Raw genomic sequence first — 71,354 nt, forward strand, 5'->3', positions numbered from 1 at the left:
ACAGAAGGAGGGAGGAAGGAAGCAGGGAACAGATGGAATGAATAGGACGTGATAGCAACAAATATAAAGACTTAATAGAAAGAAAGACAGACACTCTGTTCCAGCTGGTGCCCTGAGCAACTCTGTATTTATGGCTGCGTACCTGTCAAGTCATTCTGTCTGGTCACCTGCATTCACCCAAAACCGTCCTCTATGACAACGGTGCTCTTTCCTATTTACTGACAATGCCCTTGTTGCACCAAGCGAGGTCAGTTTTGGAGCTTTTCAATGCTCTTGTGGCTGAATGGAAGCAAATCCCTGCAGCCAGGGATTTGTGGAAAGCCTCCAAAGAAGAGTGTAGGATGCTACAGCCGCATATTAGAACCCATGTTCTTATCACAAAAGATTCAATGCTGACTGTAATATTTGGATGTCCACATACTTTTGGCCTAGCAACACTCTTTTCATTTCAACTTAAACAGCGTATGCACAGCATGTGAAAACAATGTCTGGCAATCACAATACTGACACCAGCCATGACGATCCATGTCATGGGTGGTGTCAATATTGTGATTGTCAGACATTGTCTCCACCCCACACACACGCACACATACAGACACACACACACAAGTCTGTGAGGTCCTGCTGCATCATCAGCGCAAATCTTAATTAACGTCCCCGTGTTTGCTTCCCTCTCTATCTTAATGTCATTCTTCCTCTCCACTGGCTCATAACATTCTCTGTTTCTCCTCATTAATATTTTTTTTTCCAAAGGGACTTGGACTCTGTCTGAATCCTGGCTTTGGGCCTTATACAACTGGTTTTCTGCCCTTACAAATGTCTGTTGATCATATATCAAAGGATGTCTACAGTATATTTATAGAAAACACATGTCATACATCATATTAATGTTTTAATATCCCACTATGACTGAAAACTGCTACGCTGCTACTAATATGTGCTACTCAACAATGTATCAGCTGAAAAAAAGGTCATGCTGTCCTTGTGGTCTCTGTATCAGCATATATAACAACATGCCTCTGCACTAAAGATGCTGGTCCTTGGCGTCACTCAAAGGGGAGAATGCACTCCCTGCAGTCTTTAAATTAATACTATATAATATTGCTTATATTGCTTATAGTATGCTTATATTTATTATCATAATAAAGGTAACGCTGAGCTAGAGCATGTGTTCGGCCATCAGATAACAGCAGGCTCACACTGAGCACACATGATGTACGACGCATGCTGTGGAGGGTCAGACAGTGTAAAGCTGCAGGCTCAGGTGTAGTCCCAGTATGGGTATTTGGGTATTTAAGGACCGCACTGAACAGTTTGCTAAGGTATTTACAAGAATCTTCAACCTGTCTCTGTATCTGGCTACAGTCCCTAAGTGCCTGAAGTCAGTCAAAAACAAACAGCAATCAGAACGACTATCGTCTGGTTGCCTTCATACCAACAATAATGAAGTGCTTTGAAACCAGTTTGTTTACAGAGCTGACAGATCTACAGAGGACGCCATCTCTCTGGTTCTTCACACTGTCATGACTCACCTGGCGAGACAGTGCACAGATGTGAGGATGCTAAATGTGCTGCTTTCAATACTGTCTTCCCCCAGCTCATCACTGTGCAAGAGGATCCTAAATTTCCTGTCAGAGCATCTCAGGCAGTGGCACTGGGCCCCATCTGTCCTCCAGTACAACTCAGAGTTCTGGCACACCACAAGGATGTGTGCTGATACCATCCTCTAATCCCTCTTCACACACACAATGGTGTTCCTAAATTCACCACTAACATCATTGTTAAGTTTGAAGACGGCACAATGTTCAGTCTCCAACAGGGAAGAATCTGCCTACAGAGCGGAGGAGCAGAACCCGGTGAGCTGTGACTCAGAGAACAACCTGTACATACAGCAAAGACCAAGGAGATAATCATCAACTTTGGAAGGTCACAGGATGATGGGTATGATCCAGTCGTCATCAGTGAAGATGTGGAGAGAGTGTCCAGCTTCAGGATTCAGGGCAGGCACATCTCAGAGGACCTCACATGGTCCACTAACACCACAGTGCTGGTCAGGAAACTAAAGCAAAGGTTGTTTTTCCTGAGGATGCTGAAAAAAGCTGCTCTGCCCCCACAGATGTGCTGGTAACTTTCTATCGCTGTATCACAGAGCTCATCCTAGCATACTGAATTTTTGTGTTGTATCTAAGCTGCATAGAATCTGACTATAAGAACTCCACACAGCTCCCAGCCCTGGTGAACATTTACAGTTCGTGCTGCCTCTGAAAAGCTACCAGCATCTGTTAGGACACACCCATGCCCTTGTGCGTCTGAACTCCTTCCACCTCGTAGATGTTATAAGGCCTTCTACACCTGCACCGCCAGTCTGAGAAATAGCTTTTTCCCCAGAGCTATAACTTCTCTGAATCAATCAATCAAGTACCGCCCATAACTTGTCCGACTGCCCCCATACTTGTCTGACAGAACGTCACATACACAAACACATACTACATTATGCCTCCAAGTAAGCTATACGGTACACAGGGGTCGAATCTCATCCGTTCTATGTTGGCGTCTGGATGTTGTGTGTCATATCTGTATCTACACAACAGTGACAGCTTCTGTAACTAATAACTTCACTGTGCAGGGACTAAAACATTCACCTATGTTGTGTTTTTATGAAGAGACGACGACATTTCTGTACTGTTTCGGTTTTATTGTTGCGTTGCACATTTGGGCTACGGTCACACACTGTTATTTATTGTTTCTACTGTGCATACTGCATTTACTGTTTAATACTAAATTGCTACTTTGCTACTTCGCCGTATTGTATCGGTTCTGCTGCTGCATTGCACATCTGAGCTGTTGCACCATTCATTATCGCTGGACTCAGCTCATATTGTTTATTACTCTATTCCAACTTTGTTGCAATATGTTTTATGTTATTTGTTGTTCTATTTTTACCTTATTTATTAATTTATTTTTAACTTTGTGGAGTGTTCTCTGCAGGTTGCAGGCTGGGACAGGCTGGGGGCTCACAGGGATGGGCTCTGCTGGAGCCTGTTTCTGCTGCAGTGCCATTTGAAAACACTCCAACTCTTCTGCAGTGCACTGGAGCCCAGAACTGATGTTGACTGACTCCCCTGCTTTTGCCCATTCCACACACCCTCATTCCGACGTGTACATCACACCACCGCCGCCCTTGTAGGGCATCCAAAAGCACCTTGAGGTTCCTAGTGAACAGCCCAACAATGAAATATATTTGTGGGAAGTCCAGCAGCCAGCACAAGGGCCTGAACAGAGAGAGACATGGGGCAGTGGTCAAGGACACTGCAACGTCAGCATGCAAGCAGACTGTGGGTGCGGCTCCTAGAGTATTATCATTTACAATACATATTAGAGCTTAAAATAGGCAGACGCGCACACACAGAGAATGTCATTGTAACCATCGCTCCCTCCCTCTCTGTCTAGTGCTCTTTCTCAGTTTCTCTCTCTCTGTCTGCCTTTCTGTCTCTGGAGCAATCTAAAATTGGCCATGCTTGATGCATTAGCGCTGCTTGACTAAAGCTTGCAGTGGAAAGCCAATGAGGTGGGGACAAGGAAATGTAGACAGGTGATTTATGGCAAATGTCTAATTCAATGCTGAAAAGCAAAGTAAGTTTCCTGCTCACATTCCAGGTCCATAACAAGCAGACTTTTAAAGGTGACAACTTGACATCCATTCTAAGATATCTGTATACATCTCTATTAAATTATATTTTTAAGCAATTTAATAATGTCGGTGATTTTGACGGAATTAAATACATTAAGTGATGGATTTACAGAAAGCACTGACGCAGCTGTTTTTGGTGCATTACCTCCAATGACCGGTAATCGTTTCCCATTGACTGGGGCAACCTGAGATTAGAGTGAAGCATCAAGACTGATAGGAGATCAATGGCCTGTTGGTGAGGCAGAGCCACCAAACCGGCAGCCCACAATGATGCTTCACTATTCAGGGGGAAAGTCTCAGCAAATGAATGGATAACCTGCAAATCCCATATGACTTTGAACCAGCTACTTTGAGGATCCTACAGATAGTTGTAGAGCTATGCTCCCAGAAGGAAAGTGTGTGTCTGTGTAATGTGCAAATGTTGAAACTATACATTAAAGGTACATGGTTTTAAATAAGCATGTATCAAACTGCAAATGTGATTCTACAGCCTGCCAACAAACCAACAACAATACGCAACACCAAGACCAAAGCTCCCCTCACCAACCCTGAGGTAAAAACAACAAACTTTTAGTTGTTAATCCAAACCAATTCACAAAGCTCTGAACAAATCAATTTACTTACCCTGGAAAATCAACCCAAATGCACTGCGTCCTTTCCCTTAATCACAGCACTCAAACTTTAGTCACTTCCACACCAACCAGCTCCACGCATCAAATCACAGAACCTGAAATGAAGGACAGCACCTGAAATGAAAATACAAATAAAAAAATGAAAATATAAATCACATCGTAGGCTACATTCTAATGTCAATATCTATTGTTCAACTGTCTGAAAATGCTTACCACAAACAAACAAGTCACAGCTTGAAAAGAAACTAAATGTGTGTGTAATTACTAAATTTAAAAGTGCAACAAAACAAACTTTTGGAACAAATCTACAATTGTTATCCCTAGATAGTGCAATTCAAACAAAAACAAAAGCAAACAAACTCCCAATTTGTCATAACCCGGCCAATTAAACGATTTATTGTAAAGAAAGTAAACTAAATATTTTGGAATGTGAAGTGTGTGAGTCTGTGGCATCAGTGGTGTAAATGTGAATGGGAGCAGTGTTGTAAGGTGTAAAAAAACAAAACAAAATAAACAAGAAGGGGTTGCAGACAGGGCCGCTCACTGCAGAGCCAGTGCCACTTGTTGCATGACAGACTATGGTCCAGAGAGGCCGAAGGCCTTTTATATCGTAGGAGGACTGGGTCCAGGCTATGTTGAAGCACAAATGAGGAAATATTTGAAAATATAGTAAATTACTATTTTTCATGTAACGTTATGCTACTGTAACTCCTGCCACCAGTACTACTGTACACACCCTTGACTGGTTATGGCGACTACATACATTCACACATGAACACACACACACGCACACAACAAAAAGATGTTTATCACTTGGTATAAGCTCTGTTGATCTGAGAAGTTCAAGTGACAAGACAAGCTGGGCAAAGACTTCACATTCCTCAGACTCTGTCAAACACAGACACATACACTGTCCGTAATATTTAGCATTTACAAAAACTGTCATGGTGTGGTTGTTCAAGTTCTTGCATTCACAGTTCACTTCAACAAGCAGTGGAAAAAAAACTGCTGTCATTTTATCACAGTTTTTCAGCCCTGGAAACAACTGACTGTTGTTGGTCGCTGTCTGTGGTGCTGAAATTCAACAAAGTCTGATCACTTCAAATTAGTTAACTCATAAAGATGAATATCTATCTATCTATCTATCTATCTATCTATCTATCTATCTATCTATCTATCTATCTGTCTGTCTGTCTGTCTATCTATCTATCTATCTATCTATCTATCTGTCTGTCTGTCTGTCTGCCTGCCTGCTCCAGCCCACGTGGTTCAGAGTGAACGGGACCCCGGACCATTAGCAGACGGCCTGAGGGGGATGCGCCCTCCCCTCCTTCCATCAATGGACGAAACAAAACTGCTTGGTCTTGCCTTGTTAGCGACAGAGCCTCAGATATATAAGGGGCGGACAGAGGAAGCTTCAGTCGCTGTGAGAGCCATACACCCCTCACCTACACACATACATAACACGCATACACCCACATACACACTTGCCACTCGCCTCCACCTCCTGCACGGCCCCCCTTCATTCCTGCGCACATCCCCTACGGTAGTCTGACCGGATGAGTTACCCGGTGGACACGATAGGGAGCCCCTTCAGGAGAGTTATGGATACTAGGACGACCAGCTACGGCTACAGCCGCTCCGGCGGCACCCCCTCCAGCGGCTTTCGCTCCCAGTCTTGGTCCCGGGCGAGTCCCGGTTCCACCATGACCACATCTTACAAGAGGAGCGTGAACGTGCCGGTGTCCCGAGCTTACAGCTCAACGGTGCTCAGCTCCGCCGACAGCGTTGATTTTAGTCAAACCTCCATCCTGAACGGAGACTACAAGCGATCTAACGAGAAAGAGCAACTTCAAGGGCTCAACGACCGGTTTGCTGTTTACATAGACAAGGTGCACTACCTGGAGCAGCAGAACAAGCAGATCGAGGCGGAGATCCAGGCACTGCGGCAGAAGCAGGTGTCGCGCTCCCAGCTGGGAGACCTGTATGACCAGGAGCTGCAGGAGCTGCGCTCGATACTGGAGCAAATCCACCATGACAAGGCGCAAATTCAGCTCGACACCGACCACATCGAGGAGGACATCCAGCGGCTCAGGGACCGCTTTGACGAAGAAGCTCGCATCCGGGAGGAGACAGAGGCCATTATCCGTGTCCTGAAGAAGGACATGGGCGACTCGGAGTTGGTGAAGTCCGAGTTGGAGAAGAAAGTTCAGTCGCTGCAGGATGAGATCGCCTTCATCCGCAACAACCACGAGGAAGAAGTGAGCGACCTCATCGCCCAGATTCAGGCTTCTCAGGTGACCGTGGAGAGGAAAGACCTCCAGAAGACAGACATCACCGAGGCTCTCCGGGAGATCCGCTGCGAGCTGGAGGGTCACTCCAACCAGAACCTGCAGCAGGTGGAGAGCTGGTTCATGTGCCGCTACGCCAAGCTCACCGAGGCTGCGGAGCAGAACAAGGACGCCATAAAGTCCGCCCGAGATGAGATAGCCGACTACCGTCGCCAGCTGCAGTCCAAGACGGTGGAGCTGGAGTCCGTCCGCGGGACAAGAGATTCGCTGGAGAGGCAGCTGAATGACATCGAGGACCGCCACAACAGCGACCTGGCCAGCCTGCAGGTAGGGAAACAGCTCCGAGACGACCACACAGCCCGTGCGTAAAGAGCCAAAGACAGGCTATAGTTTGGGTGGACTTTTAAATATTAGATAGGACACTTTGTTTTCCGATGCAACAGATGTCTTTGTGTGTATTTAAAACTTAATAATCGGGGGTCTGCTCAAAATTTCACATTTTCTATCTTAGTGACGCAGTTTTATATGAGGACCTCAAAAACAGCAAACTTCCTTAATGACAGTAAAACATCATTTTGCTGTATCATGCTTTAGGGTGTCTGTTAAAACATATTCTGCTGCGTAATGATTGCCACTTGCGCTCCATTGCGCTTACAAGCACACAGCGCTCACTTTCTTTACAAGCCTGGGAGATTTCCAAGTGTTAGGGAGACACTGCAGCAGACTCCCCCCCGCCCCCCCTTCACGCTCTGTCTTGCTGAGTCAGAGGCATGGGTCGATGCCTTCATTGGCTCTGTCCTTGCATCACATCCCTGTGATTTTGGGGAGTGGGGGGGTGGTGTATTGAACAAGTGTGGAGGCTGCCCTTGAAAAAAAAAGGAGGCATTCAATATTTCTAGAATACAGTATTGCGTCAGAATATATTAAAACAGCAGCTCTGGGTGAGCAGAGACTTCACCAAAGCAAGGTCATTTAGGAATAGAAAAAAATTTCTCCATGCACAGTGATTGTGAAAACTTCACAATTGCACACCTGTAAAACAGAAAGCTTTTTTCCTGCATAAAGTTTTGTTGTACTTAATCAACCTTGTGCTGTCTTTGCTTTGTGTTTTCCCAGGAGACAATTCACCAGCTGGATAATGAGCTCAAGAGCACCAAATGGGAGATGGCTCGTCACCTGCGCGAGTACCAGGACCTCCTCAACGTCAAGATGGCCTTGGACATTGAGATTGCTGCATATAGGTATATTCCAATGCACATTTGACATGTGAAAAGTGGTTTAGAAATAATATTCACAGTCATTTTACAGGATTTCTTCTCTTCTTTATATCAAAAGTGGGTTTTAAATGTATCATGTATACATTTATTGTCCCACCAGGAAACTCCTAGAGGGTGAGGAGACCCACTTTAGCACTTTCCCTTATCGCCAGACGGTCACCTCCACCAAAATCTCTAAGCCTAAATCAGATGCCCCCAAGCTTAAGGTGCAACACAAATTTGTGGAGGAGATCATTGAGGAGACGAGGGTGGAGGACGACAAGGCTGACATTGACGAGGCCCTGGCGGAAATAGCACAAGAGCTGTCTGCCACGCTCGGAGAGGGAGGAGAGGAAGAGGAGGGCAAAGAGGGTGCAGAGGGTGAGGAAGCAGAGGGTGAGGGGGAAGAGGGAGAAGGAGAAGAAGGGGGAGAGGAGGAGGAAGTCGTAAGCGCCACTGAAGCCAAAGTAAGCGCTAGCGCACCTGCTAAGGAGGAAGAAGAAGAGGAGGAGGAGGAGGAGGGAAAAGGTGCTGATGAGGATGAAGAGGGTGAGGGAGAAGGCGGCGAGGAGGGAGAGAAGGGAGAAGGTGAGGGGGAGGGAGAGGATGAGGGAGAAAAGGGGGATGACGCAGAGGGAGGCGAAGAAGGAGAAGGAGGAGAAGGAGGAGAGGAGGAGGAAGTTGAGGAGACAGTATTGTGCTCCAAAGCTCCAGAGTCTAAAGCCTCTCCTGACAAAGAGAAGGCTGGAGACAAAGAGGGCAGCGGAGGAGAGGAGGAGGCAGCCGAGGAAGCTGGTGCCGAAGAGGAGGGTGGTGATCAGGGTGAAGACGCAGGCACTGACAAAGCCTCCAAAAGTGGAGACGAGAAAGAGGAAAAAGAGGATGCAGACAAAGGCCAACAGGAAGAAGAGAAGAAGGTGAAAGATGAAAAAGCAGATGACAAATCAGAGAAAGAGGTAGCCAAGACAGAAGCTCCAAAAACAGAAGCTGCAAAGCCTGAGGCCAAGAAGGAAGAGGCTGCCAAAACAGAAGCATCAAAACCTGAATCCCCAAAGCCTGGCTCCCCTAAGTCTGAATCACCTAAACCTGAGTCTCCTAAATCTGAATCTCCCAAGCCTGCATCTCCTAAGTCTGAGTCTCCCAAGGAAGGCTCACCGAAGGCTGGATCCCCCAAACCTAGCTCCCCCAAATCAGAATCCCCGAAACCTGAGTCCCCCAAGTCAGAATCCCCAAAACCTGAATCTCCTAAAGCTGAATCCCCAAAGGCCGAGACCGCCAAGCCTGAGGCTCCTAAGGCCGCTGAAGAGAAGTCAGAGAAAAAGAGTGACTCAGCAGAAGAGAAGAAGGTAGAAAAGAAGGATGTTGCCATGAATGGCGACATAGACAAGAGCAGCCCAGAAGAGACAGGGAAGAAGGACGAGGGTAAAGAAGCCGACGTGATCGCTAACGGTGTGGACGAGAGCCCAGTGAAGGAAGACGGCAGCCAGAAAGTGGTGATCACCAAGACTGTGGAGACCATCACCACCGGTGAGGACGGATCCAAGCACGTCACCAAATCTGTCACTGTGACTGAGACAGTGAAGGAGGTGGAGGAGGTGCAGCAGGAGAAGCTGGTCTCCACCAAGAAGACGGAGAAGCACTCCACCCAGTCCATCAAGCAGGTGTCAGAGGGCGACTGAGCAGACTCCAGACCTGAGTCCTGATCCGGCAGACGTGGAGGAGAAGGAGACGGGGGCCAGCGGAGGGGACACGAAGACAAGCAATCAACCCAGAACTAACATAACAAAGAAAATCATACAGCTAGAGCGATGTAATAAAGATAACCACTTTCAAACATACAAAACAAATCATAGAGAGAAGCCAAAAGTTAAATGCTACAAATTTCAAAACTGCATGTTGAGTGAAAGCTTTAAATGGGCTTTGCTGCTGACGCGGTCAGGAGCAAATGACTGAGACATTTTTTTTTCTTCTTCTTTTTGTTTTCTTTCTGCAGTTCTCGGGTGAGCTCACGGGTGGGAGGGAGGGGGGTCTCTGCATGCTAGCTCAGGGGAGGGGAGTACTTTCCTCTCTTATCTGTATGTATGGTAGAAATAGAGTGTAAAATGAGTAAATATATAAAAGGAATAAATGCGACGTGGGTGGGTGAGGGAGAGTGAGAGAAATATTATTAAAGTTAAGAAGATTTTTGAGTTTCAGTAAAAGTGGGGGGACAGGCAGGAGGGAGGGTCCTCGATGTAGACACATGATCTACTGAAGAAGCCTTACTTGACAAATGAAGATACCAACTGAGCCAAAAAAGAGACTAACAACAAATACACAACATATAGTGAAGAAAGACACAGGCAGCAATATGATAAACACATGACCATATACATCCAGTAACTGAAGCAGACTAAAGCTTAACAAACCTGAAGAAACTCCTAGCCTTAAACATGCTTTTTATCAGTGTCTGTTATGTTTACCTGAGTGCAACTGAAAAAAAAATAATTATAACAATAATGATAATAAACTGTAAATGCGCAGATACATGCATTCTTGTATGCATAGGATGGACTTGAACTTAAACACAGAAATAAATGAGGTGCTACTGTTTGCAATCCCATGACTTTACTCATCATGAACAATTTCCCAGCAGCATTTGCTCAATAAATGTCATAAAGAAAAAAAAAAAGTTGTGTCTTGTCATATTTTATTATTCTACTAAGATAATTATGCTTTATAGCTCTATGTACAGGTATCTACTGTTTCTAGCAGCTGGTTGTAGTTAAAAGTATTACAGCTTAGCAGCAAAGAGCTTTACAATAAATGCCAGATGAAATTAATGGCTTTAATTTATAAAAGTAATTATATCTTATGTAAGATTTATATGGTCAACTATATGATCTAATGCTCATTAAATCATTTTAGCTACAAAAGTTGACATCAGTCTGTGGAGACAGCTGATGAATATCAAATTTTGTACTATTAAATCAAAGAATAAATAATTTGATAAACAGTTTCCCCCCCATGACCTTCATATCTAATTTAATCAATTTCATATTTAACCAGGGGAAGTTCTACTGGCCACATAAATGTATTTTTCTGAGATATACTATCAACAACCAAAAGAGTAGAGTATTTATCATCAGAAGCAGCGCACTATCTGACCATCTTGCCAATAATGTTAACTGTAATAAAGAAGATATCAACATAGGATGTTCCTCATCTGATCTAATTTTGAAAGTTCCTTGAATTAAATGCCATTAATCATTTGTAATGACATTTTTACTGGATATTTAAATTGGTCGGCACCAGTGTGATAAGATCTGACTGACCATGCTGAAAGGATGGATAAGATAAGATTTATTCCTCTGCTTATCTGTTAATGTACTGATGAAATATATGCCTTTCAGCTTCAGGTTTGATTGATGAGCTGCTGAACTAGTTTGCCAACATATGTTTATTTGTTTATTTATTTTTTTGTCAGCAACAACATGAAGCTGGAGAATGATGGCAGATGTTATAGCTGAGAGGCTGGCCGCAAAGAAATAACACTGCATCTGTGTCTAAATATTTTTATTGCCATTTTTTTTAAAAACCCACCACCAGGGTTGTATGCTCCATGCCTGATGCAGAGCGCCTGCTGCTGCACACTGTCTCCAGTTAATGTCGACCCAGGGGAAATAAAATAATAGAGCAGCTGCTGGGTGATGCCAAGTATCAGGGGATAATGTTTGTGTGTGGATGGCTTTTTATCACATTAGGGAAGATTAGAAATGTTGTAAATGAATGTTTCTATAAGCTTCTCAGTCAAGGTAGTAATTTGAGGTAATTGCAAAAACAATGTCACAGGTATTTTTTCTTATCACAATATAACTAGTTTCAATGTATGCCAGTGTTTATATTTCACATGTTAATGAAATAAACACACACTTGCTCAATTCAGTTTGTCCTGCAGCTTCCAGCCTCACTTTGATATGACAGGTAGTAGCTTATGGCGGCTAATGTTAGCATATATCAGCAAACTTCGGATAAAACTTGTGTTGTGTAGCCTGACTCACGTTGCTGAGTCATTTTACTGAGTTTGTGCCTTTTCTCTAAACTGTCATACGGTGCTTTACCGTTTGCAGTAACACGCAGCGACAAAAAACGCACACCCCTAAAACATGTATAAAGCTTCTTGTTGGAGGCTGTGAGAAGTCTGATAAATGGCTCTGGGTGAATGCAATAAGTCTGTGGGTGCTGTGTGAGTTTGAAAGAAGTGATCCTACCCGATCTTTGCCCGTCCTCCGGTTCCCTCTGCTTGAGATTACAGGTTCGAGTCGAGGTTGCTACACACCTGAATCTCTGACCGGTCCACCACCAAGGTGCATTGTGGGTAATGTAGGCGCTTGGTTTTGATATGGAAGAAAAACTCATGGACTAAAAAGACACAATATATTTTTTTTTGTTGTTGTTTTTGGGGGGTGGGGGGCGACAAGGTCATTGCTTAGTTAGAGGTGTGCTCATTTAATTTAAGACCACAAAGTTTGCTGAACAACAGCGACCTCTGTAGCCTTTTTCTGAAATGACTTTTTGAGTCACACGTTTTCAAACATCTCGTTTCTTGTTGTTTTGTTTTTTTTGTTTGTTATTTTTCAAGGCTTTTTGATGCCAAGTAGAACTATTTATCTCTTTAGTTAACATTTATCTGTTTTTTTCTATTTTGAATTCTTGTATGTTCTTCGTGGGTTCAAACAAAATTGTTTTAAAACATCATCTGAGAAAGGAAACAACAACACTAGCTAACCTTGGCCTGGATAAACAAGTTATACCAAGTATGGCTGTAGCGGCACAGCGCTATAGCACATTGAATGGGGCAAGGGTGCATTTTATTTCTTATGAACTGCATTTATAATTTTGCTGGAAGGATATTCTGTTATATCTGTATATAAGAGTTACATATTCTCACTTTAAATGTTCAAAGCATATCTTGAGATACAACAGAACCTGCTGCAATAGGCTGTATAATAAATACTGGCATAGCATGTCACAACATTCCCTGTCAGAAAGCCATTGTTTGTACTTGCCAGAAGTGATTCAGATATTCTCACCTCTCAACACTGCTGAGGTGAGTGCAGAGCAACAGTGATCCCAGGGCTTGCAATCTCTCCCAAAAGCTACACTGTAAATCTGTGTTGTCAATGGTAAAAGTCAGATAAATCAAGACTTGTGTTTGGTTAACCATACTCAAGATCAAGGACACGCGTGGCTTTAAGAAGTGTTTATTTAACCACCAGAAACGCACACACTCACTTTTGCATTCAGAAATTACACATACTGCATTACTCTCTTTAGGAGAACCTTTATGGAATACTCTGGATATTGGCAAGCAGTTAACCTTGGTTTGTTGCTGTTAATGGCTATTGTACTGTTTCAATGAGCACCATGTTATCAAGCAGATTTGAAAGGATAGCGCTGATGCCTCTACTGGTTATCGAGCTGTGGTTTGTATGTGGACAGTCTTGACTTAAGTTTGCTGAGGCTACCTGCTTACTTCTTATCCTTTGTACTCTTTTCTTCTGCAGCTTCAGGTTTGGCCCCTTTTTCTTCATCTTTCTCCTTTTTGGTGTCAGCTTTGTCATCTGTTTTCGGAGCAGCTTTGTCGTCTTTGTCGGCTGCTTTGTCTTCTTTCTTGGCTTCAACTTTATCTTCTTTCTCTTCGCTCTTTTTTGCTTCCTCCTTCTCTTCTTTGTCTCCTTCTTTTGCGTCCTCTTTATCATCAGCTCCTTCTGTTTTTTCCTCCTCTTGTGCTTCTTCTTTGACTTCAGTCTCCTCTCCTTCTCCTTTCTCCTCTTTCTCCCCCTCGTCCTCAGCAGCCTCTGTCACCTCTTCTTTTTGCTCCTCCTCAGCACCACCTGTATCAATAAATGAATTTAATTAATTAACTAACAGTGACAGTGACTAACAGTTTAATAAAAAAATAATAAATAAGCTGCACTAACCCTCTTCTTCCTCCTTAGCCTCTTCTTCTCCTTCCTTAGCCTCCTCTTCATCTTCTTTTTCTCCCTCCTCTCCTCCCTCTTCCTCCTCCTTCTCCTCTTCCTCCTTTTTCTCCTCCACCTCCTCTCCTCCCTCTTCTTCCTTCTCCGCCTCCTCTTCTTCCTTTACCTCCTCCTCCTCTGCTGCTTCTTCCTCTTCCTCAGGTGGGCCGGCCTCTGCTTGCTGGGCTTGGCTGGCAGAGATGATCCCCTCGGTGGTGCTGACGCTGGAGCTGAGCAGGCGTGACGTCATCAGGTAGGAGGTGCCGGAGCTCAGGCTGGAGAGGACGGGCCGGGCGTAGGAGGGCGCTGACAAACTGTGGCTGTACAAAGAGGACACTCCCCCAGCCACTCCGACACTGAAGCGAGATTCCTCCCCTTCCAGGAGCTTCCTGTACAGGTTGGTGAAAAGGCAGGTGATAGGAACTGTCTTTATAATAAAAGTTTTTAAAATTTACCCTCGGCACTATGATGTCTGAAGTTGGCAAAGTGAAGCACATTTATCCCACGATGTATTTACCAAAATAAAAGTGGCCTTCTCTTTTTGACCTTTCTATCTTTACCTTTAAATCACTCATACATTTAGTTTTGCCATACATTATGCTAATCTAGTCACAAAGTAACAAATAGCAAATTACTAGCTTGGTTTGAATTTGCTAATCCACTCCGACCAACACATTTACTTAAAGTTTAAATATTTTCACCTTCACTGACCTTGTGAATAACTTCTAAACTGATCTAAAACTCATGTTTCCTCATAATTAGGGATTGATGCAACATTTCAACAAGCTAATTAACACTAGTGAGACCTCGTGTCGTGATTTTTAGAAATCTAGTCTGATTTCTGATCCCTCTCTAGCTGCTTCTCACCTGTATGCAGCAATCTCAATGTCTAGCGCCATCTTGACATTCAGAAGGTCCTGGTACTCCTTCAGGTAGCGAGCCATTTCCTGTTTGGTGCCCCTCAGCTCACTCTCCAGCTCTGCAATGGTGTCCTAAATAGAAGACAAAGTGGAGTCTTTTATGAGTCACAGAGACACAAGGACATAACAAGCAACATGGTGAAATGAAAACCTTATGTGATTGTTTTAAAGTCCAGTAATCTAAAAATCAAAAGATCTGAATAATTAGTGACATATCATTGTAGAATACAACTGCAGCACCACTGCTGACCTGCATAGCAGCTATCTCAGCGCTCTGCTTCTCTTCCATCTCATGTAGCTGTTTCTCCAGGGATTCATTGAGGCCTCTGCATGCATCAATCTCCAGCATACGGGTCTGGAGCTGGCGTCGGTACTCTCCTGCTTCGTCCTTTGAGCTTCTCACAGCATCACTGTGCTGGGCCACGGTTTCAGTGAGGGAGCCCACCTTCCCTCTGAACCACTCCTCAGCTGCCTGCATGTTCCTTGCTGCCAGCCTCTCATACTGGGACCGGATATCCCTGAGAGCCCCAGAGAGATCAGGAGCTGCAGCCTCAGACTCTACAGCCACCTGGACGCCCAGTTGGACTTGGGCCTGGAGCTCAGCCACCTCACCTTCATGAATCCTCTTGAGGAAGGCCAGCTCCTCCAACAGAGTTTCAACGCTTTTCTCCAGCTCAGCCTTAGCTAAGGCAGCCTGGTCGGCCTCACGACGGGACTCCATCAGCCTGCCCTCAGCCTCTTCACGAGCCAGCACTTCCTCCTCATAACGACTCTGCAAGGCGCTCAGGGTTTGTTCCAGTCGCTCTCTCTGGCCCAGGATAGCTTGTTGTTCTGCCCTGGCCTCGTCCATAGCTGCTCTCAGGGACCGGGCCTCTTGCTCATACAGTGCTCTCAGGCGGGACGGCTCGGTGTGCCTCTGCCTCAGCAGCAGCAGCTCTGCCTCCAAAGCACGGTTCTGCTGCTCCAGCTCACGCACTCTCTCAATGAAGCCAGCAAAGCGGTCATTGAGGTCCTGCAGTTGGCTGCGCTCTTGGGTGCGTACGGCACGAAAGTCAGAGCTGATCTGGGCCGCCTGGCTGAGCTCCAGCTCCAGGGAAGAGGCCGGTGAGGAGGAGGAGAGCAGCACTCGGCCGGGAGAGGAGTACAGCACACGGGAGGAGGCCAGCGGGGAGGCATGGGAGGAGTAGACGGAGTGGGTCCTCCCTCTGGTCACCGCCACACGAGGGGGAGCCTCGACATACCAACGTCTGTATGACGAGGTGGAGTAGTAGGGGTCATATCCAATGCTACTCATGGCTAAGTGAGTGGGAGGACAGGCTGCTCTCCCTCTCCTCTCTCTCTCTCTGTGTGTGTGTGTGTGTGTGGAGGTGTATGAAGGGCTCAGGTCTAAGCCTCAACTGCTTGCTGCTGCAGCAGCCCGTGCTTTTATAGTAGGGCAGTGAGCTCTGACGCAAGCGCTTTGCCCAAACTGACAATGCAGGCTCGATAGGCTTACACTGCAACAGCAAGAAATGAGACAGAGAGGAACCATGGGAATGAGTATTGGAGGGAAATGAGCGAGGCTTAGAGATGGAGAGAAGAAAAGACAAGAAGGAAGAAGTCGCAAAATTATGTTATAAAACTATAAAGCTGCATGTTTCTGTTTGTCTTGCCCTGACTGAAGCATTGACAGTAATGTTCAACCAAGCTGGGTTTCTAAATAATATAGATATGTAAAACAAACATACATAAAACACTTTGCTTAACAGTGCAACAAAAACATAAATAAACACAAAGCAGTAAACAGTAGTTTTGACATAGAACCTGAATCTGGACCTTAACTACAATCCAGCAAATAACTGTGACACATTTTGTTAGGAGTTCCATACATTACATTGAGCAAAAACATGGCTTAAACATGCTCACTGTGCTATCCTCACTGCAGGACAGAGAGGGGTAGGGGGTGGGGGTGTCCTCCTTTTTACAACAGTGACACAGCATCTCTCCTTATGGTGGAGAGCAGAATTACAGCCATGACCTCAAAAGACCTGCAATGATAAAATCCCAACCAAACACAATGCAAGAGGTGACATGCTGAAGAAACAGCAGGCAAACCTGTGTAAGCAAAATGGAAGTAGTTGCAATTTGTTGAAATATTATAAATATATTGTTTTAATTTCTTGGTCCATCAATAATTTCCGGTGTTAAACTTGCAGATTCTGTTTGATTTTTTGATTTTTTTACCCTTTTTGTTCACAAAGCTTCTTTGTCTGAATATGCAGAGGGTCCTTGTGGAAAACTAAAGGCACATATTAATTTTAATTTGCATAAATTAAAGCCTTATATGTTATATGAAAACATTGCATTGTCTGTGCCAGTGTCACAAGGCATTTACAGTATTTAACAAGCACAGGTATATAATGTTGCTCTTATGATTTGACATGGGAGAGGTCAAGCATTTGCTTTTCAATGCATACACAGTTCGTATTATACCTTTATTTGAAAAAGACGTATTCTTAATCTTTTGAAAGAAATGTGTTCATCAGTGAAAGAAAAGCCATTTTAGCATTTTGTCAGGTTGCTCTTTTAATTCTGTAAAAGACAAACAGTCCCTCTCATCTGCGGCACAGATACCTTGGCAGGTCAATTACACACAGTTGCTGACATGCATTTTCTTGTGCGACTGGTGAGTGTGTGTGTATCTGTGCAGGGACAGTATGCACAGGCTCAGTGAGGATTATGCTGGGAGATTCATCTTGCTTTTGAGCTCCATGCATAAATGAAGTGTATTGCAGTGCTTTGCAGCAATATCTGTGTGTGTGCAAGAAGTGTGCATGTGTGTGTGTGTATGTGAATGATCTGCTCCAGTAATGTGCCTATGCAGCAAAGGCCCCCCAGTACTTACAGACGATGTTGTGCCCAAACAGAACTGAGGCAGGCAGTGGGAGGTGGGGAACTTCAGTGGGAGCCGCATGGACTCTGCTGCAGGCTGAGTCATCGTAACAGTTGTGATCACACAATCTCCCCTGTGTACACTTTTTCCCACCCTAACAGCAGTCTGACAATCTGCATCGGGGCGATTTTTGGCCGACGAGATGCTTACAGGACCTGAGGAAATGAAACAGAGAAAGCAGACTAATAACTTCTCTTCCCAAACAAATTAACTCACTTACAGTGCTAATTTCTAGGTCGTTGCTTGTTCTTTCTGTGGAGCTGACAAACATCCCAACCTAAGTACCAAGTTATCACCGTTAACATTTCTAATAACTTCCAGTTTCAAGGCTAAACTGATGGCAGCATCACACACCTGAGAAAAACAGCAACTTTGTGATGTACGACAACAATATTCCAAACCTTCCAACCTCAATACAAAATCACAGTTGTTCTCTTGGTGGTCATAGTGGTGAGATTAAAAATGTAGCTTTATAATGAAAAGTATTTATCAAGTTTTAAAGATGCATTCATCTATTTTTCATACTAGGGGGCAGAAAAAAAAAACAAACAGATAAGGATGCACAACCACCAGCAGGACAAAATAAGCACTCCCTTTGACCAGTGTTTTTGGGCGTTTGGTGAGTGCAAGTTCAATATTCACTTATTTAAACTTTCTTTTGGTCTCCACTAACTGAAAACTTTTTTTTTATTTGCAAGAAAATGTTCAGTACAGTGCAGTGCTGTAAATGAGCCAAAAACTAAAATCTAAACAATGTCTAATACAGGCTAAAAAGGCTCCATATGGTGGTAGGGCTCAGAATTAATTCTCTATGATGTCAGCATTTTCATGGTGTGTTTTCATATTAATTTTATTAATATCAACCATAGAACCAGAGTGGGCCAACCACAGAGAGGCGCACCCACTATTTTTTCCTGCAGCATTGTTAGTTCCTACTTTGTACAATACAATAATCCATCTGCTTTGCATGATTCAGTGATGCCGGTTGACATCAGGCATGGAGTTCCATCAGTATTATATTTCTGGACTATTGTATTTCTCTTCATTTCTATATATGGATCATAATTTGATTAGAAGAAGAAAGAGACATTGACTTTGCTTGACAGCTCAGCTTTGGCTCTGTGGCTTTGTTTCCAAGCTTCATCAGTACATTAATCTCTGTCCTGCAAGTTTCACTGCACCTCTGCTTCCCAACATTAAATTTCATGAAGGCTACTGCAGATTATTTGGCTTTAATTATTCGTCTCAATGAAGTATAATATATCAAGTAGGGTGAAAGACTAGGCATTTCTCAAGACTCACAATGATAAAAGTATAATAAAAGTATGCTGATATTAAGTGATAGTGATACTAAGACATGGAAAATTGATCTTTTGCAGTTAGCCACATGCCTGTGCATATATACAGCTTCTGAGAATAATAACATGGTATATATGTACAGTGCATCTAACATTTTCTTACTAAAACTTTAGGATTTATTTCTCAGGTGTTTTTAATCTAAAAAAAACACAGTTTATTAGATAAAATGACAGGTTTGCTCAAGTCTTACTGAATGCAATGTAAAATTTTGCACAGTGCATGTAAAACTTATTTGTGTAAATGATACTAGAGCAACTCCTAGAGGTGATGGAAAGAAATAACACTTTCCTCCATGTCCTCTTTTTTTAAAAAAAGATTTAACATAGAGATTTTATAATGATTTGGTAAGATATGATGATTTTCTTGAAGTTGGGCCAGGTTAAGCTTTTATGAGCCAGGAGGAACATTTTCTTTACAAACAGTTGTATACTCCTTTTATGCTGATAGTGTTTGTCCAGCTTAACCCTGTTCTTAAAGTTTACCAACATTGTATTAACAATAAATATTATACATACTGGAAATAGTAGCTGCAGAAGTAGCAGCAGCTGTGGTGTTGTGTTGCTGATACTGGCAGCTACATGTACAGTAAGAGAAAGCGAATGAGCGCATACTATGTGCAGCTGTTAATTCAGCTGTGTTTTGGCAACATGTTGCGCCTGGATTTGCCCCAACCACAGTCTTGAAGCTGAATGGACCTGTAGGGACCACAATGTTATTCCACATAACAAATACTCTGTGCACACATGCAACGTTTACTAAACATATGGCCCTTTTACTGTGTAATGAGCAGCAGTTTCTCTCTGTGATGAAGCTGTTCATCTGAGAGTGAGGTGCCTTTTTGCAGCCAACTCTGATCTTTACACTTTTGTTCCACAGATCTCAGTTTAAAAGTCATGTTGCTATTTTGGCTCAATATCTGACCTCTGCCCTTCCCAGCCACATGTCCCACCAGCCCACCAGAGGGCTGGTTCTACTGGCTGCTCCTGTATGTCTGTCAGTGTATGACTGCCTCTTACAGGTGGAAAGTAAAGGGGGCCTGCCTGCTATGCACTGCCACTATCCGGGCTGCTATAAAAAGAGTGTGGTATGCTGGTTTGAGCTCACTGTTGTTGTCAGCCAGTGTGTGTGCACAACTTAGAAGGGCTGAGGGTACAGTGTTTGGGTTAAGGAGAAACTGTAAGCATGGCTGCCACACACCGTTTGGTTATTGTCCGCCACGGAGAGAGCGCCTGGAACCAAGAGAACCGCTTCTGCGGCTGGTTCGATGCTGACCTCAGTGAGAAGGGTGTGGAGGAGGCCAAGCGTGGAGCCCAGGCTATCAAGGAGGCAGGCCTCAAGTTTGATGTGTGCTACACCTCCGTGCTGAAACGTGCTGTCAAGACCCTGTGGACCATCATGGAGGGCACAGACCAGATGTGGCTGCCTGTAATTCGTACCTGGCGCCTGAATGAGCGCCACTACGGAGGCCTCACTGGTCTCAACAAAGCTGAGACAGCTGCCAAGCACGGTGAGGAGCAGGTGAAGATCTGGCGCCGTTCATTTGACATCCCACCTCCACCCATGGACAAGGACCACCCTTACTACAAACTCATCAGTGAGGTGAGACATCTAAAACCGAAGGAAAAGAGGTGTTGACTAATTTAGAAGCCAAACATTAATATGAACTTTCTTAGTTAATCATTCTCTAAAGAAAAGCTTTAACCAATTAAAACTAACCAAAGAAATACCAAACAGCAGCTATTGGTATACACTAATTATGAGAGCACCAGCCTTTACTTAGCAGTCTTATCAGTCAGTTATGTAACTTCTGTCAGTTGTTGTAGGAGTAAACCAACATCTGTTATTCTCTCTACCTCCAGTCCCGGCGCTACAAGGACTTGAAGCCCGGTGAGCTGCCCACATGTGAGTCACTGAAGGACACCATCGCCCGTGCCCTGCCTTTCTGGAATGACGTCATCGCTCCCCAAATCAAAGCTGGGAAGAACGTTATAATCGCTGCCCACGGCAACAGCCTCCGTGGCATCGTCAAGCACTTAGAGGGTGAGCATTGCAGTCAGCTGGTCGACAAAAAAAAAAAAAAAGAGACAAAGAAAGTGCTGCAGTAATGAATAGATGTGGATGTTTGTATTGAATCTAACCACCAAAATGCAATATTTCATTAACCAAAGAAGAAGTTTGGAAATAGATTTTATCACATTTGCATACAAGGCCAAGACCTACATAATCAGTCACACACACACACACATACACACACACAGTTGTGGATTACAGTGTGCAAAAATAGCACACACGGACTCTCGTACCACAGCTCAGAGACAGGGGAGAGGGACATGAGCTTGGTTCCCATTACAGTCACGACCTTTATGTAGAAAGGTTGTACCTTTTCGAGGAGTAGCCAGACATGGATAAGGGAGTTATACAGCCAGAGAGCCTCAAGGGCAAAAGTAAACTTCAGATAGGAATGGTGTCAAGGCTCAGGATGAGGGACAGACGTAGATCAAGTTTCTTACATGTCACAAATTGCTGCAATCAAAATAACTTAAAATACAAGCAGATAGAGAGAAAACCTGCCCTCTACAGTTATTATGTAAGACCACTGTCCTTCCTGTATCCCTAACTGGGATCCAGACAGTTTTATATTGCATCGGTTACATTCTCTTTGCTCTGTCTGCTGACCTGTATGTCTACCTGTCTGGTTTATCTGCCTGTCTCTCTAGATATGTCTGATGCAGCCATCATGGAGCTGAACCTGCCCACAGGAATCCCAATCGTGTATGAGCTGGATGCTAACCTGAAGCCAATTAAGCCCATGTCTTTCCTCGGCGATGAGGAAACCGTAAAGAAGGCCATGGAGGCTGTGGCTGCCCAGGGTAAAGTCAAGAAGTAAACCTGCTCTGGTGGCTCCACGAGGAGGCAAAAAAAGAGACTGTTCCCCCTTTGTCCTTCAGCCTTTCCTCCTAACCATTCATCTATCTTTGTAGTCCATTCCAACTGGGGAAATGTTTAATGGTTCTTTTGGAGACAGGCCATTTTCAGCACATTAGCCTTGTTCGTTTAAACGACAGACAGAAAGATGACCTGTCAATCGAAGCAGGCCTCACATTTTATGCAGCCACACATCACTCAGCCCTTTTAAATTGTGGTCAAGCCCTATTTTGAGGGCCCCACCACCCTGGCACAACTAATAAAGAAACCATATTTTTATGTGGGCCTGTGTCTGTTCAGTTTTTCTCCTCATCACCTCTTGCCTCTTTCCCCTTTTTTTCCTTTCTTAAGATTACATTGTCATCCTTATTTCTTACTCCTATTCTTCTTCTTTGGTTTCCCATTCGGAAATCAGTGTTTTCAGCAAAGTGCAAAGGTGCTGTGAAATCTTATCCAAGAGACAGAGAGAGAGCGGGGGGAGCAGGGGGATACACAGTCTGACAGATAAGTCAATGGGTTCATCCTGGCAGCATTCCCATGATGCAGGAAAAGGCTTGTCTATGTTTTTGCCTGTGCTCCACCCCACCCTGATCACACTGAAGAAACACAGGCAAAGAGTCATTTTAAGCATCTCATCTACATATTATACATACATGAATGTTATTAACAGGAAATCAATGTCCTTTGGGACTGAGTTAAAACCCAAATAAGAGAGTGGAAGGTCATAATGAATACACACAGTATTATGTATGTCAACACAAGTGGTATTTTGTGGCATCGCTGCAAATCAATACAAATTATTCAGAGAGATTACTTTTAGTCCATGATGAAACATTTCTATCCTATCCAAAGTGGTCTCTGTGCCCTTCTACAGGACATTAGGGGTCAGTGAATGGGTTGATGAGAATGAAAATGACGTCTTTCATTTGCTATGACCTCTCCATTCACCACATCTCCACCCAATGTGGCATCAAAGGAAATTTTTGATCCTGTTAGATTTACAGACTTGACAGACAGTCTGTCATGGAGAACTGAAGCTGTTCTGGTGGATCTTAATGGCCAAAAATATTTTTTTGACACTTAATGTTGGATTTTCCTTTGTGACCCATATGTATGTACATCAGCATGGACAACATCTTAGTACTGCATCCCTGGCAATTTGAGGAGTCCAATGTGTAAAATGTCCTTGTGATAACAACGCTAATGTGCTGATATTTAGAAGGTGTAATGTTTACAATGTTCACAATCTTGGTTTAGCATGTTAGCATGCTAACATTAACCAATAGCACTAAGCATAAAGTACAGATGAAGCATAAGAATGTGATTTATCTCAGATATTGGACAAATTAAGACTGGAACCTGATGATCGTGTTTTATGAAAAGTTCTAAAGAGCTTAAACCATGTACGTCACAGGTTAAGGACTATAACTGATTGATTTAGGTGAGTGTAGTCACCGTAAACCTGTCTTACTCTTCTCCTTTCATTCACTTCAAAATTGAAGCATCAGTAACAAACAGACAAATTCACCACATACAGTAGATTTAATTCAGCATAGGCATGGTCTTACAATTTATCACCACAACGGACATTTCTTTCTGAGTATTACACATTATTATATTGTATTATTAAAACACACAGTATCGGACGAAAACACCAGCAGGACTGCAGAGGGAGCAAATGATCCTGGTTCAGATCTGCATCTGACGTTATCATGCCACCTACTGGCCACTAAAAAGAACACCACTCAAGTGTGAGTGAGATAGTGTGTTAAAAGGTTTTTATTAACCAGTTTAACTATTGTCATGGAAATGGTGCAATTTTGCCATGTCCATAGGCAAGTGTTTCATACTGGGAATCTGTGAATATTAATAAAGGTTTTTTTATTTCTTATGCTCACAAGCTGGTTTGCAAGGCCTGTCCACAGCCTTGGCATTTTCATTTGACAGGTCACTATTGTAGCAGTTCAAGTTCAAATCCATTGTTAAGGTTAAAAATAACAGCTTCCTCATTATCTCGTAGAAAAAAGGCATCTGAGGTGGCAGACAGGCACTGTGATGCAATCAGAAGAGGAGTATTTTCCATCTGGCACAGACTCTGATGTTGATCGGGATGTTTGGTTCAGTCAATGTTCAAACAGGTTTAGGAGTTCAGTCATTGTTTAAGTCTGAGGGGTTTTGATCTGTAGCAGTTTTAGCAACACTTTGCCTCTTGAAGGATGTGAAGAACCTTGGGAGAGATGCTACCTTGTATGGGTTTTTCTTGTATGAGACTGCTTTATTGGTTTCTGCTTTGGACATATCTACATATTCTGCAGCACTCGTCACATTCCTCTCTATGTTGTTGATCAACTCGCCCTGATAGAAGAAAAAAATAAATGACTCCAGTGAAATTGTCGTCGACATGACAACATGATCGACAACATCTGATGTCATAAAGCATTTCCAAATGAGGCAGCTGTCTTACCTGAATCTCTAACAGCATAGCAGTGTCAGCAAATACCTCATGCAGCTCTTTGATGCTGGACTCGAGGGAGATGATATCCTGATGACGAGACTCAATCTCACTCAGAGCCTGGCTTGAAAACCGTGCACCAGAGTTGATCTGTGCAAGAAAAAAAAATGCAGCAGTTGTTTATATAATCATCATAAAGCTTCGCATTACTTTCTAACTACATTCATCTAAATGATCAATAACAAAACCAAAACGACAGTCGACATTACTAACTATTGCATAGTAATTTTTTGTGGTGCAGAACTTAATGAAATTCCACCAACATCTGATATGAAGATGGAAAGATTGTCACGGTGCAGCATCTCCTCCAGCTCTTCTTCTGTTGTCACTTTATCCACTGAAAGACAAAACAAAGACGGTGAGGGGAGGTAAAAAGAATGAAACATGCATTTTTGAATGTTCACCACTGGATGGCGTAATTACACCTATTCTCTACTGCTATTCCACTTTCTCCAAACTAAAATCAATTAAGTATAGTGTTGGTGTAAAACCAAAATGCTATCTTGATCTATTTATGTGAATCAAAAGACTGACAAAAAAAAAAAAAAAACAATACTTGGAAAAGAAAACACAACACACCCACATGAAAGAACCTTTAGAGTTCACTTAGCAGGCAGGGAATTTTCAAAGGATATGTGAACGTGGTCTAACAGCTGTGTATCCCTTCTGAATTTAAATGATAGTTTGTTATAAAAATCAACCTGCACTGTTTGAAGACTCCAGGCTACATACTGGAAAAGGAAAACAACTCAAATTATAAATGTACTCACTTCTTAAGATACTACATGTCGGCTATAATCTCAAATTTGACAAGTGGGTGTAGTGGTGAGCTTTGAAAAAGAGAACAAGGAACCTAAAACACTAATGGGGAAAGAGTAATTAAAGATAGTTTTAGTAATTAATAGTAATTAAATTTCATGTTGAGTTTCTTACTCAGACTAATTAAATAACTGGGTAGAGGAAATAATATTACCACCCGAACATCCATTACCATCTCTGACTATCTGAAGTATTTGTAGAGAAACATCTACACCAGTATTCACATCCACACCACCACAAGTTTTCTTGTTAGTAAAGAGTGAGCAGAGGCCCCATCCTCCCTCAAATACAATAACTGTGCTGATATAAGATCCTGAGCAGAGTGGGGGGAGGATCAAGTGTTTATGTTTTGCTTCCATTTGCTTTTGGCAACTCACCGATCTCCAGCTGTCTCTGAATTTGTGCTTTGCATTTGTCTCTGAAGGATATTTGTGACTTATGGTAGCCCCGGATGACTTCAGCAAACCAGCGCGTCAGGTGTGAGTGCTGGTGAAAGGGAGTCAGCACAATTTCACATCAGATTATTGAGCCAGAAATAAAAAGGAATCAGTTTAAATCTTGTACACAGACCAGTGTTAGTAGAGATTTTGTCAGGTGCATAAAAGCCGTTGTGAATAACTCCTTTGGTTTTCCAGGATTTTTTTTTTCTGAGGGATGCAATTACATAAAATTACATAAATACACATACATAAAAAAAAGAGTTAACCATCTTTGCGCACCTGGCTCATTACACAAAATAAAACAGCCACAAACCTGGTTCTTCTCTATACGCTGGATTACTGAGGCAGTTTTACCGTTCTCCTCCACAGCCATGTTTTCCTGCATGGCTGAAAGAACATAAGACAGGACCAAGTCAAAACCTCAATCAAGGCCTCCCCATCACAATGTCAGGGAAAAAGTATCTTGGTTAAATTAAGTCTGCTAATTATGTTTTCTCCATTCACACTATTATTCTGTGACACTGACTGCCAGCAGCAGAGAGGAATGCAGCAGCCATCTTCTTCTGTTTCCATTTGCAAGTGAAATCCAGTGTTACAAACCATACAGTCCCAGAAACTGAGAAAGTGTGCACAGTTCCTCCTAATTGTCACAAAGCCACTCTGCATGTTAAAAGACTGCTGTAAAAAAAAAAACACGTCACATCTAAACTGACTGTGTTATGTCCCACATATCATATGAGACAAAACAATATCACACTGTGCTATCACTCAAAAAAAAATCTCGACTCACATTTTAACTTGGCTTGGATCAAGTTGGCATTCTTCTTGATCTCACTGTTCAGCAGCTCCAGTTTGTCTTTATTTCCTAAAAACAACACAAGTTCACTGCATAGAAGGAATCATTTAAAAGGTGTGTGTCATATCAAAAATAAAGTGTAAAATCCACATAATCTAGCCCAGTCAGCATTTCTCAGTGACATGGAATGTGGATTCAACCACTTGGTGTTATTTTCAGTCACTGCTGTGCTTGTGAATGTTTTGACACATGTTCAAATATTCATCCTTAGTCCTAAATTGGTTATGGACCTGTGTAATGCCTGGTTTATCTGTTTCCATGCATTACCCTATACCTGTTACCACCTCTACAAACAGACACAGGTGTGTTTGTCAAAGGCTGTTGAGCCTTTCTGTTTCTGTTATTGTTTGTCCTTTCAGTGTTGTGTACCCTGAAGGAGGAGATACTGCAGATCTCTGAAAGCATCAGCAGAACAGGGAAGGCATCAAGTTTCTACTCTTCTGTCATTTGAAAACTTTTACCAACTTATAGTCATGAGGGGTCCTTGGATAAAACCTGTACCTTGAACTATGATGAAGATGCTCTATACTTACTCCGGTCTTGGTTTGGGGAGGAGAGGATGGCGCCATGTCTTGTCTCCACCTCCTCTGCTTGACCGGAGATTTTTTCAATGAGGCTTCTCACCTCCTCTACCTGCACACACACGTACACACACTTACATTAGGCTGCATTAGGCTCTTGTTAGGTACACAAGATAAAACACAAACACGCTGTGGTAATAAGGTTACCGTTTTGAAATAATGCTCCATGTTTACTTTGCTCTCTGTTGTTTCTGTCATATCATCCCGCTGCTGCTGTTTAAACAAAAAACAACAACAAAAAAGCAGGAACTCATTAGGTTACTTTAATATAAAAAAAGCCACATGAGGCTCGAGATAAACCCTTTTAGCACCATTATTACCGGCTATTTAAAATAAAAATGAAACAATCTTCGTTTTAATACGCTGTAGCTCTAAGAAACAGAAACTGTAGCTCTTCTGCTCAGGCGACCGAGGTGAAGTTAACTTTCTAAACCGTTTGGATGATAAATACTTGCTCACTGACCTGTTATCACAACAATAACGAGAAGTAAGTCAACCGCTAACGGATATTTCTATTACTTTCGGTATTGACGATAAGCTTCGACCTCTACCTGCGGTGTGTCCTCCGGACGGTTGAGCTGAGCGCACCTGTGTGATAAAGAGCGCGCACACGTAGGCGCGTTACCGAAAAACACGAGCAAACAAAGAGCTTCTCCAACACCTGTGTTACAGGCACACGGAACAGGTACAACTGAAACACCTGTTCATCCTATTAAAAATGGAGCTTCTGAGCCGTTTTCCTCGCGTGTGGCAAATGACTGTAACTGTGCGTTAAATGTGTTTGAAAGTTATGTGATATGTCCATGTGATTTTACAACCTACCTGAGGGTGGCGCTATAAGCTACCCTCACACATCGACTAATAACTCCAGATCAGCAAAGCTAAAGCTCCAACCTGAGTTAAAATCGCATAGATTGGTTTAGTATATATTTTAAGATTTTTGCAATCTTAGCAAGGTTGTAATGCAACGTGAACTATGTTTAATATTCATCCACTTAAAATGGAAGCATTGCAGATATTGGACTAAATGTGGCTGGACCCAGCAGTACATCCGGAGGACATTAACCTACATCCAACAACTGATTTAATTGAGCTGAAGTTGTTTGATGCACATTAATGTTTGGCCAGAACACATCAGTAAAGCTGGGAAGGCACACATACAGTTGCCGCATGTACGCAGTAGGAAAAGCACAGGTGTGGGTAATAAAATTAATGATGGCTGGCTTCCATTTAGCTGTGGTGGTTTCAGGGTCCTGTTTTTATGCATGTTGCTTCACTGTTATTACTAGGTTCACTTTTATAGCCATAGTTAATAATATTAGTAACACCTGTGCTTCTCATAATGTGTGGACATGAAAAAATGCATTTAAAAAAACCTATATTTTTGTGAGCATTAATAGCTGTTATTCTGGGCTCATTTACATTGTCTTCTGTTTTTCACAACATCCCTGACATATCTTTTTTTTTTTTTTTTAACAACGATATTCATTAATTTAATTTACTAAATCTAAACAGTATTTGTCTCTTCTTTCCTTGTCTCATCCTAGAAGATTACCAGCATTTGTACGAAGTACTGTTTATTGTGGTTTATTGTGATGTTAAACAAGGCCTCCTTCCATTCATCCATCCCAGTCCTTACAACTCTGCTGTTGCCTGAGTAGTAACCATAAACTTCAGGGCTGCTATAGTTTGCAGCTTAATAGCACCATGAATGTCTACATGTTCTGACATATGATGAGCTATTGTACCCTATGAAGGCTTACCTACACAGTATATTTTCATGGGCTTTGTATAAATGGTGAGATCTGGTAAAAAAGCTCCTCATATATGACTTAAGACGGTTGCAGCCTCAAATGGATCCCAAGTGTAGTTAAGAAATAAATTGTTCAAGGAGTGAGGCATTTCCAGGGCCAATTCAGAGTCATTACATTGCACTAAAAGCCCAGCTGCATTACAAAAAATCCATTATGCACTGTTAAAAAAATGAAAGGCTTCTTCTCTATAAGCTGACATACTAAAACTAATGTCTCTACGTTTCTGTGTCACTACACATCTGGCAGATCCTTTATCACAGTGCGGTGGACATAGCTGCAGCCAGTAAAATAAATCTGATTCCAGTATGGAAATTAACAATAGCAAGCATTGATAATAATAATTATTATTGTTAATGGTTGGCCTGTAAATCATCATGGTTACCCACAGTAAATCTAACTTTTTAGTTTCAAGAAGTTTCAAATTTGCTAGACCTTTAAACAAATGAACCAAAAACACGCAATATTTGAATCTGATGCATCAGCGTAATCAGTTTTGGAACAAACACATGCAAATGCACCTGTTTCTATAACAGCATTTTATCAGCTGGCCTCTTGTCACTGTGCATGACCTGAGTCTTCTTGTGTCACTTCACATAGCTGGAAATGAGTCTGTGCTTGGAGACATGGGAGGATCACTGCATCTGCCGCTTCAGATGAAAAACCTGCAGAGAAATATATAACAAACCCTCAGAAACCTACAGCGTGGCCTTTTCACATCAGTGGCACACACAGAGAAAAGCTTCTGTCTCCTATCAGAAGTGTTGTTTTTCATAAATAATGCAGTGAGTGCTTGTGGGTGCGAAAGGGCTTCTCTGTTTCTTGGTGCACGGTACAATGCACAGAATGCTTTCCATCATTTTACCAAACACCTTGAGTAAATGCAGGCCTTGGTCATCGTGTAGCTTTTCAAGAGAAATTGTACAGATGTGGTTTTGTTTGGTGTTATTCTGAATTTGATTGTTAATTTTCAAAACTCATTTTTAACTCAATGAATGCTGCACATTTCGATGATAATATCTCAGAACAGAAGGCAGGTGGATCCTCACAGTTATCAGGGTGTGGCAGGATGTTTGCTCACTAACTGATATGCAGCGATCTTGCCATCAAACACCTGTTCAGTCAGTCCTTCACTTGTCATGTATATTATCCTAAAAATACAAAATTGGTCCAAACCTGAACCAAATGTAAAGAGAGCTGTGCCATAAAAATAAACGGTAATGTGTCTCAAAAGTTAATAGAGTTATTTCATTGGTTTACAATTGAGTGAATCTTGTTTACTAATTTTCCAAAGTCAAATTTCAAGTTTTCAACAATCATGCAACAGTTTGAAATGATTGCATACAAACAAAATTATGTAAAGCCCTGGTTCAGTATTTCAATACCATTTAGGCTACAGCAGTGCATGTAATAGTTCATATCTGGTGCAGAAAATATGGAAATTCTGACCTTTCATTTCTATATACTGTTCAACTGTAAGAAGTTTAGCACCTTCCTAAGGTGGGAGGTCAGAGCATAACTGATTTCTGACACTTTAGCAGGGTGACAATTGGCCCTTGCAGGTGTTTGAACATGGGAGTTTAACATAAAAAGCAATCTTGGGCTAACTGCACCTCTGTGCTTCCCTTCAGACTCCTCTTTAGTTTTATACATGTAATATTTATTGAGGAGAGACCTGGAAACATACTTCCTTTCCGAGGCAATGAAATATTGCTGATATGTATCTCTAGGGTTCAATATACTTTTGATATGAATTAAATTCTTTTTTTTTTTTTATTTCATTTAATGCATTTCTTTCTTCCTACCACTAGAGGTAGCTTTAACATTAAAATCTGAAGACTTAAAGTGCCTTCTTTCTTCTCTCTTCTCCTTTTAAGTATGATAATCAATACCTGAATCAGCACTTCAGGGTAATTCAATTGACTTAGACCCAGGTTTTCTGAGAGATCCGGATTTAATAATGAATAACCAATATATACTTGACAACAGAAATATTTTATGCACTTTCAATAGATCTGAGAAAATAGAATCCACAGCATCCACTGGCAGAAAATCAGGAGGTGGTTTACTCCATGCTGCCTGAGTCAGCAAAGGAGGCCATATAGCAATTTTGTTGAGTGATATATTGATATTATAAATATAATACAACACATATCGCAAAGTTCTTTTGCCCTTTATAAAAAAAGGTGTAGGAGAAGCAAGGTACATAAACAAAGGAGACTCTTAAATGGATTTTACATGATTGACCACTGTACACGTTCTCCTACAGTCCCTGGACAGGCTACACCTGCAGTGCCTCGCATAGGTAATTCTGTTGTTTCTGGCCAGTGTCCTGTCCAGACAATAATGAGCTGCTAATTACTAATTAGCAGTCTGCCCGGTTCACACTACAGCTAAAACAGATGTACCAGCCAGCTCTCTCTCTGCCAGCATTCTTGTCCCAGCCTCTACATCCAATACAATTAAGGCTCTGTGGGATAACAGTGATGGAGCTTAAGATGTTGTAACATGCCATTATAATGCAGAGGGTGGTGGGACTTCTTTGCAGAGACAATCTGTAGTAGCGTCACCCTGAATTAGTTCAGTCAGAGGAGTGGTTGTCTGCCATCTGGGTGGAGTAGGAATGAAGCTAAAATGCAAAGGTTAGGACTGTTACTACAGTAATGTGGTTGTGTGCAGATTTATGGACATTTTTTAGTGGTTATTTCTCAGTAACTGTAATTCCTCCTGCAGTACGGGAATTAACACTTGTGGGTTTTTTTTAACCATTAAAAATGTCCTTACAGGTACATAATAGTTTGTATTTAAGTGTTTTACAAATCATTTATTACATTTTTATATGTTCATTATAAATGCTAAATGTATGGAGGCTAAAATTAGCAATGAAATAAAATAAAACAAGAAGACTGAGAAGATCGAGTCACACTTTTATTAACCATAATCAGCAATGGCCCCAGAGGGAATTTAACCTCCTTAACCTTGCAGTTTTGATGCCCTGATCTACACGTGGAGCAGAAGAGGCCCACACTTTTTCTTGTTAACAGTTTTCAATGAAAATCAATAATGCATGCTTGCTGGCAGGCTCTGAAGTCCTTAGCAGTGATTTCGCAGATGGGTACATCCAGGAGTAGGCAGGCAGGCAGCTGGGAAGCAATTTTGCTACATCGCTGATGATGAGTCCCCAGCGAAGCAGCGGTAGGACACCAGTGGGGGAAAGTCCAGCTGCAGTTTGAGTCGGATACTTCTCTGCGTAATCTTGTTAAACCAGAGATGACTAGAATTAAAATACACAAATCCTCCATAAGGATTTGAATCACACACACACACACACATACAAGTGAGCATACATAAGTTAATATATCCATACCTCGGCTGCTCCTACTCCTGTCAACTGCCATCTGCTGTCACCTTTTAAAGAAATCTCAGTATCTATATAGTTAACTGTGAAGTGAATGGAAGCCTTTACACATGAAACACCTAATTAACTAGGCAGGGTAAGGGTAGAGGTTTACTCTCAGTGTAGTACAGCTTAATTGTCTTTTCATTTTCATGGTTAAAAGCTGGATCTGATGTAATCATGCAGAGCTCAGTGGGTGGAGTACAGCACTCACACTGCCAGTGAGACATCTAAAAACATTGCCTCCACCAAGGCTTTTCTGTAAATGGAGAAATCCAGCTTGTCCTCCAGAGGTAAATATCATAATTCAGGAAAGTCCAGAGTATTCCAGAATTGTTGATAATAATATGGTGTAATATATGTTTGTTTTGTCCACTTTATCTTTTGACTACTATGCCTCAATTATTGACTTCCTATATTTTCCAAAATGACCTCTAGCATTTTTCAGAGAACTCTGTCAGACAAGGGATCAGCAGTTTTCAGCCCATATAAAACATGTCAGGCCCCTAAACCCAACCTTTTACAGCTACAGTGCATTACAGATGGAGAATTTGATATATCTGCTTCCTTTATAATGGATTTCTCTCTGTGTGATCATTAAGTGTCAGAAAGGAAACCTGGAAACATGGAACAAGGCTTTTACAGTTTGATGACAAAGTGCAGGAAAATAAGGCAATTCGAATGAGTAAATCTGGTGTTATTTAACCAGAGAACAGGATATCAAAATGTAACTGCTAAATGGCACATTATTATGAACATTTTTTGCTGTTGTTTTCAGTCACTTACGTTTTATTAACACTGTTATCAGTCACAAGGTATGAGCTTATTAATGGACTGTGAATATTGTTTTTCTAAAAATTAAATAAATAAATTATTAAATATGAATCAGTTATTAATCACTTCTAAGTATTTACTTTAATAGTCATTACACTGTTTCATCTTGGCTTTGCCTACATAGAAAATTTAGGAAATGTATCTTGGGGTGAATGTGCGAAGGAAGAAGGAGGTAGATTTATCTCCTTAACAAATTTCTTTAATTACTTTAACCCTTCTACACTTACACACTTCACACAGTAGACTTTCTAATTAGCCCAGTCATCCACAGTAATGTGTTTGGAGGCAGCATTTACTTAACAGAAGCATTCAGGACTTTTAAAGGATTTCTTCACATCTGTTACCAGTGTAAGGCAAATTACCTGAAACACGTCAACAGTTATTGATATTACTCAGTAAGAAAGTACATTAGCATCACTTTACTAACCTCCAATTCTGACTGCAGGTGATTCCTAGGATTACTAGCAGCTAACGTTAACAAGCTAAGAAGACGTAACATAAATATTTTTTTGACGTAAATATGACAACTTTAGACTTGCTGTAAGTTGCACCTCTCCCCTCATGGTACTGGCCTGTCTTCCCACACCTCCAGCTCCTTCACCAAGTTAATGGAACAGTCTGTCAACTTAACACACAGAGACTAAATTGATATTGACCCGCCATGAATTCCTGGTGAGACAACGAACAAGCAGACCCAAATTGTTGAAGTACTGGAGCATTATTGATTAGCAAGTGTAATGTAAATACTGGATTTCAAATTGCACACTTGTTACTGAAAAAGTAAACACATTAACCGTAATAAAGTATGTAATGTGTAAAGTGCCCAGCACTGTCAGGTACTTAAAACTAAAATAACTATATTTTTACTCTCTTTTAACTCTGATTTTGGCATCCACCAACTCCCGAATGGAAATTTCTGGCTCTTTACTTTAGTGTACAATGGTTTTCTAGAGCTTTTTGGTGGAAAACAGCTACCCTCACATATTATAATATAGTACAATAAAAACATGTCATGTTTTTATTCTATAACATTGATAATAGTCACTTTGAGCAAAAGAGGAACGACTTTGACATTTTTAAATGCTGCCCAGTCATCACACAGGATGTAGGCCTGAAGTGGAGTATTTTAAGGTTGATAAGTGCATTGATTGAAAACCCAGTCCACTTTATGCCATCTCGCACAGACAGGAGAACACTATATTTCACCACACATCCATTATCAGTTCATGGCATACATTAAATAAAATGATTTGATTGCTGTTAACACCCAAGGGATCTACCCCTGGTAGTTCTTCGCAGAAGCATAGGACTGTTCATTAACTTCTTTGCCACTCGTGTAATTGTGTGTTTTGTGGATTAAATTGCGTGGACGGCAGGGCACAAAATCACTGACACGAAATTGAGGTTGTATAGACACACGCAAGTGTGAAGCTCTTGTTCTGGACACGTAAAGAAAAAGTTAAACTAACAGTGACTCTACTTTCATCCCAGGTAGCTCTCTCTTTCCTTGAGGCCAGCTCAATCACCTCATATAGAGAGATAGATTGCTACCAACAACTATGATACTCCTCTCAGCTTTTTCTAACCCTTGGATGTGATAATGAAGTTTTCTCAAGGTTCATCTCAACTTAACTGAAGATCTCTTCAAGCTGAATGTAAAGCACTGGTGCTCATTCAGCCAAGATCAATTTTAGGATCAGTTTTACTCAGAGACTGCAAAGCCCACTCAGCTGAAGAAAAAAAAAAAATCCATTCCACATGAGGTTTCTGATGTAAGATAAATTCCAGGCAGTATCCAGCTACGCTTAAAGCATGCGCGATGAAGTCTAAGGTCTAGTCATTAGTCACTTCCTGTTAAAAGAGTCCACATTACATAAGTAAGGCCACCTCACAAGGTCTCTGTATTCGCTCTGTCCGAATGTGAGGTGAATGTCAAAAGAGTCTGGCCACAAGTTTTACAATCATATCTACCCTGTGACGCTGCATACAGATAAATAAATCTGTAAAATGTTATACTGGCCAGAGTCTCCCAGCCACACTGGAGGGCAAAGGCAGATATCAACAGCCTTGATGTTTTGCCTGTCAGACCAAGATGAAGGTTGGTGTTCTTCACCAACTATCACTTGAAAAAATTTCAATGGATGAAACTGTAATTAAAGCAACTGTCAGTTGCAGCCCCACTTTGATACCAGTGCCTGTCTTATTTGTCTGATACCATATATTGAGACACAGATCACTACTGCTAATCTTGTTAACATTAATAATTTTTTTTTGTTTCAGAGCCTGCTGCTGTGGAAGGTGCACACATCAGTACAGAAAGGTATGTTGTCTTTCTTCAGCTTTGTTACTGAAAGGTGCTTTTACATTCAGTGTTTTCTCTCTGGCAATCCGGCCTCCACAGTTTCATTACCTTTTATAACAAGCTGCCAGCACCATTTATGTAAATGGCTCATGATTTCATCTTTAGCACGAAACTGCAGACATTTTTGTGCTTTCATTTTTGTTTCAGAGGGAAATTGGAGATTTTCTTGAATGGCTTTTCTTCCATTAGCACTCACCATGAATAGATCTCATAATTTATCAGAATGTATAGCAGCTGAAGGCTTCAAATGACATATAGCCATATAGTATTGTATATAGTATAGATATAGAATATTATGAATCAGAGCTGCAACTTACCATTATTTCCTTCTTGACTTCTCTGCTAATTATTTTCTCAGTTAATCTTTTCATCCACAAAAGGTAAGACTAAAGTAAATACAGATGTCTACAGAGAACAAAATGGCCAAAGTCTTGTCAATCTAAACATGGATAGATTGTGAGGATCACAAAAAAAAAACAAACAAAAAAACCCCCCTGCCAATCAACAGCAGTTGTTAAGTTCCTTTTACAGGAAAAAAAGATCATTCACAAATCAATTTTACAGGGTCACATCTGAGCTCTAAATCACAGTGAGACAGATCAACACAACTGGGAGCTTTAAACTTACCAGCAGATGAAACCTCTAAGGACATTCAGATGTTAAATCTCATTATTAAAAGCAACTGTCACTGATTGAGAAATTTGTTGGATAACTGACAGCCTCAAACAGGTGCCGTTGCATATCTGCCTATCGGACAGCCTCCGCTCTGTGTATGCTTAGTTATAAAAGAGCGACTGATCCTTTAGTTTTCTTTAGTTGCTTGTGGAGAAAGAATTGGCTTCAAGCACCGTTTCCCGTCATCATCTGAGGCAAATGATTACAGTAAGCCATGAACTGTGGCTCAAGGCCCCTCTGATATTCAAGACTGACTGACACTGACGAGCTAAGTTCCCAGCAGATGAACCTCATTGACTCCAGGAAGCATCACTGATCACAGCTATGACAGCACTGCAAGGGGAGTTTAAAAAAAAAAAAAAAAGGCTGGAAATGAGAAATGGAGGTGGAAGGAAGCCTTTTTCTTTTTCACTTTTCCTGTTTGCAGGAAGTCAATGAATATAAATAGAGATTTAAATGAAAGTGAATATGCTGTTATTTGATATTGACCATATACTTCACAGAAATGAAAAAGATATTTGGGGGAAGATTTTTAGTCAGTGGAGGGAGGGCTTGAACTCTAGATGGCAGTCTTGTGTGAAGAGTTTCAACGCCTCTGATGTAAAACAATTCTATTTTCAGCAGCAAGTGTAGCAAAGCTGAAGTTTAACCAACACTAATTACTGTAATTGCAATTGTTTACTTTTGTTATGTGATGCTGATTGAAACCGAGTTTGCCTCCCTCTGAAATCCCATCAGGCTTCCATTGTCTTCGGGCTCCAAATCACTCCCACAGCTTTCTGTGGAATGTTAAACACGCTGGATCAGTTCAGTCTCAAAACAGTCTGGTGAGGTGGCTGTGTCTCGGAGCACTGTCACAGACGACCTTGCTATAAAACGATGCCTGAAGTGATACTCTGATGACCTGGGAGGGGTGAGGAGCTAATTTTGGCTTCCATCCTGCTCTCTCTGCTTTCACCTCTTGGCGAGGATTACCCTCTAATGTTGGTTCATGATTCTAATCCATAACTGGCTCCCCCAACCTTTCTGGCTTAGGACGTCTTAGAAGGAAAGAATGTCCAGTTGTTGTATATAAGAATGTATTTTCTACTTTACTGTTAATCACCTTCCACTCCCTCATTAAACTCCTGCAAGCCACTGCAGCATGTAAAATATATAAGGTAAATCTCAGAGGAAAGACTGACTGATACTGTATTTTTTAAGGCAGTTACCAAGATTGGTATTTGAGAGCAGAAAATTCTGTTACTGGCCAATAGACATTCTCACCTAAAGATTTTTGACAAGGATCTCTAAACTGTGTACTTAGAGGGACATTGTACAGGTGAATTAGAAATTCAACTGTAAAATCATTCCATATGAAGGTCCAAGAGGATCAGAACTTAAAGGGAGACAGGATGTGGGAGGTTTTCAGCTTTATTACAGCTGAACACGACTGAGGGGCTGAGACTGTATTTGGACAAACCAGCAATGTCACCAAGCTAATAACGTGTTTACAGTGGCAATGCTAACACAGTGATTTTAAGCAGGTGTATGTTTGCTAGTTTCACCATGTTAGTTCAAAGCGCTGGTCAAATTAAAATATTCACTTGTTGGTGCTGGATGAAAAGTCAGGGGCTCACCAGAGTGATTAGTTCATCCTGAGGGGGACATGAATGTTTGTACCATGGTAATCCATCTAATGGTGAAAGAGATGTTTCTCTGAGAGGTGCAAATGTCAACCTCATGGTGGCACTAGAAGAAAAGTCAGGGTGGTGGACTGACCCACTGACAGATCAACACTGCTATGCATAGAGCCATGTATGTTAGAAATCAACTTGTCAGTGATTTCTGGTGGACAAAGTACATAAAGACAGCACTGTTTCTAAATGACCGGAAATATAACTTCGACATTTCTGTACAACAATTCCTTTTTTCTTATTGGTTGACATACACTGTGATCCACAATAAACAAAGTAGGGAAAGAAGTTTTGTATGTGATATATTTTCAAAAGCAATAGCAAACCAACTAAATCTCTTGCTATAGATGTCTCAAATGATTCTGTTGATCACATTCATTCTCATTTTCAATCACCTCTTATTCCCACACCACCATCACTTGTCTGTTTAATAATTTCTACTTGTCCTTTCACCTGTCTCCCATCTTTTATTCATTTTGCCCGTAGCTAAATGACAGGCAGAGGCAGACAGAAACAGAAAATGGACAGAGGGAATTCATATGGGGGAGAAGGGGACAGAGAGACAGAAGAATCTACATTTCAGGGACTCTTACCACTGAGGATGTGAAAGCATGAAGAAGAATCTCACTTAAGTGCCTCAACCTATTCCCACCCACTTGTGGCAGCACGTACACCTCCCAGGTCTCGTGCAGATGTGGGTCCTGTGTTTGTCATTCTTCCCCACACACATCCTCTTGATGAATGGCAAAGGTAGGAAGGGGGCTGAGTGAAGATAAAGCAGAATAATACTCATTTGTATTCTATTCATCCAAACATGCTGTTCTCATAGAGAACAGATTTTTAAAAACTCTTTCTTTTAGTATGTAAAGGAGCACACGGGTGCTCTCACACTCTCAAGAAAGGATTGGCAACTTTGAAGAATGATGCATAATAAGAATAATAAATAACAAGATTTTTCAAAATTAAAATTAACCTCTGAGGCCTTTGGAAAAGCCTATAGGAAGCATACAGGAATACAAATATTAGGCACTGTTGATCTGCTTTATTTGTGAGAGCTTAAACTTATGTTCAAACTACTGGAAGAATCAATAGCTGAGGACTAACTTGTCCAGTCTGTCTCACTTCACGGAAAGAGCTATACTGCTGTCCATGCCTAATGGCCTGGGGTTGTTTACCAGGCTAAGAACAGAAGGAAATATATACAAGGCGCTAATTAAGCAATGTACCATACTCTAAATTAAAACACTAAGTAAACACTATTTGAATGGCGACTCACATTCTAATCTTTAACGCCACCATCCTGTCAAACTCTGTATACTTTTGAAATAAGCTCTAACTTTCATTTGTGTTCTAGATCATCATTTTTTTTTTTTTTTTTTATGTCCTGTTGTGTTTTAGGGATTTGTGTAGTGAACAGGTGCCAGGGTGAAAGAAAACCAAAACAATGGAAGATTATACTTAAAAGTGGGACGGCTAAGGCTTGTTTTTATATATATGTTTCATTTTTCCCCTTGACCCTGACGGATTAAGCGGTATAGAAAATGGATGGATGGATGGATGTTTCATTTTTGTATCATCATTTATTTTACCCAGAGAAGACTGAGAGACTGAATGACATAAAATAAACCTGCACATATAGATCGTCTAGACTGTGACAGAGATTAAAAACAACCCTGTGTGAAGCACAAATTGATGCACAAAGCATCTCAAAAGCAATTCATTCAAGAAATGTCACATGTGAATAAAAATGGTGACAGAAACAAAAACAAAATTTATTATTTCAGGACTTATCTTTGTCAGATGACATCGGATTTGAAACTGACGACGCTTCTTGAAACATTTAGTTCTAGGTAGCCGGTAATGGACTCTATTGTGGATTTAATTCACACATCTATTCCTTCAAATCTTGGCGGATAGCACATAAGAAGAAAGCAGATGCCTTATCCTGCCCACTGGACTGTGATTGACATGCAACCACAAATATTTTGATTTGCAAAAGCTACTGATTTGCAACCAAAAACATACACATATAGACGGGTTTCCAAACAATGTCACCAGTGAGATGCTCATGCAGGCACAGTGCAGAAAACATTACAAAATGAATGAGAACTTAAAGCTGCAAATGTAAGGAGGGGAAAATGTTCATTATCTCAAGAAGGAAACCTTCCTGTTAGCCCAGAGGGTTGTGAAGGCTGTGGATGGTTTTACACTGAATGTGTGGGAATAAACGGTAGCTCTAAGGTAAGACAGTTCACACTTTTATAGTGTGTTTAAAGCTTTTTAATGAATGTTGTTAAAACTCTGTGTTTGACATTTGTTCAGAGTTTCAGTTTGGGAAAAGATGACCGCTGATAGAGGAGCAGGCTGGTGGCTTTGGATAGAAAATGTGTCATGTTGTTATAATTATATATAATTTTCCAGAGGGGAAAAAAATATATGAGCAGGTGTACAGAGTCTCTTTTTATGATCCTGTATGGCTAATCAACAATACTGATTAAATCTTCTACTGACACAGTTTGTTAGGAGTGAAGCTCTGCCTCTGTTCACTGCAGTCATCTCTTGTAGCCCATGAGTTTTTGCATTAATGCAACACACCTGGCATTTATCCGGCGTCTGGTACAAGATTAAACTGCGCTGTCAGTGGATGTTTTTGGACACACACAGGTCATTTCTCTCTGACTGTGGAGCTAACTTTGTGAATAACCTCGTTCAACATTATCACTGCTTTGTCACTGGAATATGTGTCATGTTTGCTGCCAGAGCTGACAAATTCCTATCAAAGGTGGCATTTTATATTTGACCTCCAGAGTTTCTGCTTCACACTCAAGCAAAGCAAACTGTCAACGTTATAAGAAATGAAGTTTATTCAACTGCTCCTGTGACGCACACAAAATGTATGGTCACATTTTCTGTCATTTTGTTTATATTTTTTTATACTGTATACAAAATAATTTTTTATTCATGATTTTACTTTGGGTGTATTATATCTGTGAGGAAAACACTTGAATGTGAGCCGTAAGGGTTAATTATGGCTTCTTGGCAAACCCTCTCTGCAATGCAGTTGCATATCAGTATCGCCAGTAGGAGGCAGTGTGGCGCTGTGCTTCTACAAGGGACCCTCTTTTTCCTGCGCACTCTCTCGCTTCCTCATTCATTGAACCGAAGCGTCTGTCGCCTGTCTCGTTCTTTTCTCCTGTTTTCTACAGGTCTGTGAAGTTTTTTTAAACTTGCATAACTACATACACATGTTGTTAAACACCTAAAATGAGTGTGAGGGTAATTTGTATACTTATACAGATATTGTTTTCCTTTAGTTTTTGTGTGTGTGTGTGATCTAAGATGGCGCTGTCTGTAAACGTTTCATTGAAATGAACATAATATGCAAATATGGTTCTGATTTTGGCTTCATCTCATTTCATTTTGGGTAAAAGTGATGTTTTATTGGTGTGATGGCTTGTTTCGGTTACTGTGTTGTGGTTCTGATGTATACCTGATTTTTTTTTAGCACCTTGGAAAGTTACTTTCCGCTCATACATCCCCTCTAAATTGACATGCAGTTGTCATTATTGACAGGTTTTTTTTTTTTTTTAATTTTCTACTAAATTGTGCAGTATTGTGAACTACATGTAAATACAGCTCAGCTTAAATGCTGAAAAAGGACACATTAATAACAGTAGTAGACTGGCTGAACTCCATTATTTTTTTTTAGCGTAAAGGAAGACTGTGATTTACTTTGAAGTAGAGGAAAAGGAGGATTGTAACCAGGTTAGGTATTTTGTTTATTTTTGATCTGGACTTAAGATGGAAGAGACGATGTTTGTTTTTGGCGGAGAGGTAAAACATCAAACTTTCAATATTCAGGATGTGAGGTGGAGTGGGGTAGAAATAAAGCCAATGAGACTCTTTGCTGACTTCAGAGGAAACAGGCTTTGTTGAGTGACAGGACCTTGAACGTGTTTACAATCCAGTTTGCCTGTAGTCTTTCAGTCTGAGCCAGGGAAGGTGTCAGAGGAATTCAAATAAAGAAATAAAGAAGGTAAATGAAGAAGAGGTTAACTCGCCTGTCTTTGGGATAATAAGATATAAAATGAATAAACTTTCAGGGAATGTGTGAATACTCAAGAAACTAATAAAGTGCCAGAAGCATGCAGATTAATGGAACTGAGTCAGTCTTTAAGTTGATTGGTATTGATACTGATTTGATACACAGATTCAATACTGGATTTAGATTTGATGAAATTCTTTCAAATCCCAGTGAAGCTGTGTTACTGTTTGTGTGCAGTCAGAGCACAATCTTTACTCCCCAACAAGTCCTCCAACTGACGAAAGCTTAACAAGAAGAAAACAGAGAATTGTTTTCCCATCTGAAATCTACAACAGCAGGAAAATGTCATTTGTCTAAAACTCTTACAAATCACTGCTGCCAAAATAAAAGTGTTTCCTGATCTCACACAGCTATGGTCAAAGGTTGGTTGGTTAAAGTCACAAATAGGATTTGGTTAGGGTTTGGGAAAGACTGTGGTCTGGGTTAAAATTAGTGCTGCATGATTTGATGAAAATGTGCGATTGCGATTATTGTGGACAATATTGCGATTGCGATTACGATATTTTAAATGAATGGTGTCATGAGTCTACCCCTCCTTATTAACTGTATAAATCGGCACCATATCTCGTGCCAAATGTTATGGAGTCTGTGATTTCCCTGTGTCTTTTTTGAGGTCTTTTTGTATGGTGTGACACTTGTAAATGTGTACCTGCGGCTGCCCACAGCAGGTGGATGTGGCGTCAATTACTCCACATTGGTTTACATTAAATCGCAAATCGCAGTCTTTTATGCGGTTACGTAATCGCACAGGAAATGAACACTTGAATAAGTCCAACATGATGGCATATGATTGTTTCCCCTTTGGAGGGCACTGGAAGAAGGGACCCTTTTTTTTTTTTTACAGTAATACCTATACAGATGGCTGCGCTGCTTGCCTGGATATTGTTCTGCATTTTCCCAAAAGAGGCACCAGCATTGTTGCCCACACAAGATTTCTGAGTCAAACAAAAGGTCTCTGAACAGAGGGAGACAGACGAGGGGTCAGACAAGCAGAGGATATTATTGTGCCACTGGAGGGAGACTTCAATCAGTACCACAAACATTTATTCAAGGATTTTACAGTGTACCAGAGTGCACATGCACATGTACAGTCATAACCTCCTGCAATCGCACACACACACACACACACACACACACACACACACACACTCACACACTCAAACCGTATCACTCAAGAGGATACATTCTGACAAGCATATCTGTAGCCTCTTAACTTTTCAGAAATCTGCTAATAAGTGGAAATGAGAACTTGATTAAAAAATAAGTAACCCAAACTTGTTCAAATTGTATGACACGCTTGAGATTTCAAAAGGAAGAACAAGAAATTTCCTCTAGCTTGCGATCTTATTCCACCTTATGTAACCAGATAGCTGCAAATACCACAGCTGCGGCCTCTCTCGCTTGCCAGTACCTCTCTGCTGAGTCAAGTGCACCCTGTCCAATCCAGGCTCAGAGCGCCTCCTTCTTCGTCTTACCAGCCCCTTTGGCAAGATGGAGCTGGTGCCTATCATGGTGCTGCCATGGCAAACATAACCACTTTCTGGCATCCGCTCCCTGCAGCTGCAACAGAGTTTTTCAACAAGCTCTGTTGACTCTCTGAAGCTTTGTCAGGATACAGGAGAATCCTGCTTGGAGGTGATAGTGGAAGTCAGAAATGCCAAACATCGGCTGGTTCCAGCTTCTCAAATGTGACAGTTTGCTGCTTTCCTCTGTTGTATTTCATTGTACATTGGACATCTTTGGGTGTGGAATGTTTGTTCTGCCAAAACAAGCAATTTGAAGGCGTCTCTTTTTGCTCCAGGAAGTAAAAATGGGCATTTTTCTATATTTTTTGACATTTTATAGTTTGAACCATCACTGTTATTGTTTAAGAAAGACTATAGTCAGCAGATGAAAAATAAGTAGGTGTCATATTCAATTTGGACTTAAAATTTGACACACTGTTGTGAATAGTATTTTGGTCCATGTCTGTTGCAAAATTAAAATATTTTCCCCCGTTTAGGGATCTGGAGACTTTTTCATACTTTTGTCTTATCACGTCTTGAACTTTGTAACTCATTTTACGTGAGACTTGGCACTGACATGGCCTGTAGCAATTTCCCCAAAAATAGAGCCACGACGATCCTGCCCGGCACCAGGATGAGAGACCATATTTCCCCAGCCTTCCTTCAGTACGAAGTGCAAAGTGAAATAAATCATCTCATGTGGAACACAGGATGAATAGTCTAAACTAAACGCTGGAAAGAGAGCGGTCGGGGGACAGCCCTGCTGATAAAAAACTCTCACTTAAATCGTCAAGAGTGACTGACTTGTCAGAATTGTTAGAGTCAACAGATAACAAAAAAAAGGAAAAATAAAAAGCCAGTGATAGATGCACTGTGTGTCTTTGGAAGCTGAGCCTCCATTAGGAGCTTAATGTGTTGACTGAGCCTGGTCTGGATAATGTTACGTGGGTCAATATGGGTGAAATCAAAGTCGTAATATTAGGATTTAAACAAAGTATTTTCTGATAAACAGTATGTCATATGGTTAATACATACAAAATCACATATTAAATGACTTCTAGTGTTAGGCATTACATACGTATCTCTAAAGGAGTCTCTTCTGTGACCAATTTTGTTAGATTTTAATGACAATTTTAAAACAAAAACATGATATAATGATGATATGGTCCTATTAAAACTCAGAAAATGACAATATTGAATTATCATCCAGCACTGCTTGTTATACTTTATCTGGAATATTCTTTTTTTTTTTTTTGACCATAACTGTACTGAAAGCCAGAGCGCGCGCATTCACACACAGATACTTCACACTGGCAGCAGATTGTGAGTTACAGGACTTCTGTGAGCTGTTGAAAACTGGACAGATTGCTGGGTACTTCCAGTTACTGGCTTAAAGTTTTTTATTTTTTTTTTCATCCCAAATCCAAACGTTCAAAAGCCTCGACCAGTCCAGAAGAAGCTGTGGTGAAAATGGAGGCTGCAGCTCGAGACAGATATGGGAACTCCTATCTGTGCGTGACCACATTCTACAGGACCAGACCCCAATTACTGATAAACCCATCCCAATCACATTGTATGCCTAGGACGTTTGTAAAATTCCTACTCCTCAGCTCTAAGAATGCGACTCTGCTGTTCATCATAAGCTTTGGATAAGATTTTCAGTTTCGCAGCACCAGCAAATGGAAAAATACTTTCTCCTATGATGCTACTGATGTTAAACTCACAGATCAACATATCTTGTATTACAAACTTTTTTCTTTCATGACAATGAGCAGGTAGTCAGTGAATAATCAGGGATGTTAATATTGATCGACTGTGGATGTGTTTGCTGACTGCTTTCTGTCTCATATTTTGGACTGCTGGTGACAATGGAAGAATTGCATTGGAAGGGCTGTCACATTCACCCCCTTCACGCAGTCTCGCAACCCTGCGCCTTTGTGAACTCACGTAGCCATTCTGAGCACTCCAGTCAACATCAGAATACATAAAACCGCTGGCTGTGTTCTCAGTCTGCCAGTCCAGATTTGCACATTTGGATTCAGCTGTTGCTGTTTAGGGGAAATGAAAGATTTTCCATTGTCAGCTTTCTGCTTTTGCTGCTGGTGGTTTATGAGAGGTGAGATAACTGTTTTAATTGACAAGATGATGTAGCTAAACTTTGTTCTTTACCATCTTACTATCTACTACATTTTTTTAGGCCAGAGTTAAGTATTTATAATTACTATTTTAATCTTTGATCTTTTCTAGCCACTTGGAAGACTGAGACTACTGTTATCTTAAGATTATGTGTAAAGGTTGGATGTAAGGTCACCTTCCCTTCTCTTCCTAGTAAAAAGTAAATGGAAGCACACAGGAACAACAGCGTTGATTTTTTTTTTTACCTGATATTAGAAGACATGAATTGACATTCAGATTAGTTTGAGGAGATTTATTAGGTCTGTAGCAGTCCAGCAGTATATCCACTTTCATAAATATTGTTGTGAAAATTACTTTTTGTCTCAATTACCTAAGGCCTTTTCCCTCAGGGGGTAAGGAGGTTGGGTGCAGACTCCCACTTGTTGCATTTCTTTAAATGTCGGTGACTTTCTTTAAAATTAAATGCATGTTTCATAGAAGCTGGAGACAATAGTCAGCTCAGAGCCCATGATTTCTGAGGCTGAGCACACAATTCTCTCCTGCTGCTTCTTCTGTTGAGCAGTGGAGTTGTCAAAACACACTGTAATTGAAAAGGTAAGCCGCTTCATGAAAAGGCACAATTCTGGTCCCCCAGAACAACAAATTTATGAAGCTCAAAGGTCTCTGAAGGTGAAGTTTTCATCTTGTTGAAAGGTGGATATTGTTTTTCCACAGAATGTAAAGCTGTTCCCGCTGTCCAACCCTCTGTCCATTAATAGCCTCTCCAATTTGACCACCAGCTCTTCAGTTTTTAAGATATTCACTTGTGTTAGACTGTTAAAGCAGCAGCAGTCAAACATGGGTGAAACTTCACTTCTGTGTGCTGATTCATTCTTTCAAAAACTAACCTACTTCTGTTGCATAAGCAGCAAACACACTTGTTTTTTCCAGACTGAGTATGAGGTGCAGCCATTTGAGAAATTATCAAAACAGTGCATACGCTACACTCAGCAGGTTTCAGCTCTGCCATTGCAGCAGAAGGAAATGTTACAGTACCTCTCAATAAGTGGAGGAGCGCACTAGCATTTATTTGGGCATGTGATGCAAATAGCCACCAACCTTCAGATGTGGCCTGTGTTGTCCCTTTAACAGGAAGTGTTATGGTGTTACCTCCCATTTCTGTCTGTATTTTCATGAAGAGTAAGGGCAAATCTTCTGCTCAAGCAGAAATAGTTAAAATCCAGAAAGACATGTCTCTGCACCACCTAGAGGGAATCTGTGTCCATTTGTCTACTTTCTGTTGAGACTGTAAGCATCCGAGCCTCCTTTGGAAGATGCTTCTGATTTAGTCTGAACACACCTTTGGTTCTTTGTAGCAAACAAAACCCCACTGGGAATAGGAGATGAGATATTTGCATAATTTAACATAACTGCAGGGTTGAGTTGGTAGAAGGATTTGGGTTAATTATGCAATAATGTCCGACAAATTAAGGTTTATTTCACAGCTAAGCTGTGAACTGAAAACTGTGGTAAACCTGGGCTTGTTCTTTACTGACAGCGAGCAGGACATTAGCTTTTGGATGGAGCATAGTTTAGACAAAACTCAAAGGTTATGGGGCTTTGTTTCAACAAATGTTGCCATAAGTAACAATGATTGACTGAGTAAGAGGCCAGATTAGTTATGTTGGGTAGAAAATTATATTTATTTCAGGTAAAGGTACAATTCCGTCAATTCATTTCAAAAGTTCAGTTGATGTCTCTCCTGAGTAACTTTGTATGTGTCTCTTTGTTCATGTGGAAGTGCATGTTTGGGTGTATGCAGACGAGCATTTGCATGGGAGAGTTTTTATTTTGTGATTAATGGATTAGAGATGGTTAGAGATGGTGCTGTCATATTAGATTATATGGAGTGACAAGCTTCACTGCTTCATCTCATAGATCATATCAGAACAAACCCCTCACGTTTCTGCCAATTTTCTGCTTCAGTACATGTGCTTCTCAAAGCTGTGGGCACGTGAAGTGTGTGTGTACATGTGTGGCTGTTAAAACTTGAGTGTTGTTCATAAGCTACCGCAACCACTGATGTGTTGAGGTGCAGCCATTTTGAGGACATGACACCAAGTCATGTCCCTTGTTTCTCAAGTAAACTCAAATTCATGTTGCTTTGAAATCAGCATTTTGTCCCAGAATCCTCCTGCAGCCTTCGGAATGGAGCGTGTTCCATTCCAGGCTTCCGAAGGGTTCTACACGTTGTGAGGTCATAAACAGGGCTGGGCAGCCTGCACTTTGTCTGAGACCTTTGGAGACAACTGATGCGCTGCAGGCAAGCAGAGGTTAGAGGAACTGAACTTCACTTTCCTTGAGCTTTTGAAAAATTTTGAAAAACATCATCCTGAATGTTTGTGAGAGAGAGACAGGTAGGAGGGACTGAGCTGACACACACACCTACACACACACAAACTCCTCTGAGACACCACTTTTTTTCTCAAATCAGCTGGTTCAAAGTTTTAAAATTGTTTCTAAATGTGATGTGTAAAATTAAAGCTTTAAAGAATTTGTAGTATGGTACCGGATGTACGCTTTTTTAACAGTGTTTCTTCTTTTCTCCTGTTTCTGAGATGCTGGGATTCATGAAATGTGTTTTCTGTGAAGTTTTGGTTTCTGAAATGCAATGCTGCATTATCTCTAGTGTGTCCTTCGTCTCACAGTCCAGAGACATGCTTATTAGGTTAATTGCTGACTCTGAATTGTCCATAGGTGTGAAATGTGAATGTGAATAGTTATATTTAAACTTTCTCAGAGAACCATGACCTGGGTGACTGAGAGCCTTCACATATTTCTATGTTTTTGTTTCGTGAAATGTTGTAATTTAAGTGTTTTGAGAAATGTTGTGGTGTTTTAATTTTCTTTCCCTGTATTCTGTGAAACTCTGTTGTTTGTTATATATTTGTATTTTCTGAGACATTATGGTCTTTTCTAACATGGATTCTGAACTTTTTGACATTTTCTACAATGTGATTGTGTTTTGTAAAATGCTGTAATTTTTGTACTGCCATGTTATTTTGTTTGCTGTTATGTTGTTTTGTTTGCTGTTGTCTTCTCTGTTCTCTGATTTGTTGTGTTGACTGCCATGTCATTTTCTTTCTATTTGGTTTCTTTGATGCTTGCTGATGTGGTTTGTGAAGTGCTGTTGTTTTTCCTGGTTTTGAAGTTATTCCTTGTTTGTTATGCATTCTGATTTTACTTTCTTTATTGTATAACTGTTTACTGTACTTGTACTTTACCTTGTTTTGTATTTTTTCCACAATGTGGCCTAATGTGTTCTGATTTGCGTATTGATTTTATTTATTTATTCTTTTTTTTTTTTTTTTTTTATTTTTCTACAATGCGGATGTAAAATGTTCTGATTTGGGTCATTTCAGGGTTTTTCTTTATTTTTTAATTAATTAATTTATTTTTTTAATTTACATTTTCCATAATGTGGTTATTTGGTTGTTTCTTAAATGTTCTGATTTTTATACTTATACTTATTTATGTTTTTTTTTTCAATATTTATCTACAATGTCTACAATGTGGTTGTGTTTCTGAAATGTTTGTGTCATTTCAGGGTTTTATTTTATTTATGTTTTTAAATTTACATTTTCCATAATGTGGTTATTTGGTTGTGTTTCTGAAGTGTTTCGGTTTGTGTAATGTAATTTTTTTTTTTTTAACTCTGGCTGGCTCCAGAATGTTGTAACTTGTCATGTTGTCCTCATGAATCTGTTGTCATTGTTTTTCTGAAATGTAATTGTGTCCTTTGCATTGTTTTCTGCAGTATTTTCTTTTGTTTTCTTTTTAATGCTTTCTGATGTTACATTGTTTTGTGATGCTGTGGTTTCAGTTTCAACCTCTTAATTTTATTCTCATTCTCACTGTTTTTGAAAATGTCTTTTGTAAGTTTGTATTCTGAAATTTTTACAGTTTTGTGTTGTGTATTCTGAATAGGCCTTTACCTCTAGGGGTCTTCCCATTATGTTTTCTATCTGTACGCATTCATATCCCTCTAATGCTTGTGCTTAACTTGGCTTCTTCCCTTTCCCGTAGTTTTGTGCTTTCTTGTCTCTGCTCTCCTCCTGTCACTTTCTGCAGGTACTTCTGTCTGTGGAGCTGTGGAGTCTGGATTGGCGGCTGTGGGCCACCTAGTGCCTCCATTATTAGTCTCATAATTAATTATTATTATTATTAGTCAAAATCTCTGGCTATTATCACTGATTTTAATATTGTTATTGTTACTCTTAATGTTAGTGATAGAAACTGACATTTTCTTTAATGTGGTTGTGTTTCTGAAATGTTCTGATTTGTGTACTGTCACTTTTTTTTTTTTTTTACATTTTCTACAAGGTGGTTGTTTCTGAAGTTATGATTTGTGTACTGTCATTTTTATTATTTATTTATTTTTTTACATTTTCTACAATGAGGTTGTGAAATGTTCTAGTTTGTCATTTATTTGTCATTTGTCATCATACAAGTACCTCGGTGTTAATTTGGACTACAAGCTGGAGTGGTCCACAAACACTGAGGTGCTCTATAAAAAGGGCCTGAGTTGACTTTATTTCCTTAGAAGGCTCAGGTCCTTCAACGTCTGCAATAAAATGCTCCACATGTTCTACCAGTCGGTAGTGGCCAGTACCATCTTCTTTGCGGTGGGGTGTCGGGGAGCAGGAATCAGAGCAAAGGACGCAAACGGACTAAATAAACTCATAAAAAAGACTGAGTCAGTTGTTGGCACCAGTCTGGCTCCATTAGAGGTGGTGATGAGAGACACAATGCTTGGAAAGATCAGAACAATTTTGGACAATGTCTCTCACCCCCTTTACAGCATCTTGGACAGTCTGAGGAGCTGCCACAGCAACAGACTGCTGCAGCCCAGATGTTCTAATCTATCTATCTATCTGTCTGTCTGTCTGTCTGTCTGTCTGTCTGTCAAGTTTTTTTTTTTTAGTCTTTAAAGTTACATTTTCCATAATGGGGTTATGTGGTTCCATTGTGGTTGTGTTTCTGAAATGTTTGTATCATTTCAGGGTTTTATTTTACTATTTTTTTAAATTTACATTTTCCATAATGTGGTTATTTGGTTGTGTTTCTGAAATGTCTTGGTTTGTGTAATGTAATTTTTTTTTTAAACTCTGGCTGGCTCCAGAGTGTTGTAATTTGTCATGATGTCCTCATGAATCTGTTGTCATTGTTTTTCTGAAATTTCTGATTTTTAGTTCTGACAGTTTTCCATAATGTGGTTATGAAATGTTTTCTTGTGTACTGTCATTTATTTATTTATTTACTTATTTTTTACATTTCCTACAGTTGTGTTTCTGAAATATTATGATTTTTGTCATTTCAGGGTTTTATTTTATTTTTTAAATTATTTTTTAAGTTCTATTTTCTACCATGTGGTTGTGTTTGTGAAATGTTCTGGTTTTTGTACTGTAAATTATTATTTTTTCTTTCTTTCTTTCTTTTTTCTTTTTTCTTTTTCTTTTTTTTTTTAACTCTGGCTGGCTCCAGAATGTTGTAACTTGTCATGTTGTCCTCATGAATCTGTTGTCATTGTTTTTCTGAAATGTAATTGTGTCCTTTGCATTGTTTTCTTCAGTTATTTTCTTTTGTTTTCTTTTTAATGCTTTCTGATGTTACATTGTTTTGTGATGCTGTTGTTTCAGTTTCAACCTCTTAATTTAATTCTCATTCTCACTGTTTCAGAAAATGTCTTTTGTAAGTTTGTATTCTGAAATTTTTACAGTTTTGTGTTGTGTATTCTGAATAGGCCTTTACCTCTGGGGGTCTTCCCATTATGTTTTCTATCTGTATGCATTCATATTCCATTAATGCTTGTCACTAACTTGGATTCTTCCCTGTAGTTTTGTGCTTTCTTGTGTCTCTGCTCTCCTCCTGTCACTTTCTACAGGTACTTCTCTCTGTGGAGCTGTGGAGTCTGGATTGGCGGCTGTGGGCCACCTACTGCCCCCATCATTAGTCTCAGAATATTTTTAGTCAATATTTTTGGGCATTATTATTATTATTATTATTATTTATTGCTCTTCCTTGTCATATTGTTAGTTCCATTAGTTTCTTGTTAGTATTATTAGTTTGTGGAACCTATACTGTGCTATGCTGCTTTCCTCTTGACACCCCATCCCCCCCCCCCCCCCCCCCCCCTCTCTCTCTCTCTCTCTCTCTCTCTCTCTCTCTCTCTCTCTCTCTCTCTCTCTCTCTCTCTCTCTCTCTCTCTCTCTCTCTCTCTCTCAACCCAGCCGGTCGAGGCAGACAGCCGCCCACCATGAGTCTGGTTCTGTCCAAGGTTTCTTCCTGTTTAAAGGGAGTTTTTCCTTGCCACTGTTGCCAAGTGCTTGCTCATAGGGGAACGCTGGTTCTCTCTAAATAAGTAACTAAGGGTATGGTCTAGAACTGCTTTGTAGGAAAAGTGTCCTGAGAGAACTTCTATCATGTTTTGGCCCTATATAAATAAAACTGGCCTGACTTGATTTTCTATAGTGTGGTTGTGTTTTGTGAAATATTGCAATTTGTGTACTCTAATGTTATTTTGTTAAATTCATTCATGGTTTTCAGAGGATGAATTCCAGTGTTTTGGCTTAAAGGAATTCAGGAATATGGCATCCATGCATGCATGCATGACCACTGAGGTGAAGCAGTGTCATCTTCACAGCCTAGCGGTCGATGTGGTAATATATGATAATACCTTTGGAAAACCTCCTTATCCCATTCCTATCTGTAAGAGTGGAGATAGTGTTTCTGTACACAACACATTTGGCTCAGACAAGAAATAATTTCCCCAGTTCCCTTGTGTGTGTTGAGCAGGGGAAAGCAAAGAGGTTGTATTTGCAAATAGAAATTGATAGAAAAAAATACAATAAATATACAGAAGAAAAACAGGGGACTCCCCCAGAGACAAGAAATGCTTGCCAGTCTTCAAGTTGACAGGTGCATAAGGCAGTCTATAGGCAGGCTATATAAATCAGATTGACTTGATTTGACTTGACTATGGCTGCTTTTTACATATCGCAGATCATTCATCATCTGTTTCCTGTTTGTCTGTGTCTGGGTGGGGTACAAGGAGAACCAAGTGTGCTGGTATGAATTTCCACTCCTGAATACGAAGGACTGTGAGTGCAGAGGAGACCTGACAGTGACGATGACAGGAGACACTAAACGCTCACCACACACACACCTGTCACAGACAGTGAACCAGTGCTGACAACTTTGCCATTACTGGTGAAATAACAGAAAAAGTGACAAAGAGAGAAAGACAGTGAAGCTGAAAAGATCCTGTAAACACTGGGTTAACCCTTGAATGTGTGTGAAACATAAAGCATAGAGCAGCTGCAACGGCTGCATTAGTGACCCCAAGAGAGAGTGACTGTTGACATCAGAGCCACACACACAGCCGACCCACTCTTGGTATTGAGCTATTTTGTTTTTACAGGAGAGACACATTTTAAATCTCAATCAATACAGTTTCTTTGTAGAAATGTCATTCACAGCTGATGTTTGTTGTCATGTCAATATGTGGATACGGTGGCATTTTCCAGAGCTACGCTGTTTACTGTTTATACTGCAGGTGCATGTCTATGTGTGTGTGTGTGTGTCTGTGTGTGTCGTACATTTGTATTGGACATGGAGGCAGCACAGCAATGAACATAACACCAAACACTGAATAGACAGGACGAAGACAGTGACACAGTGTCCAAGCCTGGCGCAGCATGTCTCATTATCTACTCATTTTGTCAGGAGAGCTGCTGGTGGAGGTGTTGGTGAGAATGAGGAGACAGAGAGGAAGAGTAAAAGAGAGAGGCTCACAGAGAATACAAAAAGGTACAAGCCTTAAAATAATTGAGGAGGAAAGGGGAGTGGATGAGGAAATGCAGCCCGATGTGTTACACAACGGTGTGCAGAAGGAAAGAAGAAGGTGATAAACAACACAGACACATCAAGTTAAGCAAAGAAAGGGCACAAGAAAGGAAGAGAAAAAAGACACATGAAGATGAATTGCAGCACAGCTCAGTTACCTATAGAGGGAAAACAGTAAAACAGTGAGAATATCAATGTCCTTCTCTCTCTTTGTCTCTCTCTATTCTATACTCTAGACCAGTGTGAAAAGGTTATTTACGAAACCATGATGTCCACCTAAGTCAGGGTGGAGGATGGACATTTGGGACTGATGACGCATGGTTTGAAACTAACTGCAACTAGTTAGCCTGTTAGCTAGGTAGTTAACTAGTAAGCATGACCATAACCATAAATGCTGAAGCCACATGGGGATGTCCATGTTGAGATGAGTCTCTGTTCAAACATTCAAAATGAATGTTCTCTCCAATATGATGTAAACAGCTAAACAAAACACGGCAGAGCTGGATGGGTGACATGATGTGTTCTGCCAAATGTATTTCTTTCATATAAAATAGCCTCACATTGCCACTGGATGTAATCCAGGGTTTGCGTAATCAAAAAAAAAAAAAAAAAAAAAAATTGTCAAAATTGAAGCAATAAAGGCTGAGATATCCTGACTTTCAGTTCTCAGTATTGTTCAAGCTCCAAAACAGCTGAGATCATACATTTCCCATAATTCAACTACTACTCTTGTTGAGTCAGTGAAGTAAAAATAAGTAAGTAAATATAAGTAAACGGCATGTGTACAATTAGTGGAGTGTCCTTTTAAAACTGATTATTGAGACTGCCCTCCGGCTAATTAGGACCCACAGCTTTATTTTAGGTCGCCTCTAACAGCTGTAGTACTTATGGAGGAGCAAAAGCAGGAAGTCAGGTGAGGTACCATAAAGAGCGACAGAGTCCATATTAGGAAGAGGTTTGGTGGATTTTTCCAATGTGAGATGGTTCCTCACTGTTATCATGATGATGAAGGGTCTGGTATGTCTGGTACGCTCCTACAGGTTGTATAATTGTTGCCATGACGACAAAGTCCCTGCCGCTTGTGTGCTCCTATAGAGGGGGACATGTGACCCATATGGTTGTTTAAGCTGGTATGAAATAGAACTATATCTGGATTAGACAGTGCGTTTTGAGCAAACTACATCAGATGTTGACAAAAGAACATATCCATGCCCTACACATTACTGTGGCTGCTTTTGCTGGTGGTAGTTCTTCTAGATCAATGGCATGCTTCTCTTCAGTCCTTGTGATGTTCCTGGCTGGATCTCTGAAGGGCCCTGACTACACCCATTCATCACATCAACACAGACCCACGGGCTATAAGCAGTGACAACAGTGATCTAAAACACACCAGCCATGTTCCAGTGGAGAGTAATCACAGAGTGTGAACTCTATTTCATGGATTCACCCTCTCAGTGTCTGTCTCTGCCTCCTTCCCTCCCTCTCTCTCTCTGTTGCATCTTCGGTCTTCCTAACAATAACTGTCAGTCTTACTCTATTGTTTTTCCATGCAGATAAGGTTGAAGTAAAACTCAAGCACAGAATGACAAAAAGGGAGGATGTGGGGAAAGGTGGCGGTGGCGTGCAGAGACTCTGAAACATGCATGAGCAAGTGTCTTAAAGGGGAACATGTGGACTGGCCTGGTGGTTCGCTGGGATAAATCCATGTAAATCTTGGATTTTAAACAGACCTTTGCTATTATTACTGACTTTTCAGTGTGAACTATGTAATGAAGCCTAAATAACAAATCAGGAGCCATGTTTATAATTCTTTAAAAGGCACTTTTTTCAAAAGAAAATGTTCAAGTGTTGTGCTTCCTCATGAAGGAACTCCTACAGTTTAGCTTGTAAAAACTAGTTTTTGCTGGATTTTTTTTTTTGTTTTTTTTTTTTGTTTTGCTTATACAGTACAACACAAACAGTACATACAGTAGCACTCCTCACTGAGGCTCCAATCTGATCCAATGCAATTAGAAGGGCATGGCATAATTGCAGGCATAAAATTAAACAGCAAATGAAATTACATGGGCTACTGGACCTAAGCAATGGCAATGTAGTAATATGGATTATTTACTTAAACCAGGAATCTCTAATGACATGGTTTAGCCAACTGATGTGCCCCTGCTGTAACACTGCGTAGCTAATATTACCTAGCTACATTAAAATGATGTTTTTATTTCACATAAGTGAAGGGGGTCAGAGGTTAGGATCAGTGGATAACAGCACAGTAACTGTGGGTGGCACACAGGCTTCAGAACATGACAAAACGGAGAATAAGAAACACATTTTTTTTCTCTTGCTATGAACATGCTGTCATAAATCTTATAAATAGTAAGGAAAACCTCAAAAGCATAAAGTATAAAGATAAGATAAGATAAAAATACTTTATTGATCCCAAACTGGGAAATTCAACTGTTATAGCAGCCGTGTACAGGTAATAAACACAATAGTACAATGTTCACAAGTACAAAAAATAAGGAGATTTGCCCTACATAAATCTGCAGTAAAAAAAGCTAAATAAAGCTAAGTATGAGTAACAGTCAGCGGTAACAATAAGTTAAGTTTGTGAAACCAGAGTACAAATGTACAAAGTAGTACAATGAATTCTCCAGAAAGTGCATAGTAGCAAGTCAGTGCACCAAAACAGTCGAGTAGTATGGATGTGCAAATATAAGAAGAATAAGAGTGCAGGATGAATAAGTATATAAACAACAATGAAACAATAAAAACTATACCACTGTAATATGACTGTGCAATATGAGAGGAATAAGAGTGCAGAATGAAATATTCTTATAAACAGCTATGGAACTATAAGAACTGTAAAAACTATAGAACAGTAATATGAATGTGCAAAATAAGATGAATAGGAGTGCAAGATAAAAAATTGTTATAAATAACTATGAAAACTATTAAGACTGTAAAACTGTAGGACAGTAATATGAATGTGCAAGAATAAAAATGAATAAGAGTGCAGGATGAAATACAGTTGTAAACAAGGTTAAGGTGCATAATCATCATAACAGCAATAACACAGGTTATCTCTGGCACAGGGGTGATGAGTTATACAGTCCTATAGCATGTGGCAGGAATGATTTCCTGTAGCGGTTCCTATGACAGCGAAGCTGTCTGAGCCTTTTGGAGAAGGCGCTCCGCTGTCCGTCCAGTACAGGATGGAGAGGGTGGTCAGGGTTATCCATGATGGATAACAGTTTGTTCAGAGTCCTCCTCTCCATCACTGCTTCAAAAGAGTCCTGTTTGCAGCCAATGACAGAGCCAGCCTTCCTGATCAGTTTGTTCAGTCTGTTGGTGTCATTGGCTGAGATGCTGCCCCCCCAGCAGACCACAGAGGAGAACAGAGTACTGGCCACAACAGACTGGTAAAAGATTTCCAGCATCTTGCTGCACACGTTGAACGACCTCAGCTTCCTCAGGAAGTAGAGTCTGCTGCAGGCCTTCTTGTACACAGCTGTGCTGTTGGTCTTCCAGTTCAGTCCATTGTCGATAGTCACTCCCAGGTACTTGTACTCCTCCACAGCAGCTACGTCTCTGCCCTGGATGCTGAGGGGCTGAGGAGCTGATCCCTTCCTTCTGAAGTCTATCACCATCTCCTTGGTCTTGTCCACATTCAGCAGCAGGTGATTCACTCCCGCCCACTCTACAAATCCGTCCACCAGCCGCCTGTAAAACACTATGAATTCACATTAATCAAAGTCCAATAGCAGTTATGTCTCTGTGGTTTTTGTGATATTCATGTTTTTCTTTTTAATTCAAAGTATGTGCAATAATAGTCCATATGAATTTAAATATGTTGCTGTCAAGGTTCAAATTCCTACTATGCACTGTCAATGCTGCAAACTACTTACTGAAGAAAACATTTAACAAGGCAAATCAAAAGATCATGTCCAGTCTCAATCTGTAATTGCCCTTGTTGAAATGTGGACATTCCAGCACATGCAAACACATCCCTCATCATTATTGAGAAAATAAATGACTCTGTGAGTAAGTAGCAGGTATCCAGAGACCAGGCAGACTGCCTCACTCCTCACACAGATGGCTGCCTGCTTTCGATACACTGATGGAAGAAAGGCTGCCATTTTTTGTTTGTTTATCATCATTACGTGAATTGACAGGGCCCTGGCATCGTTTTGTTTCCCTGCTCTCTCCCTAACATGACAGATTCACTCAATGCTGGCAGACAGGTTTTGTTGCTGTCGTTTCAATCTGCTTGTTGTGTGCTGTGGACTTGCAATGGAGATTCATGAGCAGCTGCACTGCCATAAAGAGTTCTGGAGGACTCCACATTGCATCTCCTCAAAACCGTCCTACAAATAATGTTTGGTTAAAAACAGAAAAAACGTGTGCATCTCATTTGTAATCCACGTGTTTGCTCTCAGAGTAAAACTATAGAAAACTATTACAATGGAAGTCCCATATGTTACATTTACTGTTACATTTACTATTACATTTGCTATTAAGAGTGTGTACATGAATGGTCATATGGAAATCACTGTATGTTGCTGGAAAGTATGTGCTATAGCTGATAATTTCCATTATTCTTCCATTACTATCAGTGCCTCTTGACTTGTGTGACACTGACAGAGGAGTGCTTTGAATTGCCTCGACGTGGTAAACCCAGCATATGTGCTACGCCATACTGAAAGAAGAATGCCTACATAAATATAGAGAATGTATCTAGGGACTGAAAATTATTTCAGCCTTCATGCTTCAGTGGTTCACCTTGATGAATTCGTGTAAAGTACATTAATACAGCAAAGTAAACAGGAATTCACTTTGCTAAAAAAATATGTAGCTATGGAAAAATATTTTCTGTCTATCTGTCTTTTATTTCTGTTCTTTCACCCAGCATGCCTTTCACCATGTTATTCACTCTTCTGCCATTCCTATCCCAAAGTATCATCCATTTTATCCACGTAAAATCTGAAAAATTGTTAAGATTTGCCAGAAGTATTCAGCAGAGACAACTGGCAATCTTCATGGGTGAGAAGCCAGTGAAGGATCAACTCTATTGGGAACCCTAATATGAGACAAGAATGTCAGTATTGATCATTAATACAAAACCCTGGATTACATCCAGCACCAGTGGGGTTTTTTTTTTTAAATTCTCCCTTTCCATAATATTTGTAAGCAGCAACTATGATTAATTTCTAATCGTTTGTCAGAAATACAACAGAAGAGCAACTGGTGTAGCAAATGCAGTAGTCAGTCGGGTGTTCTGTTTGCATTAGCAGTTAAGTTAATACAACTCTAACAGTGTAAAGACAGTGAAGTGTAAACAGCGATGCTGTTATCAATTAGATAAAATTGCAGTGGGCAACATTTATGGATTTTTTTCTTGTGAATCTCTCTTACTTGGGTAGGCAATCAGAATCCTGCGGGGGAATGATGGACTCCGCCACTAACTGTAAAATCTGCTATACAAAGAGATAATTGTAAGCTTTGTGTTCTGTTTAGAATTCAATTACTGACATTTTCCACATTAGTCAAATATTAATTCATGACATTTCCAAGAATAATACGTTTGCAGTAAATATGTCTCCAAGAACACATTCTCTTTTTGCTGTTTTCACGTCTTCTCGTTTTCTACATCTTGCTCTTCTTGTTCTTTAATCCTTAGCTGGTGTTGGGTTACTCGTTTCATGTGACTCCGGAGGTCAGGTATCAGTAAATAATGAGCACATTCAGAAGGCTGGTTAGTACAGCAGTTGGGCATGAAGCACTCCATAAGCCATCTGAGAAAAACTTTCCAAAAGGCTTGTTTAAAAACCCCATGCACATAATTCATCATACTTATCATCAGTTAGTGCTGCAGCATTGTGGGAAATGCTAATCTAAATGCTGTGTCTCTCTCACATGCATCCTTGTCACTAAGTTCTTCTGCTCATGAGCTGAAAGAAATATGATGTGGTGTAACAGGCTTTGTCAGAGTAGCACAAAAGTTAGTTCTCCACTTACACTGTGAATTTCTCTACTGCAAAACGTCAGCTGGGTGACCGATTATGGCAGCCTCATTCATCACTGCTGTTATGTTTATTTACTGCTCCACCTAAAGTTTGAGGCTGACATTCACACCGGATCAAGTTTCTAATTGATTATATTAATACCATGTTTGTAACGAAAAACACATAAGCTAATGTGCACCAGGGAAAGAAACTGAACTGCAATGTTTTAGTACTTTATTTATGGAGCTGAAATTGTGCCTGTGACAGAAAAGCAAGGTTCTTAAAGGCACTTGAAAGAAAGAGGTACCACAATTACCTCACAATCTTTTTCCCTCCTGATGGTCATTTAAGGCTCTCAAGAAACAGACCTTTGCTTCTCGTACATAGAGTATAAGGAAGGAAACATGCTTTTTAAATTGTTCTTGTCCTCTCATACGGAGGAAAATTTGCAGTTCGCTTTTATCTATTGCTATGACTGGCCTACACAACATACACAGCAAAAAGCATGATCATGCAGATGTTGAAGATGATGTTTTTTTTTGTTTGTTGCTGGAGTCACATGTGATAAAAGTCGCAATGTTTTTAATTAATCAACAACTACAGCCTAATCTCAGCAAACATGGATTACTGGGGGATTTTTTTAAATCCTTTTTTATATTTTCCGTTTAATGATGCTGGTGACAAAGGCTTAGGAAAAGCTCTGCACAATATTGAGATATGATAATATCCAAGTCCAAGTATAGATTTGACTATTTTTTATTTTCTAAGAGGAAAAGAGTAAAATGACTGTAAAATCAACTTACCAAATGGCATACCAAATCTTTGCTCTCAAGTTGCATAGTTATTAAATCAAAGATTCAATTTAAGTTCTTGAAGTGAAAAGAAAAAAATAAACTTTCCAATTGTGTGTGCAGTACTCATAGTGTTTTCACATTTGTAGGATAAGCAGGAGGCAGACAGTATAAGGAGCTCATGCTAAGAGCCAGGTAAAAATGCTCACTTCAAAAACCGAGTCTGCTCTGAGGGTTTGCCATTAGGAATCTCACGTGTACTGTGGCTGGCACTTACAGGCGCTGTGGGACAGGCTCTTGGTCAGGCAGGAGAATGCTCCTCACTGTGAATGGCACTGAAACATTTTAGATTTAATGGACAACATGGACCACCAGCACAAACATCCACCGAATTGGTGTAGAAATTTTTGCGCTCCCATCCATTTATTCTCCATCCTGTTAAGGACCTTCAGCGACTGGAGCCGATCCTAGAAGTGCTCTGTGTAAAAGGCAAATGCTCCAGATGGATCACTAATTTATGAAAAGTTTCATGCATTGGTGGACACAAACATACTTGCAGAGAAGTTAAACTTTCCAGGTCACATGAGTCAGATGACAAGTGTCATCTGGGAAATAAGATGAGTAAAACACCAAGCACTGATGAATAGTTTTGTTTTAGCTAAAAGATATTAGACCAATGTAATAATACTGTAATATAAGGAAAGACAAACATATTTTGAGTAGGTGCCATTGGAACCCACAGATAAGGTTCTCTTCACTTGTAACTACTTGATCTCAATGTGTCAAAGTTTCATATATGATGAAAAACGTAAAAGGCATGAGAGGAAACACATCCTGAGAAATAAAACTCCTATTAGCAAATCATGCAGCATTGAATAGATTAAAAACAACAGTGTCCTTGTGCACAGACTTGTGAGGTGTAATTATCTGCATCGGTCTCAGGCTGTCTGCACCTGCCAACCACATCTCATTCATGTATTCTCTCAAACTCACACACTGATGAGCAGGATGTGGGGAAATATTAGAAAAATGGAGGAGGAAAATTACTCTTTCACATGAATTTTATATACAGGATAACAACATAATGAGGAGAACTAGGTGCATACAATAGTAGATGTGGACAAACACATTAAAAAAAATGTTAAAAGGCAAAGAAGAAACAAATGAGGTAATTAACAATAGCTCAAATCTAAAGCTAACAGTGTGAAAAGGACTCCTTCATCTAATCCTCCATTGTTACTGAGTGGTGACCAGATGGGAGCCAGCAAAGCAGACCCATTTGTGGTTTGGACTTTTTGACCATTTGCATTTAATTTCCCAGTATTGAATCATTTTGGTGTTGTTTGTACCAGACAGAGGCAGAGAGGTTTGCTGCTGCACAAGCACCTCTCTGTTCAAAAACAATTTTCTTTTTAGATAGGTAGTGAGACGTGAAATATCATGCACTTTCGAGAGAGCTTTTAAAGTTACATTACACAGAGCAGTCACACAGAAGATGCTCACTTCAGGCACCAGAGGATCAGTGTTCTTGTTATTCCTCCATGTGTTGCATCTAGTTTTATTTCCCAGCACACATACACACACATCCTTCTCTTGTACTATCTAAACAATATCTACACTATCATCCCTCTTTAATCCACCCGGGGCTCTATTTGCAAACACTTGGCTGGTACACTGAAAGAGCTTTTACCCTTAGCTGCACAACTCTCAGCAGCCATCTTGTGATTTTAGGAAAGTTCTCAAAGTATAAAGAAATTAAACCAAAGTGACAGTTCAGTAAACTGCTGTTTTAAAGTTTTCTTGTCCTGATGTCCTCAGTACTCCTCCACACAGAAGCACAAGAGGCTCCCAGATGATGTAACAATACTATAGTCTTGTGTTACAACCAAGAGTTTTAATTATTTCAACCTTTTTATTTTGAGAAATAATGAATTTTGCATGGTGCATGGCTTTAAATGCTAAAATACCCCTTAGCTGTAGTGAATTTAAAATGCTTTGTTGTTCCAGTTGTGGAAAAAATAAAAAAATAAAATAAAATAAAATAAAATAAATAAATAAATACATCATAGGAATCATAGTTGGTGAATTTATCCCAAAACTGACCCAGATTCCATATGTGAATTTGCTTGAATTCAGCTGCAGATGGTTCTCCAAAGAGTGTAAACTTTAACTTCTGCTCGTCATTGGTGACAAAAAAAAAAAAAAAAAAAAGGTCAGTGATGTTTCTCACCAAAATCATGATAGTCATATTTAACTTCTCTGCATACGCAGGCTTGTACCGTTGCTTGTGCAAGCATAGCTCTCACAGTGACAATGCTAACATGCTAATGTTTGCAGGCGTATTGCTTACTGCACTGTACTATGCCCATCACCTTAGTTTAAGGTGTTAGAATAACATAACATTTGCTAGTTAGCACTAAACACAACGCACAGCCGAGGCTGATGAATGTCATTAGTCTTGTAGAATGTCTTTTCTGATGCACGTCCTTCTCTTTTGTTCCGATGCTTCAACCAGGAGTCTTGCTCCCATTTGAGCCTTCAAAGTGCTCTAACTGCCAGCCAACATTGTCCAAGCAGAAAATGAACAGGACTTTTACTTTCACTTCTGCTTCCACAGCATTTCCTGTCAAATCAAACAGTATAACCATTTGCTATGAACTGTCAATTTCACGACAGAAATGACTTAAGTGGAGGATCGCTTTTATCTCAGTGAGAATGTGGATGACCTTGTGTCTACAGCATTGATGATCTTATAACCCCTTAACTTTAAATGTGCAAAATATATTACTCATTTCACTTTAAAATCAGATCAAACTTTTTCAACACTATATGATAACTTATTACAAATGTATCTATTTTTGTCTATTTGGTCCAAAAAAAATTTAAATGAATGACCTAAGAAATCACTTATTTTGACTTATTTTGACCATCAAATACAAAATACCAGGTTTACAATGATTCCATGCAGTTTCATTGTCATAAATATTCATAATATTTGAAAAACAAAACAGAACTAAACCAAACTAAAAACAAACTATTATAATCCTTACTAGTTCTTTATTCCATTTTCAAAGTGGACACTTAAAAAATATCAAAGAATTTTTCAAAAGAATTTTTTAATTCCACCACCAGTATGAAGAAGCTTCGTGAATTTATCCCCCTAGCCTTAGAACATAGTGAACATGGAGGTCAATAAGCCCTAGAATTATTTTCGTGTGCTGAGCCCAGTGTTGAGCGTTTCTTTCTTCCTCTTTAAAGGTGAAGTGATCCCTCTAACTCACCTCATCTCTCTGGAGCCTTTTTGTCCAGCTCTGATTCCTGGCATCTTTACCTCTTTGTGCCAGTCAATCAATCTCAATCATTCTCTCTCTCGCTCTCCTTTCCTCTCTCTCTCTCTCTCTCCCTCTGTATTTTGTATTCCCTCCAGTGTGGTGGTGAAGATCCCAGAAGCAGACTGCTGGGGGATGAGGAGCTCTTGTGCAGTAACAGCCTGTTACAAGTAATTTCTCTCACACAGTGTCACTGGTTCCCAGCCAGTCCTGTCACTCAGTCACTCTGTCAATGAAGCCACATAATCAACAGAAAATGGACAATTCTACAGTGAGGCTACTGTTCTGCTGCGAGTGCTACACACGTTTGTAAAATGATCGCACACACAAACACTGCACACACTCCCACTCACAATTATGTCCTCACCTCCACTGCACCACTTCTCCCTACAGGCACCATTCAACTGAAAATACAATCAACCCTTACCTTACCCAGGCCTATTTGGAGTTTTCTTGAGGATTGGAGTTACTGGATGTGGCTAACACAACACAATATGGTTTAAATTGTGGTACTAAGAGCTGACTAGTAGCTGACTACATTATATATTGGCAGGAATAAAAACCCTTCTATCCTCCGTCTCATTTTGTATTAATCCAAATATTTACATACGCTGTGGTTTATTTTTTAATTAGTGCTGCAATAATGGCTTATGATTTAAAATTTAATCTAATGTAGGATATTATAAGCTGAGGAAATATACGTCAACAACCCCTTCACATTAATCTCTTTCTTTATCAATTATTCAGTTGTTCCCCTGAGTAAAACGGGAAAGGCAGCGCTCATACATCTTTGAATTCCTCACTTTTTCCTCCCCTCTGTCTTAATTTGTCTCCCCATCTCTTCTCCCACCTCAACCTCAATCGGAGGTCTCTCTGTTGCTCTCCTCAGCTACATTCCCTCTTCCCCACCACCAGTGCAGTTTATGTTAACTTAAATTTATGTTATGTAAACTCAAGAGAGACTCAAATGCAGGATGCAAACAGAGTGGGGGTGAAAAGAGAAAAAGGTTTATTAAAGGGAATAGTAGCAGGGCATCATTGTGGGGTGAGGGGAAGCATGGATGGCTGGGGTTAGCTGGGAGGCTACAAGGCAGCTGGCAGGCAGGTAAGCAGGTGCGGAGAAAGGCAGGTGAGAGATCATCCTGGGACGCAAGCGAGGCAGGTTAGTGCATGTGAGAAATGATTCGTCGGCCTGGAACGTTTGCTACCACAGAGGTTGAAACAAAGATCTGGCAAAGAATGGATGGGGAGCTGGGGTAGATATACTGCAGGTTCATGAGCTGATGAAAGGCAGGTGCGCAAGTGATCAGGGAGCCAGGAGAGGGAGGACAGGAAGCCACACCCACACATTGACTCAGACAGGGGAACACTAGAGAAGAAGGAAATATACACAGAAACTCTTGGAACCTGCTGGAGATAAAACCACAGCCATCATAGTTTAAATGTAATTTAATTCTCTGAAGCAGAAAGATTATATTCATTTTCATAGATGACACAGAACATCTGCTTATTAAAAAATGGGCTATGAACTTGACAATTCCCGTTTTCAATAAAGGAATCTGATTTTACTACCTTTTATGGCACATGTGTTCCAGGCCACAAAGAACCACTCCTCAAGTATTGAGAGAAGGTAAGAGTACTTTGAATATTATCATTTTACACAGTTAAATCAGGACTGTGACAGGCAGTCAGTGACGTTAAATGTACTCTTTTGTACTTTTCTATGCTTTCCGCTATCATGAAAAATCCTTTTGGAATCCACTGTAACCGATATCAATTCAACTCAGCCAGCGTACTCCACAATGAATAGACCCAATATATAGACCTCTTTGTAGCACCTGTCAAGTACACAAGGGACTAGAGCTTGATCATCCAGTGACAGGTATGAAACCCTTTAAAGATATGCCTTCATATCCTTTACATGACAAACTATTTTAATTGCATTTTTTTTTTTTAAAAATGCCATTATGTGGAGAAACAGGGGAAACAGCTGTCCTTGAAAAGTTGTGCTGTAGTTATGGCAAAGGGGATCGACTTGTGTCCTTGTGTGTATAATTGATTATTCTCTGTGTACAAAATACGGACTGCTGTCAGAAATCAGCATAACAATAGCAGTCAGGAGATGCACTTCAGTGTTGTCATGAATTTTCATGCAAATGTGACCTCTAGTTTATCAGATTGTGAAAGCAGAATTGTTTGCATTGAAAGATTTTGGGATCACCCATGGCAGAAAAGGAGCAAGACGCCAAAACTATGAAATGACAGCAGTTGTTACTGTGACATATTCTGTGTTATTATTAGCCTCCGTACCTGATGGTTTCAAACTCAAGAGGATTTGTCGGCCGCATTGTAATACTTATACAAGCTCATCTTAATGCTCAAAAAGAGAGCATCAGCCAGTACAATCCATCAACATGTCTGTCTTTCTCTAAGATGAGGTTGTGGTGCTATTTCAGGAAAAGGTTCTGACTGAGCAAACAGTGTTGGAGCAGCACAGCATGGTAGAACTAAGTTAAGATTTAATAGGTACAGATAAATCCCTTATTTTCTCTTTTTTCTTTTTAGGCCTGTCATTAAATTCGCACCAATCTGTCATTTTTCTTTCACTGAAAGGAAAATGTCAGTACTGTCATCCATTTTTTAACAGTTTTTGACTTACTCTTAGTGCAGGAACATTTTCAGAAACAGAAAATGTTCCTGCACTAAGAACATTTTCAGAAACAGAAAAAAACAGGAATATCATTAAATTAAAGCAAGTCTTTAAGTGGAGACAGTTTACAGTTGGCAGGCTCTTATTTTGGTAGAGTCAGTCAGGATCCAGAAACATTTAACCTTGAATCCAGAAAGACTCAAAAGTCCGAGTTTGGTTTCCCTGTCACCAAGTGCTATCCTGTTCCTCATATTTACACACCTCACCAGTCGGGTCTAACAGCTGTCCCAACTCTTCGAATCATGCCTCAATCACCTGATCAGTACCTGTGTGCACACCTGCCGTTCACTGCCTCTCATCAGCCGTGTCTTTTATACACCTGCTATACAGCTCCAAAGTGCACCTTGGGATTTACAGTCAACTTCTAACTTTCTGCTTTTGTCTACATGGATTAATAACTTTATTCTCTTTTTATCAAAGGGAAATATATTTTCTAAGATAGCTTCCAATCTTTAGTAGTGATGATTCAGTGAGACAGCACATCAAAAACACATGCTATGGGACACATATTTTTTTTGTTCCACTGTTTAAAAAATTTTTTGGGCACTATATACTGCTAAATTTCGGCCTTGTATAATTAATGAGCACATCTTGTTTAACATCAAACTCACAATTTGAAGATGATTCAGCTTAAACCAGGAACTGGCAAAGATACAAAGAAAGAAAGTGGGCCAATGTTAATTCATGAGCCATGGCTTGCCGCGATGTATATTAACAATGTTTATCAAAGAAAAATCATCAGAGATCTGCCCGAGGGATCTCACAGAGGAGGGTGGAGGGATGAGGAATTTGAAAACTAACAAATGTTACTAAGACATTATGACTGTCCCATTTAATTTTCTGACTAATGCGGCACCAGTAGGGCATATGCATGGTAATAGTATGTAGTATCAGATATTCAAGTGCCTTAGTGAAACTAAGTATTTGGGAACTCGGCAAATTTTCCACCACACCTCCAACCTACCGACTCGTAGCATAATTAAGATGTTCAGAACATCATCTTGAGACAGAGGGAGCTTGAGACTTGGAGAACAAGAGACATAAACAATGAACAAAAACTCTGTTCAGACCGACACAGTGATGTGGGTTAAACCTACGTCAGCGGTCGATCACATTGGTGTTGGAAACAGGTCAGACTCTACTTGGCATCGGTGAATTTAATTCAATGCTATTGACGTTTAACAGCATTTAACCATCTCATCTAAAGAAAAAGTGCATATGAGAGCCAGACAGAGAGCCAGAGAAAGAGAGAGCAAGACATGAAACAGAAAATGTACTTTACTCAAAGAACTTGTGTGTTATTACCTGCTTTTTAATGGAGCTTCTGTAAGAGGTTAACTTCTATCAGATGTCTCATAAAGGGGTTGAACACAGATTCTGTACTCTTCATATTTAATGTGCAGGCATGACAGTGATATCAGTCTTCTCACCTAACTCTCCACAATAAGCCGCATAAGAATACTTCCCAAACTGCTGAACTGTCCCTTTAACCACAGGATTTTTCCTGCCTGGGTTGCACAGGGATCTTGCGATGCAACCCCGGTCTCCAGATTCAAAGTCCTCCACTTTCATACACCTATCATACACCCTGACCAGCTCCCCACAGTTTCTGTGAGGTATAATGACTCAGTCCTTCCTTCATTCAAAAAATATGTTTCCACTGAATGTAATCTGTAATCCAGTAATTATGATAATGCTTTATTTTATGGGTCCTTCGATGATACCGGTGTTTATTTATGAACTCTTTTTTATTAACCTACAACAAAACTCAAATATAATGTCAACCAAATTTCGTCTGCCTTTCTTGGAAATATACCTATACTAATATAATTAACAGCTAAGTTTTAAAAATAAGACCCGTAAAATAAAGAGCTGCCACACTTACATTTTCAATAAAATGTATTTGGCAAAACAAATTAGTAGTATTTAAAATCCAATTTCTAATAAACAGGCTTGCACACAAGCAAACACATACGCACATACACAAGACTCAAAGAGTCTGTGCTAGGAAATAGTGCTTTATACACAAGGGAGACACATGTCAATAATACTGTATCAATAAAACATATCCTGCAGTTGCAGTTCTGTGAAGCTCTTGTTAAAGAGAGCAGTCGAACAATGGCAAGACTCATTCGGATCAACAGATATCCGATTTGTTTAAATATCAGCTCAAACAACAGTGATATATAAAGTAATTGGGCATCACAGGACCCACGTCTTGTTGAACCCTGGTGTGGACTGGCTGGACACCAATGGGAAAGTGAATCAAGTAACCGAATGACTAAAGAATCCTGATTTTGTTTTGTTGCAGCCTGCTGGACACTGCGGTACAGTCTGCTGCACACAGCATGAATTCATGCCTCCTCCCGTCTAGTATCAACAGAGCAAGCTGAAATTGGTGGTATAATAGTGTACAGATTGGGCCTGTCATTACCAGCCAAGCATCATCTGAATAAAAGTGTATCGAACAATTCCTACCTGTAGGATCAGACTGTGTGTGTATGTGTGTGTGTGTGTATTTACAAAGTGAAATCATGGCAGTCAAGATGCTTTCCTTGTTACACCTTAAGTTCTTATTCTTCCTTTTCTTTTCTTCTTCTCTGCATTCTTACCTCCTTGCGTCCCTTATAGAGCAAACACAATCCTTGTCTGTGTGACTCCTTTTTTTGTTCCATTGCTTACTGTGTTTTTGAGTTCACAAGGGAAAAGCTTAGAATTTGAGGATGGATGCTGTGATAAAGGGTAGACAATTTTAAAGCAGAGTAAAAACCAAATACAAGCTAAACTGCTGTTTTTAACTCTTCATACACACACGTGGTGTGACAGTGGAACTGGTTTCAAAACAAACTCAAGAATGATTATAAAAAAATAATCTGCACACAGAAAAAACAACATTGACAGAGCACTGCTTGGTGGATTTCAAAGAAACTGACAGTTTGTGTAGAAAAAAAAGTAAAAATAAAGCAAGGCTTCCTTCTCCATCTCATCTGAAACTCAACTGATATGGAACAGGTTTATGTCTTCTTCAGGTCTGTCTATTTCACATCTCAGCTGCAGCATTTGGCCTTTGAAATGATCCTTAGATGTCAGATGTCAGAAATGTAAAGGGGAAACGCTGGCAGGAGTCAACATTCCCTAAATCTTACATCCTACAGCCTGTCAGACGGCTTTTCGCACTGCATGTGTGTGAGTGTATTTGTGGACATGTATGTTACTCCTAGTGGGTGAAATTTCGTTAATCATTCAGACAAGCTGAGAGCGCTCTCTTTGATTTATCAATACTTGCTCACCCAGTTCTACAGTCCTGCTTCAATTAAGATACTGTATAGTGAGACCAATTTCATGTCATAAAATTATTAAGAGTATTTCAGCCATCATCTTACTGCTTTAATGGAAAAATCATAAATGAAATTTCAGATCTCTTTCTAGAGCGCTCCTCACTTGCTTCAAAAAGCCACTCTGAGTTATATTTTTTTCTGTAAAAGAATACATCTTGTTAAAGTACTGTGCATGCTCTACACGTGAGACGTTTATTATGTAGGGATGGCGAGACACCACTGAGATCCCCAGAACTTAGAGCAAGCACCTGATTGTATAATGAAAAAAAAGGAAGTTACAGGAACTTGCAGAAAGTGTGGTTAAAAAATGTATATTGGAGGGTTCCTTTGATTGCTTGCTGTATTATATGACATGTATTGGGATGGCTTAAACCCTTCCAGTGTTAATTTTCTCAACATTCCCCTACAGTACATTGGCCTTTTTCACAGAAGACATATTGAAACACCGCAATAGGAAGAGCACCATCATGGCTCACTTTCATGGTTTGCTGGACAGTTGAATAGAATGGAGCCATCATTAATGGTATTAGTAACACCTGTGCTTTCCCTACTATGACAAATCAAAGTGTCTGCTGTGGAAAAGGTCACACTGGAGGTTGATGGGTTGCTTGTTCTTACCTTGTCATGTCCTGTTTGAGATTCCTACACTCTTTTTACAAACAGTTTAAACTTTTCAAACCTTTTACTACTGTAGAAAGAGCGATACAAGAATTTCTTTAAAATTAATTGGCTTAAAGAGTTCACAAGAGTTTCTTAAAATAAACCTCACTGTAGTTTCCCCTGCAGCTGAGTAAATTCTCGTTGGTGTGTCAATGTTAATGGTGTTTTTGGTGAGAGAGCCCCCCACTGGAAATCTGTGGTTGTCAAGACCTTCCATCCAGACCTTTCATCTTAAAGGCCCTGCATGCAGGTGTTTTCAGTTACTGCATAATTAGATCTCTGCTGAGGCTGAAGCCAGGTGGTTTGGATTTTCGCCAAGTAGGGGGTATCATAGCTGTCAGATTTTCCTGATATGTCTGACTCTGAATTCCAACGAGGAGGCTGATGTGGACGTTTTGTTTTTTTTTTTTTTCACCCACTCGGCTTCTCATTAGCTATTACTGTCTGAACACTGTAACGTGCGTGAAGCATAAGAAGAATCATAAAGGTAAAAGTTCTCCTGCCTTAAGGAGAGTTGTCAATCAAACACATCCACCCACTCCTGAGAAGAGGTCTAATCAGGCAAATAAATGAAAACACTTGTGTGGGTGAACCATGGATGTGACAGTACAATCATTATTATCATCACACAGATGTAAAGAGCATTTTATCTTCAAGTCTTGAACAAAGGCCGGATCAACAACGTTCACTGCACAGAGAGGTTAAGTTCTACTCAAATTTAAGTTTTACCACCTTTGATGCTTTTTAAAGTTTTGACTTCAGCTGCTCGTATAAAGTTTACGAGCGATGATTTATGCATATGCAGACATACAGTCACACTGTGTAGACAGCAGGTCATGTCAGATTCAGAAAACAAATCGGCGGAGAACAGCTGCTGAAGTTATGGGCTTTTTTTAATTCTCCTTTCAGAAATAACATTTGGGATT

The 71,354-nt window shown here is 40.4% G+C and overlaps 4 protein-coding genes across 7 annotated transcripts; 2 read left to right on the forward strand and 2 right to left on the reverse strand.

Annotated features, from left to right (window-relative positions):
• The first annotated feature begins 5,882 nt into the window (after positions 1–5,882).
• nefma (neurofilament medium chain a) lies at positions 5,883–9,549 on the forward strand. The gene is made up of 5 exons (XM_041058863.1): positions 5,883–6,941; positions 7,731–7,855; positions 7,992–8,458; positions 8,516–8,826; positions 8,887–9,549. The coding sequence occupies exons 1-5, from the start codon at positions 5,883–5,885 to the stop codon at positions 9,547–9,549; spliced, it is 2,625 nt and encodes an 874-aa protein (XP_040914797.1).
• Positions 9,550–13,381: 3,832 nt separating this feature from the next.
• On the reverse strand, positions 13,382–16,086 carry nefla (neurofilament light chain a). The gene is made up of 4 exons (XM_041058864.1): positions 15,043–16,086; positions 14,740–14,864; positions 13,834–14,261; positions 13,382–13,746 (listed from the first exon to the last, which is right to left on the reverse strand). The coding sequence occupies exons 1-4, from the start codon at positions 16,084–16,086 to the stop codon at positions 13,382–13,384; spliced, it is 1,962 nt and encodes a 653-aa protein (XP_040914798.1).
• A 4,086-nt stretch (positions 16,087–20,172) lies between these two features.
• On the forward strand, positions 20,173–22,287 carry pgam2 (phosphoglycerate mutase 2 (muscle)). The gene is made up of 3 exons (XM_041059524.1): positions 20,173–20,682; positions 20,943–21,123; positions 21,801–22,287. The coding sequence occupies exons 1-3, from the start codon at positions 20,266–20,268 to the stop codon at positions 21,968–21,970; spliced, it is 768 nt and encodes a 255-aa protein (XP_040915458.1). The 5' UTR covers positions 20,173–20,265; the 3' UTR covers positions 21,971–22,287.
• A 1,250-nt stretch (positions 22,288–23,537) lies between these two features.
• On the reverse strand, positions 23,538–27,892 carry LOC121195463 (syntaxin-2-like). 4 transcript variants are annotated; one of them, XM_041058943.1, is made up of 9 exons: positions 27,805–27,892; positions 27,364–27,429; positions 27,169–27,268; positions 26,570–26,644; positions 26,093–26,166; positions 25,717–25,825; positions 24,784–24,857; positions 24,473–24,610; positions 23,538–24,363 (listed from the first exon to the last, which is right to left on the reverse strand). In XM_041058943.1, exons 2-9 carry the CDS (start codon positions 27,412–27,414, stop codon positions 24,157–24,159), a joined length of 828 nt encoding a protein of 275 aa, XP_040914877.1. In that variant the 5' UTR covers positions 27,415–27,429; positions 27,805–27,892; the 3' UTR covers positions 23,538–24,156. The 4 variants fall into 4 exon arrangements, with proteins under 4 accessions (XP_040914877.1, XP_040914874.1, XP_040914875.1 ...); XM_041058940.1 differs by lacking the exon at positions 27,805–27,892 and adding an exon at positions 27,680–27,782; XM_041058941.1 differs by lacking the exon at positions 27,805–27,892 and adding an exon at positions 27,680–27,781 and having other exon boundaries at positions 27,364–27,426.
• Between the last annotated feature and the right edge of the window lie 43,462 nt (positions 27,893–71,354).

The sequence above is a fragment of the Toxotes jaculatrix genome, chromosome 16, assembly GCF_017976425.1.
Source record: "Toxotes jaculatrix isolate fToxJac2 chromosome 16, fToxJac2.pri, whole genome shotgun sequence".
Lineage (NCBI taxonomy): Eukaryota > Metazoa > Chordata > Actinopteri > Toxotidae > Toxotes > Toxotes jaculatrix.

What these genes read in the sequence shown, in the direction of transcription:
- nefma (XM_041058863.1), top strand. Translation starts at nt 5,883, where the DNA reads ATGAGTTACCCGGTGGACACGATAGGGAGCCCCTTCAGGAGAGTTATG. An exon ending in GCGACCTGGCCAGCCTGCAG is followed by an intron (nt 6,942 to 7,730) that starts GTAGGGAAACAG and finishes GTGTTTTCCCAG; the next exon opens with GAGACAATTCACCAGCTGGA. An exon ending in ATTGAGATTGCTGCATATAG is followed by an intron (nt 7,856 to 7,991) that starts GTATATTCCAAT and finishes TTGTCCCACCAG; the next exon opens with GAAACTCCTAGAGGGTGAGG.
- LOC121195463 (XM_041058943.1), bottom strand. Translation starts at nt 27,414, where the DNA reads ATGACAGAAACAACAGAGAGCAAAGTAAACATGGAGCATTATTTCAAA. An exon ending in TGGAGCATTATTTCAAAACG is followed by an intron (nt 27,269 to 27,363) that starts GTAACCTTATTA and finishes GTGTGTGTGCAG; the next exon opens with GTAGAGGAGGTGAGAAGCCT. An exon ending in CTATGCTGTTAGAGATTCAG is followed by an intron (nt 24,364 to 24,472) that starts GTAAGACAGCTG and finishes TTCTTCTATCAG; the next exon opens with GGCGAGTTGATCAACAACAT.
- nefla (XM_041058864.1), bottom strand. Translation starts at nt 16,086, where the DNA reads ATGAGTAGCATTGGATATGACCCCTACTACTCCACCTCGTCATACAGA. An exon ending in ATTGAGATTGCTGCATACAG is followed by an intron (nt 14,262 to 14,739) that starts GTGAGAAGCAGC and finishes CAACCTGTACAG; the next exon opens with GAAGCTCCTGGAAGGGGAGG. An exon ending in GGCTAAGGAGGAAGAAGAGG is followed by an intron (nt 13,747 to 13,833) that starts GTTAGTGCAGCT and finishes TTATTGATACAG; the next exon opens with GTGGTGCTGAGGAGGAGCAA.
- pgam2 (XM_041059524.1), top strand. Translation starts at nt 20,266, where the DNA reads ATGGCTGCCACACACCGTTTGGTTATTGTCCGCCACGGAGAGAGCGCC. An exon ending in ACTACAAACTCATCAGTGAG is followed by an intron (nt 20,683 to 20,942) that starts GTGAGACATCTA and finishes CTCTACCTCCAG; the next exon opens with TCCCGGCGCTACAAGGACTT. An exon ending in CATCGTCAAGCACTTAGAGG is followed by an intron (nt 21,124 to 21,800) that starts GTGAGCATTGCA and finishes CTGTCTCTCTAG; the next exon opens with ATATGTCTGATGCAGCCATC.